The sequence below is a fragment of the Adiantum capillus-veneris genome, chromosome 9, assembly GCF_014529385.1.
Source record: "Adiantum capillus-veneris isolate H3 chromosome 9, ASM1452938v2, whole genome shotgun sequence".
Taxonomy (NCBI): domain Eukaryota; kingdom Viridiplantae; phylum Streptophyta; class Polypodiopsida; order Polypodiales; family Pteridaceae; genus Adiantum; species Adiantum capillus-veneris.
Window position 1 is genome coordinate 98828937 of NC_140939.1, and position 72089 is coordinate 98901025.

The 72089-nt window shown below is 41.3% G+C and overlaps 1 protein-coding gene across 1 annotated transcript; it reads right to left on the reverse strand.

Moving 5' to 3' along the window:
- Positions 1-28779: 28779 nt before the first annotated feature.
- On the reverse strand, positions 28780-30566 carry LOC147450879 (mRNA cap guanine-N(7) methyltransferase 1-like). Its single transcript, XM_086519875.1, has one exon. The coding sequence runs from the start codon at positions 30394-30396 to the stop codon at positions 29308-29310; it is 1089 nt and encodes a 362-aa protein (XP_086376001.1). The 5' UTR covers positions 30397-30566; the 3' UTR covers positions 28780-29307.
- Positions 30567-72089: the final 41523 nt, after the last annotated feature.

Here is a 72089-nt window from a genome sequence, read left to right on the forward strand (position 1 = left end):
CTATGTGATGAACCCAATGTCGAGCATGCCACCAAAACTTTCAATAGATTTTCTTCAATGACATTGAGTATTGATGTTCTTGAGGATCAGGTAAAGCATGTCTTTTTTTTTGGGCATGTCTTTTTGTGCTACTTGATGATTTTTTTGTTTAAGGCATCATGGACATAGGGTGTATTTATTGGTCCATTTTTTGTTGATTTTGTGGTGAATGTTGGGCTAGTTATAACCTGATTTCTTGTGTCATGGTGATCTCATGTGCAAGGAGTGATGGAGCATCAACAAAAGTTTTTAATTTGATTAGCTACGAAGAAAAGCATAGTTATTGATGTTTCATCACCATGAGTTGCAAAGAATGAGACCCATGTAACTCTTAACTTTATCATATATAATGGGCAGGTAATAGTTAATGAGGAAGGGGATGGTAGGGTGGTTACAACATAGGGAAATATTGTAGTGGTTGTTGTTAAGTGCTTTCATCCATCAACCTTTGGATCTTGAAGGGTACTTGTCAATGTTAAAATTGCACCAAGTTGAAAGGTGATGTTTTAAAATTTCTTCCAATGTTGAGATCACGTTCGGTTTTGTAAAATTCAAATTTTTGATTGGTGTAGATCTACCTATAGTAAATGAAATATTGCATGGAGAGGCTAGCACTCCGACCTTGAACTTCTTTGGCCAATAAGCTCCCTCCCTTTTTTGTCAATGGGTTTGTCCATAATGTGAAGCATTATGACTTCACTATTTGCATGCAACTGGACGGAGCATACTTTTCCACCTTCTCTTCTTAAGAAGGTTGTCTTTTGAAGTTATTTGGTAAATGATGTCTGGTTACATTCTCAAAGAATTTCTTCTCGCACAGTTTGATGATGTTGAATTTTTGGAGATGGTATTCTGCTTTTGATCGGAAGTTTGCAGGTATCACTCACATCCAAGAAAGACATATTGCTTGCTTTTGGAATAATCCCCTTACCATACATGTATTGTTCTTGTTTCAGGCATCACTAGTCTCTCTGTTCTTTCTGTTAATAGAGGAGCAAAGCTTTTGTGCTTGTTATTGGAATTCGGGTTGCAGGAAAACACACACAGCTTGGAGAAGATGAAGGAAGCTCAAGGCACACAACAGAGATTGTGTTACTTAGTGTGCAATGGAAAGATCAATAGCCCTTGAGTGATGGGCGTATATACAATGCATGTGGGAAAAAACCTCCTAGTGAGGAAAAAAATGCATCGGCGGTCCTAAGTGTGTTCACACACATCACTACCACATGTATATGGTACAAAATCCCCCCTGAAGTGATGCGGTGAACGAGAGCTAGCACATACAGTAAAGGGAAGTGCCATGCCCTAAGGACATGATCAGTCCTCAAAGGGGAATAAGCCCAAAGCTTTGCAGAAAGCTTTGAACTTCTCACAAGACAATGCCTTTGTGAAAATATCTGCAAGGTTGTCCTGTGTTCGCACATAAGCCGATTTGATCTCTCCTACTACTAAGAGCCTCTCCTTGACATAGTGGTATTGCACCTCAATGTGCTTTGTGCTTTTTGCACGCATGAAAAATTGGGTTCCTTGCAACTACCAATAAGCTTTGACTATTAGTGTAGATAGTGTTGGAAGTGTCTTGTCCAACACCCAAATCAGTCATAAGGCATCTAAGCCATACACATCCAACTGTAACTACGAAGGCTTTCCTATACTCAGCCTCACAACTAGAAGTGGACACAGTAGATTGCTTCTTGCTCAACCATGATATACATGAACTACTAAGCATGAAACAAAAACCACTTGTGGAAACTTGCGTGTCAAAACAACTAGCCCAATCAGAGTCCAAAAAAGCAAGTAAGTCTGGCGGCAATGATCCCCCCCTTGGGATAAAACAAGCCAAGATGTAAAGTGCCACTCAAGTAGCGGAAGATCCTCTCGACGGCATGCCAATGCTTAGACCCTGGGCTATGCATAAATCTGTTGACCTATGAGAGTGCAAACTGAATATACGACCTCGTGCTGCATCATAAATGAGGCATCCAACAACAGTTTGGTAAAGAGTGTCATCTGCAAGATCACTAGCATCATGAAGGCTCAATTTCAAACATGTTTCCATGGGAGTGGAAATAGGTTCGCAATCCTCAAGTTTAAACTTACATAACAATGCCTATATGTAACTATTCTGATAAAGACAATACCACCATCACACTATTTATATTGTATACCCAAGTAATGATGCAACAGCCCCAATTATTTCATCTTGAAAGTAGCATTCAAATCAGTCATAAATTCAGTAATATGTGTCTCATTTGGTCCAATGACTAGCAAATCATTGAACCACAATGAGAAGTACATCACCCTCATGCTTTACATACAATGTGCTTTCTGTTGGACTGTTACAAAAGCCTTGTTTGACCAAATGAGTGTCAGCCTTCTCATACCAAGCACGAGGAGATTGCTTCAACCCATACAAAGCTGTTACATTTCACACCTTATCCTTTTGTCCTTTCTTGAGACAAAACCGTGAGGCTGCGTTAAATAAACTTCCTCAAATATGTCACCATTCAAGAAAGCAATGACAATGTCTGACTGATGTACATCCCAACCAAAATTAGGTATGAATGCACATAGAAAATGCATATCAGTCATACGACAAGTGGGAGCAAAAGTCTCTTCATAATCTATGCCATTTTTTTGTGCATAACCCTTTGCAAACAACAACACGTCCAGCATTACAGTGATCAATCTCACCATTGAGGCTTGCCTTTCAACTTGTAAACCCACTTTGTACCAAATTATGGCCTTTTTGCTAGAAGGCAAATCACATTAATTCCATGTGTCATTTTCTATAAGTGCATTATATTCTGATTGCATGGCAGTGTGACTAGACAAAGGTGCATCCAATTTACTGTCATGCAATGTATGCACCAGCCATTTTGGCATACCTCTAGCCTACTCATTTTCATCCCTTTCCTCATCAAGTACATCATGTACATCTGCATCAGTAATAGGCTGATCTATAACATTTTAGAAACCCCCATAGGTTGTACATTTGCCTCATTGGAATTTACATTCGAACTTCCACCACTGAAAAGAGGCAACAATGTTTCATAAATGTCATGTGAGCTTACATTACTATCTCTAGTACATGACAGCACGGGCTAAACAGAATCTTCCACAAACACAAACATCTTGTGAAACCAAAATACACTTTCTTTGTGGATGATACAATCTGTAACCTTTGCTTTCAGCACTATAACCAACAAAAGTACATTTGACAACCTTATCATCCAATTTTTTGTGTTGTGTTCATGTGGCACCAAAGCATATGCCAAATAGCCAAAAACATGCATGTGCTCAATAGAAGCTTTCTATCATGCCATGCTTCATATGAATGCATAGACTACAAAGCTTTTGTAGGACACGTGTTAAGTACATAAGTGGCACACATGATGGCCTCAAGCCAAAATGAATGCAAAAAAGCTTGACTTTTGACCATACATCATGCCATTTTCATAAGTGACCTGTTTTTCCTCTCAGCAACATCATTTTGTTGAGGTGTAAAAGGAACTGTACATTGGTGTTTTATCCCACGACTAGCCAAAAATGCATTAAATTCATGAGACACATACTCCCCCCCTCAATCGGAACGGAGAGTGCCCACAGTACATTTCAAGAAATTTTTAGCCATAGCCAGAAATTGTTTGAAGCACATAAATACTTTGGATTTTGCATTAAGCGGATACACCCATGCATGCCTGGATTAATCATCAATGAAAATCACAAATTAAAGGTAATTGCCCAAGGACGGAGTTTGCATGGGCCCACAAATATCACTATGCACAAGCTGCAATCTACATGTGGCCCTAACTGAACCATCCTTTGGAAACTTTGGGTGCTGCATCTTACCCAAAATACAGCCGCACAAACATGTTTGACAGGTGCTTCAAGAGTTGACAAAGAAGCAACTATAAGAGATTTCTACAAACTTAGCAACTGGAAAAATTCAGATGTCCAGAACATGCATGCCAAAGTTTTGCATCTAAAATAGCCTTTGAGTTCACAACTGCATTTTCAAAATTATGGCCACACTTGTCATACAAAGTGAGCTTGTACAATCCACGGCATGAAATGCCAGATGCAACAATTTCATCACCGAAACTGAGATCATGTATTGTACATCTGTCATCCATAAATTTGACTACAAGTCCAAGTATAGCAAGTGCAAATATCTACAAAAGATTCTTCTTGATCCCCAAGTACATAAAGTGCATCAACAAGTGTGAAAGAACTTCCATGTGCAGCCAGTAAGCACAATCTTTTCAAGTCCCTGAACCAGATAAGAGGCATTGTTGGCACAAGTAACTGAATTCCCATGAGAGACACATTCAAGAGAGGTGAACAAATCACGATGTCAGGTAATGTGCTTTGTCGCACCACTGTCAAAATACCACACATTTGAATCTACAGAAACTGACATGCATGTATCATGGACAGCAGGATTATAGGTACACTCTGCACTAAAATCCCATTCTGCATCAACATAAGCATCATAGTCTCCTTTCACAGAAGACTCAACAATATCTGCATTTGTAGTGGAACCAGCATTTGTAGTGGAATTACCTTCTTTCCTCTTAGCCTCTTTGGCCTTCAACTTAGTACACTGCTTGATCAAGTGATCATTAGCTTTACAATAATGGCAACGCATCTTCTTTTTACCCTTATCACCAGAATTTCTAGACGAATTGCTGCCATCAGAAGAATTAGAAACTGGTGATTTACCACTTGCAAAAGAACCATGAGAAGTGGCTACATTGTTGTTACCATCTTTTATTTGAGCAGCAATAAAGGCATATTCAACTGCACGTTTTCTAGTCCTGTTTTTTTGGGAATTGACTCTTGCAACAGCAATGTGCATAATGTATCAAACTTGACAGTTTCAAGATTTCCTTGGGTCATAAGTCTCCAAGTACTAGCAAAAGTCTGGTAAAAATCTGGCAAGGCATCAAGAACACTCTACACAAGGGAACTATTTGAAATGACTTCACCTGCAAACATAAGTTTCTCATTGATATCCTTGACACCAGCAAGGAAAGTGTCCATATTATCTTTCTCATGCATAATCTTTGACTCCAGCTTTTACCCAACAATGCAATTTTAGCCTCATGCAGCTTGCATAAAGACCAGTCAGAATATCCCAAGCCTGTTTTGCAGATTTCGCTGAATGAATAAGAGGAGTAATAGTTCCCTTCACAGAAAATGCAATCAATGCATGAGCATGTACATCTTTTACATCCCAACAAGCTTGTTCTATCGTAGGCAAAACAACTCTAACAGCAACAATCCTTGCAAAAGTCCTGCAACATCCTCAACATCGCCTACATCCTCAGAACCCGGACATACATCAATGCCTTGCATAATATTCCAGACACCCTTTGACACAAGAACATGTTGCATCATGTAAGTCCACATAGGGTAATTGTCCCCATCCAATCTATCCTCAGCATCAAACATCTTGAATACAACTGTGTTGTCAACCATGGCGAATGCCTACACTTGATGTGAAAACTGCCCAAAAAGAGGAGAGACGAAGGGGGAACAACACATGCTATATAGCACAAACCATAGAAGATTGTAAGGGACCTGTTATACAAAAAATGGCACTGATAAAAAATTCGCACAAAATGAAAAAATAGCATGCGCAGTAAGTACTACATGTACTGGAAACGGAGGCCAAAATGAGCCCGAATCAAAAATCTAAGCAGACTAAGATCTGTGAGGTAATCCAAAAAAAAAAAATAGACCTACGAACGCTTGCCAAAGCTCACAAAATCGAGAAAGTGAGCAGGCTTGTGCTAGACCTTCTGGTGACTAAGCTTGGGAGGATGTAACCTGCTCTGATACCAATTGTTGGAATTAGGGTTGTAGAAAAACACACATAGCTTGGAGAAGATGAAGGAAGCTCAAGACACACAACAGAGAGTGTGTTACTTAGTGTGCAATGGAAAGATCGATAGCCCTAGAGTGATGGGCTTATATACAATGCACAGGGGGGAAAAACCTCCTGGTGAGGAAAAAAATGCCCCAGCTGTCCTAAGTGTGTTCACACACATCACTACCACATGTATATGGTAACACTTGCCTGAAAAGAAGCACTACTTGATGTGTTTTGACTCTGTGCGCATCTGTCGTACGTGTCACAGCCAGCAAGGGACTTGTCGTACACTGTGTGCAAGCCACAAATGGTTGCAAGCACACAACCAATTAATCTAGCAAGCTCAAGAGAGAAAGGGTGTGCAAGCCACAAATGGTTGCAAGCACACAACCAGATTAATCTAGCAAGCTCAAGAGAGCAAGGGTGTGTCACTCACCACCCTACGCTCGCCTTCGTGGAGGATTCCTTGCCGAGAAGAAGAGGGAGCTATCACCATGTTGCGCTCAACCATCTCGCTGCCATTGTGCCGTCATAATGCTTGATCACTCTCTCTCTCTCTCTCTCTCTCTCTCTCTCTCACACACACACACACACACACACACACACACACACACACACACACACACAAGGAGATGAAGAAGAAGAAGATGGAAATGGAGCAAGAGCACTCTTCAATTGCACAAATGAGAGAATAAGTGATTTTTAGGTTTAGGTGACTTTTATATGAGCTCGTCCATTCACACTTGGGTGCCCATGCTTAGCCAACTAACCCTTGAATATTCCAGTTAGAGTGTACCTCTCATTGGCGATCACTCGGCCCATGACTACTGGAAGTGGACGCCGGTGTTTAACATGCCCCCTTCTTGATGTAGATTCCACCCTTGGAATATAACAATGTAGCATCGAGATCCACGGTAGGAGTACCTGTTAACAGAAGAAAAAAAACATTGTGAAAGCTCAAAGGCAGCATGTGCAAGCGTGCAATAAGTGAGATGCATACATGATATTCTAGGAAATTAAAAAAGAAAAACATGAATTGTAACATTGCCAACTAGAACAAGCATAGTGCCTGGAAATGCAATTGAGTTAAGGTCTATTAGGTTGACTCTAAGAGAAGTACACAAGAGCTAGGACTAAAGTAACTACTAGATTGACCAACATTAATTAAAAATTTTTAACTAAAGAGTAGTTAACCCTAGGAATGCTCGTCGAGGTCTACAGACTAGTGATCTTGTCACTTATACCACTTAAGTGTGATCAACATAAAATACAAGGAAGTTTGTGATGTTTGCTTTCTCTTTTTTCTTTTTCTTTTTTTTTATGTTGTCATGCTTGCTACAAGTAGCTGAGGGACTCGAGGTTTCAAATACCAGCAACAACTAGGAGACTCGAGGTCTCAAATACCAACTTGAGCATAAACTAGTTGGGAGACTCGAGGTCTCAAATACCAGCTTAACACATGGACTTCCACAACACAAGTCACACTTAGTGGAATAAGCTAGAGAGACTATATCCTCATAACCTAAAACATTACTAAAGTTACTACAATTAATAGCCTATTTAGGAATTAAAGTCAGCAATTAAGTGGCTTAGTTTAGCCTAAGGTCCTGATACCTACTTAAAGCCAACTACCAAACTCAAAGAGAAGAACAAGATACTAGAAGTTTGAAAAAATTATAGTATCTAAATTGGCAATGTCACAACTTCATAAATTTTATGCATTGTTAGAAACTCAAATGACAAGATGCAAACATGTAATTGTGGAAAGCATAGATAAAAGGAAGTAGTACACCTGATATAATGGAGAACATCCGTTGTAACATGTAAACATCCAATGTCGTTGTCCTTCGAAGACATCCTTATGTAGTCACAAACTGCACAATAGTCACCACCAAACTGTTGAAGATGATGAAACAGGAAACAGAAGGAAGACAGCAACTCAGAGTAGGAAGAAGATGGAGAAGGAGAAGACACAGAGCTTGTGTACGAGATCTCTGTAGTCTATCCCTCTGTATTGGAATAATAGTGTATGTACAAACTCAGAGCTACAAAGCTTATATGAAACCCTAAGAGATAAGGTGTCCTTTCACACCGGATGTCCAGGGGGGAAAACCCAGTGAGAGAAAAGTGCCCCTGGTGAAGCGCGTATACACAAACACTACTACATGTCTACAAATCCCCCCTGTAGTGATAGTGTGAATCCGTACAAGGTAACAGATCATCATGTGTATGAGAGTAAGCCCAAAGCTTTTCGGAAAGCTTCAAACTTTTCTCGTGATAACGCCTTCGTAAATAGATCTGCAATGTTATCCTGTGTAGGACAGTAAGTTAGTGTGATCTCCCCTGCATGTAGCCTTTCCCTGACATAGTGGTAGTGAACCTCTATGTGCTTTGTTCTTGCATGAAATATTGGATTCCTTGCAACTGCCATAGCACTCTGACTGTCAGTGAAAATGGTAGTGGGTGCCTGTTGACACTCACAAAGATCTGCCAATAACCTGCGTATCCATACACAATCAACTATTGCCGTGAAAGCTGCCCTGTACTCAGCTTCACAAGTTGATGTAGCCACTGTGGGTTGCTTCTTGCTTAGCCAAGATATACATGCATTTCCCAAGAAAAAACAATTGCCACTTGTGGAATGTCGTGTGTCAAAATCACCAGCCCAATCTGAATCGCTGTAACCAAGAAGCTGCATAGAACTATGCTTTCCATACATATCCCCCCTTGGAAAGAACATGGCAAGATTAGGGGTACCTGAAAGGTAACGAAGTATGCGCTTCACAGCCTGCCAATGATGCATACCTGGGCTGTGCATAAATCTGCTTGCTTGTGAAACCCCAAATTGAATGTCCAGACGAGTGTTGCCTGCCAAATATATCAAGCAACCAACCGCTGCTACATAAGTATGTACATCAAAAGGTTCTCCAGCATCGTGCATGCTCAACTTTGATCCAGTTTCTACGGGTGTAGAGATTGGCATACAATTTTGCATACCAAACTTGTCCAAAATGTTATGCAAATATTTTGCCTGCAACATGTATATGCCATCTTCTGATTGCACAAAATGAATACCCAAGTAATAATGTAGCAAACCAAGATCAGACATCTCAAAGGTTTTTCTCAAAGCATCTTTAAACGCTTCAATTTCATCTGCAGTATTGCCTGTAAGAAGCATATCATCCACATAAAGTGTTAGCATAATGAGAACTCCATCTCTCTTTTTGACATACAAAGTACTTTCTGTTGGACTATTCTGAAATCCCTGGCCAATCAAATAAGTATGTATCTTCTCATACCATGCTCTTGGAGCCTGTTTGAGACCATACAAAGGTTTACGCAATCTACATACCTTTTGCTCTTGACCTTTTACAACAAAACCACTTGGTTGACTTACATAAACTTCTTCCTGCAAATCACCATTCAAAAAAGCAGTTTTGATATCCAACTGATGCACTTTCCAACCATGATGAGCAGCAATTGCAACTAGTGATCTAACTGTGGACGCACGAGAAGTAGGAGCAAAGGTTTCATCATAATCTATGCCTTTCTGTTGCGCATAGCCTTTTGCCACAAGCCTTGCTTTGTACCTGTCAACAATACCATCTTGTTTCCTTTTTACCTTAAAAACCCACTTTGTACCAATAGGCTTTTTACCCGTAGGCAAGTCCACTAGATCCCATGTATGATTCTTATGAATAGAATCAATTTCTTGCTGCATAGCATCTTTCCACTGAACACACTCTAAAGCTTGTTCAAATGAATCAGGCTCATCTGCATCACAAAGAGTGCTAAAGCAAGCCAAATCTACTTGCTCTCTGCCAAAAGTAGTACCAGCACGTGTTTTTCGTGGCAACGGTGCATCCAACTTGCTATCCTGCAAAGTTTTCTGAACCCATTTAGGCAAGGTTCTTTCTTCCCTGAGAACTTCTTGCTCTTCACGCACAATTTCCTCTACATCATGCGGTGTCACATGCTGATCAAAAGATTGATCAAGATTATCAACCTGTTGTGATTCTTGATTCTCCACAAAAGAAGGAAGCAAACCTTCAAATACATCATGTGTCTGCATATGAGGTACATCAAAAGCAACCATAGGTTGAGCAGTAGTTTCTGCAAAAATTACATCACGACTTTCAAAAATCTTGTTTGTAGCAGGATTGTAAAGTCTATAACCTTTACTTCCACTACTGTACCCCACAAATATACATTTGATTGCCTTATCATCAAGCTTCCCACGTAGCTGCTGAGGGATGTGAGCATAAGCAAGACAACCAAAAACACGAAGATAACTGACTGAAGGTTTTCTGTCATACCAAGCTTCATATGCAGTAATGGTCTTCAAGGCACGAGTAGGACACCTGTTCAAAACATGTGCTGCACAAGCAACTGCCTCCATCCATAGCTTATGAGGCAAACTCTTAGCCTTGAGCATACATCTAGCCGTCTCCATTAAAGACCTGTTCTTCCTTTCTGCAACACCATTCTGTTGTGGTGTGTATGGCATAGTGCATTGGTGTTTAATGCCTTTCTTTCCCAAAAAATCCTTAAATGCACCTGACATGTATTCACCTCCTCGATCGGTACGAAGAGTCTGTACTTTGCAACCTGTTTCATTTTCAACCATGGCGACATAATGTTGAAAAACTGCAAACACATCTGACTTTGCTTTGAGTGGATACACCCAACAAAACCTGGAAAAGTCATCAATGAAGGTCACAAAATAAAGGTTGTTTCCTATAGATGGCGTCCTCATAGGACCACATACATCACTGTGTACAAGCTGCAACTTTCGTGTCGCTCTAACTGAACCATCCTGCGAAAATACAAATCTGTGCATCTTTCCAAGAACGCAACCTTCACATACATGTCTTGGTGGCATCTCCAATAAAGACAAATCATGCACCATATTATGACGTTCTAAAGTCATCAAACTGCCATAACTAACATGCCCAAATCTAGCATGCCACAACTCAGCATCCTGCATGGCCTGAGTCTTTGTTTCTGCAATACATACCTGAATCTGCTTTTCATAACGATCTATCACAAATAGTCCATTGTCCAGCGAACCTGTAGTGATAAGAGAATAACCATTCTCTCGATCTCGTACAACACATCTGTCATCCTCAAAAATGACCCGAAGACCATTTTTTGCAAGAGAGGATACAGACAACAAATTCTTCTTGATCCCTGGAACATATAAGACATCTGGCAAGCATAAATCTGAACCATCTGAAATGGTAATCAAAATCTTACCAACGCCTTTGATTGGATAAGAAGCATTATTTGCACATGTCACCTTCTTTCCTGCTGGAGCTGCATCCAATGAACAAAACAAATCCTTCCTTGAAGTAATATGCCTGGATGCACCACTATCAACGTACCAAATCATTTGTGTCTTGTCAACACTGTAAGCAGAAAAATCTGAACATACTACAAAGGCATAAGAATCCTGCACAAAGTTTGCAGACTCTTCTTTAGCTGTAGAAGAATCACCGGAAGCTGAAACAACCAAACTTGACACTTTCTTCTTTTCTTTAGCAATTCGCTTTTTACACTCACTAATGTAGTGACCAGGTTTCTTGCAGTAGTGACATTTACCTTTCTTCTTGGACTTGTCAGAATCACCTTTAGACTTCTCTGAAGATTGTCCTGCACTAGACTTGGAGTGATGAGCACTCTCTTTACCCCTGTTTTTGTTCTGTACAACAAGAGCATGATCCATACCATCCACCTGTAAAGACTTGTTCTTACGTGATTGATCCTCCTGCAATAGCAAAGCCACTAACTCTTCAAAATGAAGAGGGTCAGGATTAGCTCGCAAAGACAGAGTCAAAGAAGTCTGAAAAATCAAATAAGATGGTGGTAGTGAATTGAGTGTTTTGGAAACCAAGTCCTTCTCTGGAATCACTTCATCAATGCTAAGCAATTGCTCTTTAAGATCCCTGATTTTTGTAAGATGCTCGACAATATCATCACCTTCGTCCATCTCTATTTTGTCAAGTTGTTCCAAGCATCCTCAGAAGTTCTGCAAGATCTGATATGTGGTGTGATTGTCCTCTTTATGGTTAAGGCAATCACAGCCATAGCTTGTGCATCTTTAGTATCCCATCTCTTTTGCTTTGGAGTGACTTGTGAGGGTCCTGCACCAACAGCTGCACCACGACCAGGCGTGGCAGGTGCAATGCTACCTGGACGAACTTCATCTCCAGATACATAATCCCACAATCCTTTACCAATCAAAACATTTTTGGCCATAAAAGACCAAAGAGAATAGTTGGTACCATCCAATTTGTCTTCGGATGTAAACGCACCAAAAATCTCTTTCTCCGTAGATTGAGCCATACTGTAGATGCACACAAGAGAGCAAAAGAACCTCCAAGAGATTCACAAATCTCCTCTCCAATCCAAGAAAAACTCTACACAAAATCTCAGCACAAAGCTAAGACAAGCTGCTTCCCAAAAGAACTGTTTACCTGAAGAAAATATGTCAAAAAGCACACCCTCTTGATCTAAACGCCTCCGAAAAGTAACTTCTACTACGCTGCTCAGAACAAAATTCTGAGGGCTCGAACGGCTTCGAAAGGAGAGTAAAACTGCAGGTCACCTGCTCAGAATACTCCCGGAACGTCGAGGATGCTCCCACGAGCAAATTTTCCGAAAACTGCCTGAAAACTGCGATTGTGCGCGCGGACGCGAAAACGCAAGTAGAGGCTCTGGAAATCACCTTGCTCTGATACCAATTGTTGAAGATGATGAAACAGGAAACAGAAGGAAGACAGCAACTCAGAGTAGGAAGAAGATGGAGAAGGAGAAGACACAGAGCTTGTGTACGAGATCTCTGTAGTCTATCTCTCTGTATTGGAATAATAGTGTATGTACAAACTCAGAGCTACAAAGCTTATATGAAACCCTAAGAGATAAGGTGTCCTTTCACACCGGATGTCCAGGGGGAAAAACCCAGTGGGAGAAAAGTGCCCCTGGTGAAGCGCGTATACACACTAACACTACTACATGTCTACACAAACATCCACCTTCTAGAGGCACATCAGTGGGAAAAAAGAACTTTGTTAATCACTAAACTCTAAAACAGAAACACTTCTATCATTCTAATCCTACCTACCCTCCATCACTCGAGTGATGAGGATCAAAGTAAGTGGAGGTTGGAGAGCTCGATCGGTAGCTCTAAGGCTAAACCTCCATCCTCATCATCAAGGTAGGTGTAATCCTCTTTGGTAAGGCCGTGTGTCTCATCTGTCCAATCACCATTATCGTCCTCGTCCTCTTTCGTGCAAAATAGTATTAGGAATGTCACGAGGCGTGCATACACAACCTAGGCAAAAGGGTAAACTTGGGCAATTGGGTGAACTTCCTCGATAGAATAGGGATCCATCATCGTAGTCAAGAGGCAGACCAGCCACTCTAACTCCTCAACATTTCTCTCACAAGCAAGCATTTCAATCGAATCCCCTTCAGAGGAAATATGAGGATAACATAAATGCATTACTTTGGACAGGTAAAAAGAATGTTCATAAGAATCAGCCATATCTATGAACACAAATAGAGGATGGTTAGGAGTTTGATGACATAGGTTTCTGTTTCAATGTACCTGATGTGACATGTGTAGGTCTAAATCAATGATTTTGACTAGTATTGTGCACGCTCGTTTGCTAATTGCTCTTGCTCTTCACTATTTTTTATTTTTTATTTTGATTTTATATTATATATCTATAGACATCTATATATATATATATATATATATATAATCCCTAAAATCAAAAAGCTCAAGGGTCAAGGAAAGAAGGGTAAGAGGTAAATAATTCAATAGACTGACGTGAATGAAGACTCCCCCCTTCCTTGGGTAGATCATACTTTAAAAGGATGTCATCACCTTTTGGAACCAGTTATTCCAATCGGTAATAGGTGAGGATTTTAGCCAATAGTTCTATATACCTTGGGTGCCTCATTGAGTTGCAAGGGTGGTAAGGTACTCTCCCATGAACGAACTTGAAGTAGTGCATCAGGTAATAATTGAACAATGGGAGGTGTCAAATCTTTTGTAATTGCGTGGAGGCTGTCTATGGTAGGTGGAGGTTGTGTAGAAGCTTTCACCTCTATGGATGCATTACATGAGGAGCTAGAAGCTTCATAGAACTCCCCCTTTCCTGAGCTAAGCCAAATAGATTGGTTTTGCCTTGGAACCCAAACTAGTTCTAGAATAGGTGTGTAGCATTATGTGATCTTTCCCTTCCCACGAATCACACGGTTTGACTCACATGGTTTCGTAGTGGATAGGGAAGGACATGATTTACATTTAGGTACCCAAATTTGATCATTTCCATCATAGTAGCCTTGGACTTTTAATAGTTGTTTGGGAATCCAACATGATTTGGTTTTCACCTTCTTAACCTGAGTGGACGCCTTCCTTCGAGGTTTCCTTTGTGAATTAACTTGAACCATAGGGGGGTCGGGTAATGATACCTTGGGGAGCCATTGATATATACCCTTGGTCAGATCACGTGGAGCCTTTGATATAGCATTGTCTGACGTAGCATGGAATTTGAAGCTTCAGAGGGTTGTGCTAGTACTGACAAGGATGTTGTGACTTTTTGGATTGGCAATTATTTGTTGTTTTTTGTGTTATATAGAGGTGAGATTTCAGGTGTTATTCCTTGAGCCATGGGGCCATGAGTTGGTTTTTTTGTCGTGATACTCCCGGTCTCCCAATTGATATTACGTTTGACTATAAACATCCATTTGCACCCCAGCTTTATATTACCCTCCATAGTACCAACAGGCATGACCAAAAATATTTTAACCACAGTTCCATTGTCATAAAATTCTTAGCTAACACCAAACTCCATAGGATAACAAATTATGTTGAGCTCCTGTATCCAATAATGCGTTACATAGTACTCTCTTATAGAGGCTATTTAGTTCAATTGGCTATCATAGGGGTGGCTCAAATTCCAATGAATCATCATCAGTGTCTTCAAAAAATGCTTCCGTGATTCCTAGATTAGCCTCTCATTGGCGTCTAAAACGTTGTTGTCTTTCTTAAGCCTCAACTCTTGCTTGGATCCTTTTAAGCTCTGCCTGTTCTTTGGCTGCTCATGGGTTTGCTAACTCTATTTCCTTAACTATCGTTGGACCGTCATAATATCCATTGCTTCCATCGATAGGTTTTCTTTGAGCATTTGTATACACAACCTTACGTTCCTCTGTGGTGTAGGATTTGAAATGTTCCGGTGCAGAATGTAAGTCTGTGGGGTCCTGTTGTTCTGTGGACTGTGATTGCACTTCCGATTCCTTTTGTTGTTGAGCTAACTCTCGATTTTGTCATCTCCTTACGGTATGGCTCAACTTTGGCTTCTCTATAGCCTCTATTTGTGCAATGTCAATGGGTTGTAGACTACACCACATAACGCTTTCAAGGTATTCACCCCAGTTATCTACCAGCTTCCGATGAGCATATAATTAAGCCATTCTGCGGTAGATTTCTTTTCATTTATTCTAGCATGCACATTTTCTCGATATCATCGCCTCTTATATCTCTTACTCTTCTTGTCAAATTTTTTATTAGGGCCGATCTCTAGTGAAGAGTCACTAGATGAATCGCTACTTGTGTCTTCTGCTCCCTTGGATATATTGTCATCTACGGTACCACTAGGCCTTGAATGGTTTGTCTCCACATTTACACTAAGATTAAACTCAAATTCTTCATCCTCAGAGTCAAATTCAATTGATGATTCTGGCCCCAAATCGTGTGGCTTATAGTATTGTGAGATGCTACTGGTTCCAATGCCAGTCAAACCTTCATTTTGTAGGTCATCAAAAGCTTTATGCATTGCTTCTAGCATATTTAAGGGTACGAGTGGTGGCATGTCATCCCCCTCAAGTGTTACCCAGGTCGTCCCACTGTTTCCCCAAGTGTCTATGGTTGCTACTAAGTGGACCCAATCCACATTGTCCGACTCAATCATCCCACGTAATACATCCATATAAGGAGAATCTTCCCAAACATCGGTGTCCACTTTACATGTGTAACAATACTGCAATGGGGCCGAGTGAATTGTGGTGTCAGATCTATGATCAATTATAGACCTATTTCTTAAAGGATGTGCTCGACCAGATAAAAGATCCACTCAAATCACAGAATCTTGGAACTGCAAGTAGACATGGTTTTTAGACCAATCATACACCATTTTTGCTTCCCTCATGAAAGGACGTCCTAAGATCATCTCAAATGCCATAGTGTGCTTGGAGAAATCCATCACAACAATGAAGGTATTTCTTATTTTATGTCCAAAGACCTTGATCTTGAGATCTTCTAGCATCCTAGTAGGTTTAAACATAGACCCATTGGCCATCTTTACTACTATGGTTGTGATCCCAAGGTGAGGTCTTCCCATAGTTTCCCAGCAATTTTTAGTCACAATGCTAACCCCAACGCCACCATCAAGGATTACCTTCACAGTTAATCCCTTGGTAGTGATTGGTATGGTTGCATTGGATTCATCGCCCTCAAAGTATTGTCCCAACTTGTTAACAGGTATTTCTACAACACGGTTCTCATCTAGGTTGGGTTGTGGATCTAAGTGTTCCTCCTCTATTGGCATCTCCCTAACTCCATCCATTTGTGCAAATTGTGGTAGCCTGACCTTCAGTTCTCCATTGAGGAAAGCTCGAAGAGCTAAGAATAGCTCAGGGTCTCCATATAGTTTGGACATGATGGTGGTTCTAATTTTGAAACCATCAAATCCATCAATTTGGTAATATTTAATGGCACCTTTTGGGCTTCAGTCCCTTGACGTGGGGAAGATGGGATCTCCATTTCTTTGATAGGGTCAAGTAGTCCCTATGTAAACATTCTTTCCAACAAGAAGTGAGTACGCCCACTTTCCCATGACTTTAAGTCACTTTCTTCTTGAATGAAACTAGGTATGGCAAGGGGTCTATGGACTTTGTGAGGTTGTTGTTTCATAGGGAACAATGTGTCTGTAATCTGGATCTACCTAGGTGCTAGTTCTAGATCTCTTTGGGTATCTTCTACCAAACTCCTTAATTTCTTGACTTGCTCAATCTCCTCTGTAGGGTTTGGATAAGTTCGTATCTTCTTCTTGGATCGTGGCCATTGTGGCTCATGACGATCTTCCTTGTGGGTTTCTTTTTTAGTGGTCGTTTTGGTTTCCATGGTTTCACCTGAATTAGAATCCTCTTCAGTGTCATTCATATATACGGGGTCATCACCAATCTCTATGTTGGTCTTTGAACTGGGGTCTGACTTTGTTGCTTTTTGTGATCTCTTTCTTCATGTTTTCTTCTTCTTCTAAGATTGGGCAATTGATGTCGTGTCTCTTTCTTCAAGAATATAGTTTTATTTTTGAAGCATCGATCGTGTGAGTACATTTACTGGTACCACAGGTGTACTTTGTGATGGCTCCTCGATAACCTCAATCAATTCTAATGGCATGATCTTCGGCGCATTTAGATTATTTGAACATTGGGCAATCAAATGATCTATTCCACATCGATTGCACATGAGTATTGTCATTGTAGATGTGCTCACTTGATTGGTTTGCATTAGTGTGGCGTTCTTTTGTAGCCTTATAGGACACTCAACCACACGATGTGGACCTCCACACTCATAGCATTGAAGAGGTGGTCTCTTGGAAGTGTAATTGATATTTTGACCTCTTGCAGCAAGAGCAGCTACTTGATAGACAGGTTTGACTTGTCCCCAATACCTCCATGTAGTATTGTGGAGTTTCTTCAAGCGCATCAATCCCATAGGCAATATTAGGGTCTATATCTTCCTCACATCCTTCCAAACAAGCAATAGATGACTCAAAACCCACTTGATTCACAGAAGTGATTCTTGGCAGATGCGGTGGTTGCGGTCATAGCACTGGAGGTGGTAAGGGTGCTGTTTGAACAAAATTTTGGGCCCTAGGGACCATGTGTTGTGACATTTGTTCAAAATGTGGGGCCGGCATCAATGCAGGTACTCGAGGTGTGTATGTCCATGCTAAGGTTTGTCTATTGGCCATTGCGCGCTTAAATAATATGCAATCCTTAGCTTGATGACCATACCTCCCACAGGCATTGCAATTCCCATTGGATTTTACTCTAAAAGTAGGACATTCAATGGTACTATGCGGACCATAGCATATTGAGAAACATTGTTGCTCCCTTCTTGGATACATATGATTGTTTTGTGGAGCACGATTGTCTCTAAGGCTCTCTTAAATGGCCTTGGTGAGATCTGCTAAAGTCATCTTAGATATCTTTGGCTCCTTAGCAATAGGCTTTAGGGTTATTGGTTGATGCCTCGATGCTTGCAAGCTAGTAGATTTAGGCTCAAGATCCACTCTTTCTCCTTGAATCATTAAATTATCCTCCAATTGGATCGCATTGGTGGTGACTGCTTCCCAAGTGGTGATATCTCTAATGACTAGGCCATTGTAGATATCCTCATGTCGTAATCCCCTAATGAATCTATCAAGAAATTGATTATTATTGAAGAGCTCATTTGGATTACAACGAGAATTCAAATGCTTCACTCGACTAATAAAGTCTCTCACCGACTCTCCTTCCTCTCATTGGGCTTTCTGGAGCTGAGAGGCTACACCCCAAAGCACTCCCTCTTGTATTTATTCTTTCAAGAACAGTCTCCTAAGAGTAGGGTAAATCGTTTTTTCTTCCACCCTTAGGATTCTATATGAATCCCTAGCCTTCCCACTTAAGGTTATACTTAAAGTATTACTCTTATGCAAGTCATTGTGTTCTCCTAAAAGAATCGCATATTTTTTCAAACACTTTGATATGCTTTCTCACATCCCCATCTCCACTAAACTTTTGTGTGAGCTTGGCTATCTTCCTTACTTCTAGGCTCTCTATCAGGCGTGTTACGCATATTCTCAGCAATAGATCGATCGATGGTTTGAGCAAATGCTGCCAAATCTCTTAAATAAGCAGGTATAGTGGTCGCAGGTGCAGGCGCTCCTAGAACTACATGTGGGATGGGTGTTGGCCTTGGCCTTGGCCTTGGCATACGTGTGGTCCTTTAGTCCCATATCTCATATGGTGGTGTACCATGTGGTGGTCTAAAGTTCGTAGGTGTGGCCCTAGGCATAGCCAGTGCCAGATACGACTTGTTATTGCTAAATGGTATGGCCCCACTTGAATAAGAGATCGAATAATGCCATTGTGGAGTGTAAGCCCTTGGCATAATTGGGGGTGTGGGAGCTATGTGGGCATGAGGTGTGACAGATACATAGGCTTAATGCACACCTGTAGGTATTGTTGGGGGCATTGTGCTACTAGGTAGCGGTGCAGTGCTAACAAACGAGGTCCAAGGTGTACTTTTTGTACTCATCACCGGAGTAGGTATCATAGCCGTAGTATCTCCGAGAGACAGATGAGCTAGATTTGGTAAAGTAAAACTACTACTTGTGGGTTCAGACTGTACCAAAACTCCAGGCGACACAATATATGAAGGGTCCATTGGACTCACTGAAGGAGTTTCCATCTGTGATACTGTCGGTTGTCTAGCCTTTCCCGTATCCAAGAATCTCATAAGGCCCATTGAAGGAATGTCAATCCCTCGGTTTTGCCTCTCCGATTGGATGATGCTATGGATGCCATTGTTGCAAATCATCTGTTGCTGCTCCTCCAGACTTGTGGCACTAGAAGTAGATTATACAACTTCTAACCAACCTATATGGTATGTGCAACCCGCGTACAAGTCGGTCAAGGTTTCAATTTGTAGGTCATGCTCTCAATTTTCGTTGAGAAATAACCCTTCTAGGCCCGGCGTACTAGAGGTTTCCCTTGAGGTGGAAGCATTGTTGTTCCCCACAGTTTGACCCACATTGCCTACTAACTCAGGAGCACTTGATTGCTCGATTGCTATGCCTGTTGTCCCAGGGATCTCTCCCTTCATGGCTCAGTGTTATTCTAGGAAACTCTCCATTTCCCTCTCCCTAGCCGCTTGCATATAGTGCTCAACTTCTTGCACCTCCACAAGACTCCTACCATCGGATAGTAGAACTTCGGGGGGTGATTGCTTTGCAGATTCTTCCATGAAAGCAGGGTGCAGGATATCGACGTGGATACTCTTGGGGTGTATAGGCTCCCCTTGAGATACCAAAGGCGAATCTACCTCTCCCTCACCTTTGTTAACTTCACTAGCTGCAGGTTCAGAGCGAGTAGCTCTACTAAAGGTTTCTATAAAGCGACTAAACACACTAGATCCGGGCTGTGGGTCCCAGACAAGTACGTCCACTTCACTAGCCACGCAGGTTCAGAGCAAGTAGCTCTACTAAAGGTTTCTATAAAGCGACTAAACACACTAGATCCAGGTTGTGGGACCCAGACAGATACGTTTTTGTTTACTTGCTCAGGTTTGGTGTAGGATGCCCTTCCATAATATTGTAATCAGATGAAGATTCATTAGCCGCTATGTTTGGGTCTTGGGTTATACTACATTGGGTCCCCACCAAGGACCCGGAACCTAAGGTACGTGGGTATTGAGAACCCGTGTAAGTCAAAGTGTTCGCTAGTTTCTTGGCCTCTAGCACACAACCAGATCACAGATGCATGTGCCTTTGGCACCCTACAAGCGTCGGTGAATACCTTGAAGGCTAACCGCTTGATTTTTTAGGCGTTTTGCACCCTGTTTTCACTCGTTTTTTTATGTCTTTTTACTATCGGTTTTTAGATTACGTGTGATAGCTCAAAACGAGTGTATCTCTCAGGGGTCGTGGTGTGCTTTACAACACAGCGTTCAGTTACCCGAAGCTCTGATGATCCTCAAAAGGGTCGATTTTTACTTAAGTGTGGGACTAAAATAAGTAAGTCCAAAGGGTGATTGAGGCCTGAGCCTCAGTTTGGGCTTGGGCTTGGACTTGGGCAATGTTCCCGATTCCGGTCCTTCGTTTTAAATTAAAACAAATTTTTTTATTTTTTTTATTTTTTTTGGGGGATAAGGTCGTCGCGGTCGTGCCGCGCGTGTACGCACACACACCTAACCTACCTACTTGCAACTGACAGAGCCATTGTTACACACTGTTCAACACAGTACTACAGCAACTAATTAACTAACATTTCTACTTACTGCACCTTACAGATCTAAAATTATAGATCTAATACCTTAAATCTAACACCTTATCAATAGAAAACATTACATTGCAACAGAAAAATGTAACACCTTATTAACAGAAAACAGTACACTGCAACAAAAACAAAGTTCACAAATCCTTCTCAACAGCCACACACCTTCTTTCTCTACCTTTCCTACATCTCACATTGCACCACAAAGCAGCATAGAGTGATTTTCGAGCTTAGTGCAGGGCATCTCCCCAACAGCGGCGTCAAAAATGTGCGCATTTGTCGTACGTGTCAAAGCAAGGGACTTGGCGTACACTATGTGCGAGCCACAAATGGCTGCAAGCACACAACCAAATTAATTTAGCAAGCTCAAGAGAGCAAGGGTGTGTCACTCACTACCCTATGCTCACCTTCGTGGAGGATTCCTCGTCGCGAAGAAGAGGGAGCTACTGTCGTGCCGCGCTCAACCGCCTCGCCGCCGCCGTGCCGTCGCAATGCTCTCTCTCTCTCTCTCTCTCTCTCTCTCTCTCTCTCTCTCTCTCTCTCTCTCTCTCTCTCTCTCTCTCTCTCTCTCTCTCTCTCTCGCGCGCGCGGCATATACACACACCCAAGGAGATGAAGAAGAAGAAGATGGAGATGGAACAAGAGCACTCTTCAATCGTACAAATGAGAGAATGAGTGATTTTTAGCTTTAAGTGACTTTTATATGAGCTCGCCCATTCACACGTGAGCGCCCATGCTTAGCCAACTAACCCTTGAATGTTCCAGTTAGAGTGCACCTCTCATTGGCGATCACTCTTACCCTTTTCTTATTGGACGGACAAACCCGACCCATGTCTACTAGAAGTGGACTCCGGTGGTTAATAGACTCCTTACATATTCTCATGAGTTTGTTTGAGTTCTTGGATGCTATGCACATGTTCATATTCAACCCATGTAACACATTTTTTTATTCCATGTGTCCTTAAGCATCTAACCAAGTTTTCGATATGATTTTGATGTAGTGGCCTTGGGAGCCTTGCTCGAATGGTGCATGATAATACAGACATTTAATGTGCTTTGGTCAATGAGTCACATGAGCTCAAAATTGTGGATGCACCACAAGATCCTAATACCTATGATTGCAAGTTTTATGTCATTAAATACATTGTGCTCCGGGCTATCTTCCACAAGATCCTAATACCTATGATTGCAAGTTTTATGTCATTAAATACATTGTGCTCCGGGCTATCTTCTTCATGCATTGAGTGGATCATACATGGGATTGTCTTCAAAGATTAATAACACTTGATTGTACTACAAGGAGCTTATGGTGGGAGGATTGAGTCACGAAAGAATTGGCTCACAAGAGAGTCGTTTATGCACAATGAAGTATGCCAAGTAAAGCAATAAATGCGTGATTGGTTTAATGTGTGTGGTGCTTTTGGCCCTTTCACTAGCTATAAACTTTTCTCAACTCCCTGACCCAACCTAATCCAATTTACCTTTGCCAATATCAATTTTCCCCATTTTCTCAACTCCGTGACCTAGCCTGCTAACCCAATTTACCTTCGATTTTCCCTATTTTCTCAACTCCCTAACCAGTTTGACCCAATTTACCTTTGCCAATATCAATCGTGACAAGCTTTATCAATAAAAGGTTGTTTTTTGAGAACAACCTTTGTTAGGGCATACACAATTATTTTGTTTCTAGTGAAAAGTATATGTCTTATGCGTTTTCTATATCATCTTATTGCAATAAATCGAAATTGCAATTCTAGTGCAGATAAAAGGCTTGTAGAAAAAGGCATGAAATAGACTACATCTATTGGAAGTAATCCATCAATAAATGTGGACTTCATTCAAACTATAATGTACCAACGTTTTTTTTGGATTCAACTAGGCAATCATGTTTACAAGTTTTAATGAAAGAATCCTCAAAGTCCAGGGGAGGGGGGCAGGCCCTCCCAGCCGCTCATCTACATACCATTCTGAGCCAGAATATTTGTTTCCACCGTTAGATGCTCGCCATGTCACCACGTGGAAAGTTGGAACCAGCCAACAAGATATGCCACTTTCTTGTAGTCTTCTAAGGGCTTTCTAGGCATAATCTAGAATGAGCTTCTCCACAATTCCATGTCGTCCCCTTTCTTCCACACTTTCTAGTTTTCGACATAATAGAATACTAAGGTCAAGAACCAAAAACAAAGTAATGTGTCTATTTCATTCCAACAACTTAAACCATCATCAACAAATGACTTGACTAATATTGCATAATCATGTAGCCGTGGTAAGCCCTAGGCTAAAAGTTCAACAAGTCCATATTGTGTCAAAGTTATACACAAGTCTCAAAGATGTGAGTGTCATACTCACTAGCAATCACGGACTGTTAGTCACAATGAGATTGTTTCTTTGAAGCGATCAACTAGACACATTTAACATGCAGAGGAAGGGGACTTAGGTATAGTGAGAGTTGTTGTGATCCCTAAGATCATAGTACGATACATGCTTATGGATATGCTAATCGCATAGATGAACTTGACATTCAAGATTTTGTCTAATGGATTGCGCTTAATGTAGGATATGTCTAATATGGACATGGAAAGAAGCTCCAGATTCTTTCAGTGGATAAGAGCCTCTCACTTATCTGATTACTAAACCTACTTCTTAAAGGCATGCTCCATTGCCCACAAATTTTGATGCGAGAAATTTATCCCCTCATCTTGGTTGACATTGAAAAAAGGCCGCTTGCATTTATCATTTACCCTCGGGTTGTAAGGTTGGACAAAGATAACCTATGAGCCAACATATGTACAAGAACGGACAAGCGAGAGACAAACATGCAAAATGGGACAAAATGTTAAGCTCACAATGGTACCCTTCTTAAAATCTTGCATCCAAACAACTTTTGAAAGCATTGCAATCCATTTGTGCTCTAAAACCCTCCTAAATCAAGGCAAGGAGATGCAAGATAAAATCAATTACGCATGAGATAAGCGTAAGAGTTGCTTTTGAAGCAAGGCGAAGTACCTTGTGTGCTTATTTGATGTAGCAACATTTGCACTTCTTTTGGTATCATGAAGAACGGTAGGTCTCACAATCAAGTGTAGATGCATGCATGTGAAATCTTTCCTTCAACTTTGACATCTTGTAACATGGCTTCAAACTCCAATATCAAATATGGCATTCATGCAACATGCACTGGCAAGTGATAAAGGTCTACATGGGAGTTGAGTATATGTCCTTCATGAGTGCCCTCAACTTTGATAATCACCTTATCAAGGTCATCAAAACGTTGGACAATCACCTTGAATCCACATCCATGGCTCTTAGATTTCGTTTCTCGTTGCTTGTCCATACTTCTTTGTTGTATGTTGATCCCCAATGACACATGTATTGTTGTATGCACTTGGCTGATACATGCCTCTTTGTTATGTAAGCAAGAAAACCTTTGTTTGATACTTTATCATAGTGTTTGTTAGATGTTGCTCCACCCAAGCCACAACCGTCTCAATTAATGTGATTGGTGGAGTAGTGGTAGACTACTAGCTACAAGAAGGCCTAGAGGATACATCATAGGCAATGGGCTTCCTCTTCAGCATACAGCCACAAGTAATGACCGAATCTTTTATGTAGTCAAGAGATATCCCATGCTTTCTCGTGTCAATGCACCATTCTATCTTGATTGCTTTAATGGTGGCAGCCACTCCCAAGTGTATCTGATGTCTTCAAACTTCAAAGACAATGCGTTGCACTGAAAATGTGTGCCCAATCTTCTATAGCACAAATTTTCAATCTCAACGATTTCAACTTGAAGTATCGTTGTTCCGAGCTTGTAGTTGGACATAGAGATAGATCATCCCTCATTCTATTCCACCTCTTTAAATCCATTATACCTCTCATATCATGTGCTTTAAGAATCAAACATGAGATTGTAATTGTCCCAACCAAAATCCTTCACCACAATAAAGAGTACATCTTCTCATCGAACAAGAAGAATTTCTTTGATGTGTATGCATCCAAGGAATCTCTTGATTCCTCAACATCAAGCAATGAATGTCTAGAAATATTTGCCTCAACACCAAGATTGTCATCTTCAAAGAAGCCGTATGGAGTGAGGTCAAATTCACTTGATTCACCCTCCGTTGTAGTAAAGCTCAAATATTCATTAAATGAGAGACTCATTGCATTGTGTGTCCTATAAAACTAGACAATGCAAGGTTATAGATTATAAGCCCATGCCTACATGCAGGCTTGCTAATGTTGATAACACACGAAAGACAAAGACATTAACAGCTGGCGGCATAAAGGAAACAATTGATGCAAGGTTATCGAGTATAACCCCATGCCTATATGCAAGCTTTGTGATGCTAATCACACTCAAAAGATGGAGACATTGATAGCTAAAAACATCGGGAAAACAATTGATGCAACATGCAGGTTTGCGGATATGGATCACACACAAAAGAGGGAGACACTAGTAGCCAGAGGTATCACGAAAATCGTTACCATAAGGTTGTTGAGTAGATCGTCATGCCTACATGCGAGCCTACTAATGTTAATCACCCACAAAAGAGGGAGACGAATAACTAGAGGCAGCAGCAAAATAGGCATGATTGTCGATCATAACACCGTAACCCCAATGTCTATATGCGGATTTTGGAGACATCGATAGCCAGAGGTAGCAAAAAAAGAGTTGTAACAAAATGTATCATTAAAAAATGTAAGCATCACTACATTATGTCTATATGCAATGGCCACATTAATAGCCAGTGGCAACAAAAAACCAGTTGTCACCAAAGGCATCATCAAATCAGGCAATGTTGTCGTTATAACTCCAATATGTCTGCATGCAAGATAATAGCCAGAGGACATTGACTGGAAAAATCACAAAGTAGCAGGTGAAGCGAAAAAAACCAAAGGAGCACAATGAAAGCACAAGAATCTGGTTCCAATGGACACCCAACTCCAAGCTTGCCTTGCGTCCCTCAAGCCACCCCTTGTTTCTTAGGTTTCTCAAACACCATGCCCATCCTGCGACAACCTTGCGCATCCTTCCCCTGGTCCCCCAAAAATGCAAAAATGCATGGCTGGCGTCATTTCTCTTCACGCACCCTCCTCAATCAAGGGAGTGATTTTTGTGCTGTCCCCAAAGATCGCTCAGATACATGTCAAAACATCAAATCAAGGCACCTAAGATAGTACAAGTGCGAGAAGAAGCTGAGTGGCAAGTATACAAGAAGATTACTGCTTGCTTACTGGATTTGAAGAGCTTGTCTAGTCTTGGCTGTTGAGATGAAGCAGTCTTCATTGTATGTTTCAAGGATGGTGTATTTTTGTGGGATTACATTTACAGTTTTCTGATTTAGGATCTTTTTCAGCAAAGGGACATACAAGCAGCACTCCCACACCAGTTGCTTGGCCAGTTCTCAATACCTTCCGTAACAATTCTTCTTCCCCAATTTGTCAGCACCATTTCCTTTCCTCCATCTATTCCTGCCTCAGTACTTGCCTGCTTTATATGCTTATCAGTACTTTCAGCATTCTTTACTACAAGTCTGGACTCCCAAGGCCACCTAAGGGCATACATACACGTCCGTGCAGACTTCATACACTCCCTGCTTGTTCCTTTTACAAGAATTGTATTTAACAGCACAGACACAACCTTGTAAAGGGTGAGGATTTCAACACATGGCTTTCTCTCCTTTTAGATTTTCCCAAAAGGATGTTATGGCTAACCAAGTAAAGATGGTCATTCGAATTCCCAAGAAGCAGCGACAAGGAAGAACCTCTTGTGCTTGAGGCCCTCACTTCCAATCCCATGAAAAAGCGGCTGCTGCTTCTCTCTGCTCTTTACCTTTGCCACACATCTGGTGTTTACATCGGTTCCTTTGTTGCTTTTAAGTTACTTTTGCCTTGCATGTGAAAAAAACTGGAGCACCATTCTCTAAAAATCTTTCAAGTAATCAAGATAAAGAGAGAGGTATAGAAAATGAAACAATACACAAGTTACACCACTGAAGGTCCTTACATGAGCTTCCGAAGCCTTTCTATTCCCCAACCCATTTAATGCCGCATTACATTGGCCATAGTAGGTCCTTGTTTGTAACACACTGAAAATTTACCTTCCAACATGTTTAAACTTCTCATGCACACTATCTTTCATTGTATACACGCAACATTCATCGTAAATTTCCATTTTATGAATGTTTTACAAAAAATTTCAGTCGCAGAAACCAAACCAAGAGATATAATGCAATAAATCTTGGGATTCGACAGAATAATATGCACCTATTAACCATGATCAACTGTTCATAGATGACGCTGTACTCATGCTGATTCCCTAACGTAGCGGGGATGTTGAAGGCCCACATGCCTCCGGACGGCCATGTCATGGGCTCTTCACCACACATCATCAGCCAATCACCGAGTTGTAACCAGCAGCTAGGAACCCGTTGGGGAACCCAAGAACCCAGCAAAGGAACCTGATAGGCCCATAGCACTTTAGCAGCGGCCCAGGTTGGCAGTAGGCGGTTCTCGGCCCATGATGCAGTCCCAGAGGGTGGCCGCTGACATCGGCGATGGAGCTCAATTATGAAGGGGACAGCCAGAAGTACTTTGACACATGCACTATAAGAAACACCTCCTGCGTCTCCTTCAAGCTGGAGTAATAGTTGACCTTGCCACCTTGAACACTAAATCTGTGTGCCAATCATTGCAAAATAGTTGCGATTCTTACATACAACATAGTCTGGCACAGATTAACTAGGGTTGAACTTGGGCCTCAAGCCCCCACATAAGCATTTTAACCTCACAATAACCTCTCCAAAATGTAGCTCTTATACAACATTGCATATATAGACCTACTTCATACGGCCAGGTCAGACAAACACTTGCGTTTGGATGCCTAAAACAAGACTTCATTCATTCTTCGAGCCGCTCAAACAACTACCTGAATCATTTGAAATAAGTAACAGTGGAAGGGAACCTTTGAGAAACGCACAAAGTTCTCAAGAAACAATAGAAAGAACTAGATCAGAGTGACTGTTGCAGTTTTACCTACTTGCTGACATCAGATAAAACTTAACAGAGTTATCGGATAACAGGCCTGTAAATAGCACATATTCGTCAACTCCAATGTAGCTACGTGAGGTCCACATGGGCAGATTAGTGTCCCACACTTTGTATTGAGCTCACTAAGGTGCAAAATTTGCACCATAGGATGTTAGGGAGTACGCGTCTACCTGAGAGGATGAACTTGCGATGAGACGTTGACATTAACATGAATAATTTCTTGTTCTCACCCACATAGATTCCAACCCTACTAGATGCACCGTTGCCTTCAAGCTCGACTACGTACTAACAGCACAGCTTCTTGTCAAGCACGTAGACTGGATTGTTCATGTCCAAGCTTGTGCTCTCAAGCGAAATGGGGGAGGTGGTTCAGTTCGCTACGTCTGGCAGTACCAGCACACTGAAACTTCCAACGGTTCCACAATCCTCTCCTCTAATCACCATAAGTGCCCCCCCACTTCCAAGATATAATGAACCTGTCCTATAGTTCCGAGATTGACAATGAACCTGCACCCCCCCATGATTCCTTAATTAGGCACTCTACACTGCCTACAGTCTCATTGAAGCTACCTTACCTGACACTCAGAGACCGTGCAAATTTCACAATCAAACAAGTAGACCACTCACTGTAAACAGCCTCTGCAGAGTTCTCCCATACCTGCATAAAACTCTACAGAATATGAGACTCTGCGGCAAAATTAAAGGCAAAATGATTCACAACCATTCAGCAATTAAATGCACACATAATCTTGTGAATACTCAGCACAACATACCACCTGAAACTGGCATAGCAGTGAAGACATACAAAACTGAATGTATGTCAAATACCTAATTAATCCAGGATAGGGACCACAACAAGCAGCTACACATTCCAAATTTGAATCCAAACCTTCTCAGGTGCAAAACTTAGTTGCCTTCCTTGAACCAATTGTTAGTGCAGGCATCTGGCTAGCACTTCAAATATTAGAACGAAGACGACTCCACACACGGCTCAACTCCACACACAGTTCTTGAAAGAAAGCATAGTGTGTACTCAGATTATACGATCCGGAGCTTCACAGCTTCGAGTCTTGTGTCACTCACTGCAACTATGTGACAATTAGAGCAGAGAAAGAGTAAGAAGGTGACTTCGGCTACTTGTTTCCAGCTCAGGGAAGAAAAATCAACAAACTCACAGCCAAGAGACTCCGGTACTGTCTCAAAAGAATGATCCCCTTCCATGCCTCCTACTCCACATGCAAAATCTCCTCTTGGCTAATCGGCCCAGCCAATCTTCTTGGGCCTCTCTGGTTTCTCAAATGAGACGGTCCAACCTTCTTGAAGACAAAAGCCATGTAAATATAAGCTGCATCCCATTCATCATCAGAGAGCCTATCCCTAGAACTGCCATGGCCAAGTGCACCCACAATCTTCATCAATTCTGCAAATATGGGGTTTTTAATGTGTTCATGACAAAATTCATGAAAATTCTTTTTGAAAACAAGCTCCAGCCCATATTCTTCTGCGAGGGCCTGGAAGGTTGGGAAGTGCACTAGCCACTCTGGACAGCTAACTGCATCTTCAAGGTGGAACTGGTACTGAATTCCAAACGGCTCCGATGGCAAGAATTTCTTCTCTTGATACTTGTCACCAAATTCGACGTTGTAACATGAGTTTCCAAACTCTAGGCCATCTGTTTCCCGGAGCTTTCGGACAATCACATTTGCATCAGGCATTGTACCAATAAAATAGCCACCTGGCTTCAAAACAGCTGACACATTCTGCAATGCAACACGGGCTTTCTCTTCACTAGCCCATGAGTAATGCAGAGCAAACTGACAGCTACAGATATCGAAGGGCCCTTCATCTTGAAGTACCTCATCAAGATGAACAGTAAAACAATCCGCATGGATAAGCCGGGCAGGAAAAGAGAAACTTTTGCTTTTGTGGCTTGCATCTCCATTATAGCGTGTGCGAGCATCCTCTATTGATCCTTTGGCAAGGTCAATACCCACATAGTAGCTCACCTTGGCTTTATCCCATTTGATCAAATCACCACCCTTGCCACATGCGATATCAATGACAGAATCGTTCTTCTTTGCATATAATTGAATCAGAACACTCTTGATCCAATTATTCAGCTTCTTGAGGTGGATTATGGGGCTGGCCTCTCTCTCTTGAACTGTCTGGTTAGATCGGTTGCTGTAATGTTCGGCTATGAGTTGCTGGCTATCATCGTTGGCTGGAAGCTCATCGTAGGTCCGAGGCAACTTCGCAGGTGGAGGAAGCAGGGGCTCATTCAATACGCTACGTTTCTTATGCCTATGAGAGCTCATGTTCCGGTGTTAAAATGGGCACCTGCAGAAACCCTAAAATTAAAGACGGGCACCTGCGCAGAGAATCGTCACGGCAGTAGAGCACTGCTTTGCCCTGCGAAAACCCGGTAGTCTTCCAACTGAACGAAAAGCTAACTTTGCAAATCAATTTCTAAACCATGATTTCCAAAGAAACCCACGCCAAAAATAATGTTAAAATTAACTACAGTGCTTCGTTAGCCGCATCTATCTATAGGGTAAAAGCCCCTACTGAAGGACAGCGAGATTATGCGCAGTGCTACGAGAGCTATGGAGCATGAAAGGGAGCAAGGATGTGGGCAAAAGAAGCGCTTTGACACCCTCTCTCAAGCGAAATAGGCGCCAAGCGATGCGGTGAAGCACACAGATTTTTCGACGCATATTCGCAGATCTCGATGCAAAAACGAAGCCCCAAAATAAAAGTCCAGCTTCCCCCTGTAAAAGACCACTTGAGCATGGGGTTTGAACTCGCATCCCCGCGAATAGAAATGCGCCAAGTCAGGTTGCGATGTCCATCTACTCAAGCTACATGGTGTGTATGTGGGGGGGAGACATGTACTACATATGGAGACTGTCCCGTTATTGGGACCTTTACCCTATCTTCTATACTATTATAAAAAGGGGAGGGATCCCCCCCCCCCCCCCACACGTGGCAAAAGCAGGTTGCTTCGGCTGTGTGCCCTGCGCCTCCCAGTTGAACAGTGCGTGACACACACACACACACACACACACACACACACACACACACACGCACATGGAGAGAGGCGGCCGCCCAGACTAGTTTGTATCAAATTGAAGTGATTGCAAGGGTAAGAGAAAACAAGAGCCTAGAAGAGAAAAGCTTGAGGGGAGAGAGAGAGAGAGATTGTGCTTTGTTTTCCACAATCCTATTAACTTAAGTTGACACCGTCCTGTGTTTACAACGCCATGATATTCATGTCCAAATTTTGATATGTTTAAACATGTCCCTAGCTTTTAGATTGTATTAATTCTTTGATTCGATCTCTCTTTATTGTGCGCATTCTTGTCAATTGTCTAAGTGTGGTTGTGTCATTTGAAGATTCAACAAGAGTATATATATCCTTGGAGAAGAAAATGTGGTTGGGGGGGGGGGGGGGGGGGAGAGAGAGAGAGAGAGAGAGAGCTTGATACCTTTCACCAAAGCAAGTTTTGTTGTTTCTTAATTGGTACAGTCGCTAATATGTTACGATCGTGATGCCCCAATTTTGAGTCGTGTACCCCGCAAAAGAGCCATAAGAAGAGTTAGAATTTATATAAAGTGATGATATGGATCATTTGTGTTCACCTGTAGATATTGTTCCCTTTTTATGTTTGGAAGTTTTTTTTAATAAAAAAAAAACATGCAAGTCTCCTTGCATGGGGGAGTTTGCAGAGTCCTCCTAAATTTTCAAAATACAAGAGACATGCCATTCCCATAGCAGCATGCAATTTTCAGTGCATTCATTTCACAGCGTTCTCAGCGATCAAGAGTAAAATGTGGTAGTTCTTACTCACCGCACAATCAGATATCTTGTGGTTGTGAATGTATAGGAGTTGTGGCGGGCTTCTTGATACATTGGCTGCAATGAAACATAATAACATCATAAAGGTCTAAAATTTAAGTAGGATGCATGAAACTTTTTTATTACTATAAATATTTTACAATTAAAATAAAAACAATTTGTGAGTTATATTTGCACCAATCTGTAACATTTAATGGCCTAAAAACTTGTGTGTAGCGGAAATTAGCATGAACATAGTGGGCATTTCATTAGAATAGATTCCTAATGAGAATTACAAGAGTGCTTGGGTGGAGAGAGCAACAAAAAGCATAACACCTAGTTAGATAGCATGAACAATACTTTCAAAAGAGAGAGAAATTAAGCTATTCACAACAGGTGAGGACCGGATTTACATGGAGCCGGTCCCCCCTCCAAAAGGCTTTGTATTATGGTTTCTCCCATCAAGAGAGATATGTACAATACAATTCTTTGTGTTCCTTCAAGACTAGCTAGTGCAATGATGATGAAAGCTTCATGCACTAAGCAAAACACTTCTCAAACACAACATCAATTCTCCCCGGTCTCAGACCCAAGACCTCACACACCTTCAAAGATGGTAAAGCTAGCAGGGTATGAGAGCTAGGCCATGTGTCCCTCATTCCCTTTGTGTAAAGGGAGCTTGTGTGTGTGTGTGTGACTTTCTCTCTCATCCCTACAATCAAGGCTTGCCCCCTCCTATGTAGGGATTTGTAAAGACTTTTGGGACACAAGCATCCAATTCCCCCCATGGTTGACCTTTGGACACAACCTTTGAATTTTGGAACCTTAGCATTTTGGAAGTCTTAATGGGCTGAACCTTAGGGTCTTTTTAGCCCATTGTTGCACATGGCTCTTTTTCAGATGGCCCCCCCTTTGGATCCCGATTTTCCCTCCTTTGGATCCCTAATGTGGTCGGTCTGCTAGTTTAACCAATATTCTAGCTTTTTCTCCCCTGGCACTTCCCCATATTAAATGATCAGTTTAACATGAGAAAATCATTTAGGAGAATTACATATTGATTATTATGACATTACCTCTCTCTTGAAATCATAGTCGTCCTGGACTATGGTGTAGAGAAGATAAAGCATATTCATGAGTCCTTTTCTTAGCGGGTAGAGGATCCCTATGTTACCCTACGACATCATTCCACAATGGATGACTAGTCCATTTGGCGCTTGAGAGCCTGAGGCTGCCGCAAGCATGTTTGCACATTAGTCTTATCAATCTTCCATAGTAGAGTGACAAGCTCTACTTGGTGTTTGGGAGACGTCGTCTCCGCAAACTTGATCTAAGCATGCATACTACTTCATTTTTGTGCACAATAAAGAAAAAGAGAGTCTTATAAGACAAAAACTTTGTTCATTTTTAACATTTTATACATTTGCTTACTCTTGGGAAGCATTGTAAGCATTGACAAGGTTTAGGTTATCCTTTAATTGTATGCCTTGCATCCATCTTCAAAAGGATAATTCTTAAACTTAATAAGATATCGTCGGATATTCTTACCGCCTCTTAGTACCTTGTCTTCATGTCGGAGAATGGACTCAGGCTGCAGCACCTCCTCTTGGTCCTCGGTCTCCGATGGGTCTTCAGTAGTTGGTTCTTGAGGTGGCTCTCCTTTGTAAGGCTTTAATAGGCTCACATGGAAAGCATTGTGTATGAGCCAATGATTGGGCAACTTGAGTTGATAGGCCATCTCATTAATTGGCCTAAGCCTTCTGGAAGGGACCATAGTACCTTTTTGCTAGTTTAGCATAGTACTTTTGGTGTCCCGTAGGATTCTTGCCCGTCGTGTGCCTTAATCGAGCCTTAGGGAATTTTAATAAGACCCAATCATTTTCTTTAAAGGCTTGGGCTCTTATGTGCTTGTCAGCAGCAGCAGCCTTTTGCCTTTGTTGTGAGATAGAGATAGCATCCTTAATCTTTTGAAAAGATTCTTGTAGGTCTCGGCTATACTCATCTGCAGCAAAGATCTTCCCATGTACCTTAAGTAGCAAGGGACTTTTTGATCTTCCCTCAATTACCTCGAAAGGTGCTTTTCCCGTGGAAGTATGTACAGTGTTATTGTAAGCATACTCCACTAAGGGTAAGTACTTCTCCCATTGGGATCTTTGATCTACTTCCGTTACATAGGCTTTTTGCAAAGGAGAATTGTTAGGTTAGCTATTTCACTTTGGCCATCCATTTGTGGATGATAGGCCGAAGAGAAGTTTAGCCTTGTCCCTAAATTCTCAAAGAGACCCTTCCAGAAATTACTGGTCATTCTAGGATCTCTACCTGACACTATGGACATTGGCAAGCCATGGTACTTGAAAATTTGTGAAATGAAGAGGGTTGCCATTTGATGGGCTTTGATAGTCTTTTTGATAGGTATAAAATGAGCTTGTTTACTGAACCTGTCTACTATCGTCCATATTCCCGTATTCCCATGGATAGACTTAGGCAATCCAAAGATAAAATCCATGGGTATGCTCTCCCATGGTGAATTAGGGATTGGCAAGGGTTGAAGCAATCCAAGTTGCTTCCCTCTATCAAATTTTGTCTTTTGGCATACCACACATTTAGAAACATACTCTTGTATGTTCACTTTCATGGTAGGCCATTAGAAATATGTTTCAATTCCCTTTAAGGTAGACTGAATCCCTCTATGCCCCGCGTAAGGTGGAGCATGAGATTCATACATTACTTTCTCACGTAGTGAGTTAGTAACACATAGTCTATTGCCGTAGAGAAGATAACCATCTTGTAAAGTAAATGGTTCTTCTTTCTTCCCTAATGCAAGGGCTAAAATCACATCTCTAAAATCGGGATCAATAGCATACTCATCTATCATTGAAGATAGATCATTGTGAGTTGCTATGGAAACCGCATTCACTCTTGGCCGCCTTGAGAGTGCATCAGCTACTTGATTATGCTTGCCAGCAATGTGAGCAATATGAAAATGAAATTGCGAAAGGAAATTTGCCCACCCCATTTGTTTGTCGGAGAGCTTGGTGTGCGTCATGAAGTACTTAAGACTTTGGTGATCCGTTCGCAGAATGAAAGGAGTCCCCAATAAATAGTGCTTCCAGGAGTCTAAGGCATGTAGAACTGCAAGGAGTTCCTTTTCATATATGCCTAGAGCTTGCTCAACAGGGTCGAGCCTTCGACTTTCATAGCCTATGGCGTGCCCTTCTTGAAGCAAAACAGCTCCAAGGAAATCACCACAAGCATCACATTGGACCTCAAATGGTTTTGAGAGATCCGGTAGTGTAAGCATAGGTTGAGAGATAAGCTTTTCGAAAGCATTGTTCTCCTTAGCAGACCATGTATACCTAACGCTTTTCTTTGTTAGGTCATGTAATGGTCCCACAATTTGTGAGAACTTTTCTATGAAGCGTCTATAGTATGCACACATACCTATAAAGCTTCTTAGTTCATGAAGATTCTTTGGTTTAGGCCATCCTTTTATTACCTCTAACTTTGATGGATCCATTTGGATGCCATCTTGAGAGATAATGTGACCTAAATATTGAATCTCTTGCAAGAAAAATTCAATTTTCTTTCGATTAACATAAAGTTTATTCTCTCTTAAAACTTGAAATATTACCTGGAGGTGTTGCTTGTGTTCGTCTAATGAATTAGAGTAGATGATAATATCATCAAATAACACTCCAGTGAAGGTTCGATGAGGCCTGAACAACTTCTCCATCAAGCGGTTGAATGTGGCTGGTGCATTGGTCAAGCCAAAAGGCATGACAATGTATTCGTAAAGACCAAATGTGGTGCAAATTGCGGTCTTTACAATGTCTTGATCAACTATCCTTATTTGATGATAGCCACTTTTTAGGTCAATCCTACTGAAGTAGGTCGATCCTTGTAGCTTATCAAATAGGTCTTCTACCCGTGGAACGGGAAACCTATTATTGATTGTGATCCTATTTAGTGCTCTATAGTCGACACACATACGATATGTGCCGTCTTTGTTTTGCACTAATAGCACAGGTGAGCAAAATGGAGATGAGCTAGGCCTAACCATGCCCTTCTTAACTAACTCATGCACTTGCCGCATAATCTCCTCTTGTTGAGCTTGAGAAACTCTATAAGGAGGTTTGATAGACGATGAACTTCCTCGAAGAAGTTCAATTGCATGGTCACCATTACCTCGTTTAGGAGGTAGCTCACAAGGGATTTCGTCAATAAAAACATCTTGAAACCCCTTGAGAAAATTGGATAACTCTAATTCCTTTTGGTTGCTTTTATTTTCTTTTGCTAAAGCATTAGGTTCATTTTGAGAATCTTTAACAAAAATCATGTACACGGAAATAGAGCTCTTTATTGACTTGTTGAAAGATGGTGTATGTACAATGGGGATAGTGTTACCCATTTCCTTAGCATCTATATACATGTCTTTTTCCCTGAACTTAAAGGAGATTCTCCTTTCAGGGAATTTAACATTGGCAGCCAGGCGATCAAACCATGGTGCCCCTAGGTTACATCCTCATGCTTGAGAGGAGATATAAAGAAGTCCTCTTTGTCCACATAGCTTTGGACATGAAGCTTCAATTTCCCGATTAAGGGAGTGACTGAAGCTTCTTGCCCCTTGAAAGCACTGTCTGCGGGTAGGACATCTCCCATCTCGTAGGCTTGTATGCCTAGCTTGGTGGCCAAATCTATAGATATAAAATTGTGAGTAGAACCAGGGTCAAAGAGAATAAAAGCATCATGTTCTCTTACCTTTCCCCAAGCATGGCATAGAGGAGATCCTTTGTGGTGAGTTTGGTGAGTCTCCTCCTCTTGGATTTCAACCAAGGTAGCTCTAGGAGGATCTTGGAGGTTGTTCTTTTGGGGACAAGCGCGGTACGCATGCCCTTGTTCGCCGCACTTGAAACACCGGTTATCCTTGCGATAACGCTCAAGCTCTTCAGGAGAGAGTTTGTTTTTACCTTTGTAAACTCCCTTCTCTTTAGCTTTGTTGGAGTTGCCCTTAGGAGGCTTTTGGACATTGTCCTTCCTCTTAGGCTCATTGGAACCCTTGTTTTCTGTGGGCTTATTATTTCTTTTAGTCCCCGTTTGGAAATTGATTCGAGAGGCCACCATAGTATGGTGTATTACCGCCGATATGGTACGTGGCCTTTGGGAGTTGACATACGCCGCCATTTCTTCGGTTAAGCCCGCACAAAATTGTTGCTTTTGCTCTCCAAAATCTAACTTTTTGAAGACATTGGCTTTGATTTGTAGGTCCCAAAACTTGTCTACATATTTGTGGATGGATTCATAGGGAGAGAGCTTTAAGTTTCACCATTTGGTGAGTACTTTGTCTTTGGCATCGGTGGCAAAAAACTGCTTCATAATGGAATCTCTTAAAGCTTTCCATGTTCGCGGAGCTTCACCGTTGGCTCGTAGGCTAGACCACCATTGCCTGGAGGACTTTTGAAAGTGCATAGCTACATGGAGTAGCTTAGAGGACTCCGTGAAGCCCTCATCTCCAAACGCCGCATCAAATTGTTGGATAAAGGCCAAGACTTTGTCCGTAGCACCAAGGTGCCATCATAGGTAAGGAAAGAGATGCTCTTCCCTCCCTCTTTGAGCTTGGACGACGTCTTCCATGCGGCATAGGATTTCCTATGGCCTCTTCTTTTTGATGATTCAAAGGTTGCACCATCACTTTCTTCAGAAGGTGAAGAATTTGAGGAAGGTGGAGGAGTGGGTGACCTCTTTCTCGCCTTTTTCTTGTCTGGATCTTCGTCGTCTTCACCATCACTTTCATAAGAGGAAGAGGATGAAGAAGATGGAGAAGAGGGTGTCCTCTTTCTCTCCTTTTTCTTCTCTTTTTTTTTTTATCATCCCTCTTTGAATTATGGTGTGGAGAATGGTGTGATGGTCTTCTCCGCTTTGGTGGTGATGGAGAGCGTTTAGCCCGCCGTCTTCGTGGAGCCATCTCCGCCGAGGTGGCGGGAGACTCACTTCTTTCTCATTCCTTCGGTGGAGGCTCTTGAGTTCTCCTTTGGGAAGGAGATGCATCATCAAGAAGTAAATTCTTGAGCCCTTTGTATGGATTCTCTTCTTCTTCCGGAATCGGAGAGAGAACTCTTTTGGAAGTCTCACAAGGAGGCTTCCTAGGTGTTCTCTTGTCATGGTGGTGAGCTTGGAGAATCCCATGAGCACAGAGCTGCCGTTGCACTTCACTTTGGAGAGAGGGATTGCTCATGGCTTGTTGAAGCCTAGAAACAAGATAGTTAACAAGCATCGGAGCATCATTAGTATCTTGCTCATTAGCAAAATCAAAGTTATCAACATTAATTTCACTCTCTTTACTATTGTCAGCCATTCTAACAACTTTTAGGTGTACTTTGGCACTTCAAGGCCTAGTTGCTACTCCTCTTTGCCCCTTTAGAAAAAGCACTCAAGCTACTGTACCCGTGGCTCGAATACCATTAATTGCAAGGAATAGAAGAGAGGGTCGTTCAACACCAAAACAGCACCGGCTCCTGTCAAGCTTCTAATAGCTCAATAGTGGTGCCGTAGGCAAGCCCCGTAGGACTCCACTATTAAGACCATAGCTCTCGACGGTGATGCCCCATTAGCTGTACGAAGGCAGGCGCACTGCAAGGCTGAAAAATCCCTATTCTACTTACTCACATGCAATTAATAATACCAACCATTTATAGCTAGCTTGAGGACCTCCCTTCTTGAGCAAGAAAAGAGAAACCTTGTGCTCTGATACCAATGTAACATTTAATGGCCTAAAAAATTGTGTGTAGTGGAAATTAGCATGAACATAGTGGGCATTTCAGTAGAATAGATTTCTAATGAGAATTACAAGAGTGCTTGGGTGGAGACAGCACCAAAAAGCATAACACCTAGTTAGATAGCATGAACAATACTTTCAAAAGAGAGAGAAATTAAGCTATTGACAAAAGTTGAGGACCGGATTTACATGGAGCCGGTCCCCCCTCCAAAAGGCTTTGTATTATGGTTTCTTCCATCAAGAGAGACATTGTACAATACAATTCTTTGTGTTCCTTCAAGACTAGCTAGTGCAATGATGATGAAAGCTTCATGCACTAAGCAAAACACTTATCAAACACAACATCAATTCTCCCTGGTCTCAGACCCAAGACCTCACACACCTTTGAAGATGGTGAGAGCTAGCAGGGTATGCGAGTAGATTGAGAGGAAGTAGGAGTATTCTTACGAGAAAGATGTACATCTCCTCACATAATCACTCATATTAGCATAGCTTAGCTTAGTAATTAGCATGGTAGAGGAGATGAGCATGCATTCAAGCTTGTCTCTTGGTTGGATTTGCATCACAAATCCAAGAGTTGTTGTTGTAGGCCTCCCTTCTCACAAGCTTGGAGTAGGTGGTAAGCTTTCCATTAAAGCTTGAGAAGGAGAGAGAGTCTTCTTTACTTCACACATGAGATTGTGTGAGTGTGTGTGTGTGATAATTCCTTGCAAAAATCAGCCCCCTCTCTCTCTTGGTCGACCCCTCTTGCTATTTGCTCATGCTACCCTCTCATTGGACCTCCCTAGGGCTAGCCAATGACAATTAAGCAGCATAAGTGATAGCCTTCTGACATGTGTCCCCCTTTCCCCTTTTGTGAGAGCTTTAGGTAATTTAATAATTCAACTAAACTCTCATTGGACCCCTTTGCCTCCTAGCCAATAGGAATCAGGCAAGCCATTGGGCTGTTGAATGCTCATTGGACCCCTTGGGAGACTGTCCAATAGTCTTCTAGAGGGCTTAATTCTCATTGGTTCTTTTATTAAGTGTTTTTAAATTAATTAAACTAGATTTACTCTAGCCTAATGTCATTGGTCCACCTCCAAGGCCATCCAATAGGAATTGGGTACACCTTGTGGGCATCTGGCCTAGGGAGCTGACATGTGTCCCTCATTTCCTTTTTGTAAAGGGAGCTTGTGTGTGTGTGTGTGCGACTTTATCTCTCATCCCCTACAAGCAAGGCTCGCCCCCTCCTATGTAGGGATTTATAAAGACTTTTGGGACACACACAAAGCATCCAATTCCCCCCATGGTTGACCTTTGGAGACAACCTTTGAATTTTGGAACCCTAGAATTTTGGAAGTCTTAATGGGCTTAACCTTAGGGTCTTTTTAGCCCATTGTTGCACATGGCTCTTTTGCAGATGCCCCCCCCTTTGGATCCCAATTTTCCCTCCTTTGGATCCCTACTGTGGCTGGTTTGCTAGCTTAACCAATATTCTAGCTTTTTCTCCCCTGGCACTTCCCCATATTAAATGATCAGTTTAACATGAGAAAATCATTTAGGAGAATTGGATATTGATTATTATGACAAATCCAAGTACAATGCTATTTTACAACAAGGCTTCGTCGGTTTTTATGACGATGTCAATGACAGAACTCTGACTTTGTATCAAAGCTTGCTTGCAATAACAGAGTTGGATATATGTTAGCTCTCACGCACATTCCTATCACCTAAGACGGACGCCGTATTATTTATATGGTAGAGTCAGGTACCGGGCTTGTCGGTCCAATAGGAAAAAGGTAAGAGTGATCGCCAATGAGAGGTGCACTCTAATTGGAACATTCAAGGGATTAGTTGGCTAAGCATGGGCACCCAAGTGTGAATGGGGCGAGCTCATATAAAGGTCAACTAAACCTAAAATTCCCTCATTCTCTCATTTGTGCAATTGAAGAGTGCTCTTGCTCCATGTCTGTCTTCTTCTTCTTCATCATCTCCTTGTGTGTGTGTGTATGCGTGAGAGAGAGAGAGAGAGAGAGAGAGAGAGAGAGAGTGTGTGTGTGTGTGTGTGTGATCGAGCATTGCGACGGTGGCACGACGGTGGTGAGGCGGTTGAGCGCGGCGTAGCGGCGTCTCCCTCTTCTTCGCGGCGAGGAATCCTCCACAATAGCAAGCGTAGAGCGGTGAGTGACACGCCATCGTCATCTTTGAGCTTACTAGTTTAGGTTAGTTGCATCTTTGAGCTTACTAGTTTAGGTTAGTTGCATGCTTGGAGCCATTTGTGGCTTGCACACAGTGTATTGGCAAGTCCCTTGCATTGACATGTGCGACAGACGCGCACATTTTTGACGCCATTGTCGGGGAATGCCATACATTAAGCTTGAATGGCACTCTGTGCTTCTTTGTGGTGCAATTTCAATTGTAGGAAAGGTAGAGAAGGAAGGTGTGTGTGTTGAGAAGAAGGAGTTTGTTTTTCTACTGTGTATTATTTTGCTAATAAGGAATTGAAAGGTACCGTTGTCGGGGGATATGTGTTCGCTACGTGAGCCGAGCAAGCGTCGGGCCTCTGGCTGTGGTAGAGAGAGAACAAGAACAATAGATGCAACTGAATCTTGAAATCACCGTAATCATTAGTTAATTGATTAACGCTTGAGTACAACTTAATCTTTAGCCAAGGCGGCGGGCTGTTAACAGCACCGTCACTTGGATCATCTGCTTACGAGGAGTTTAAGCTCCCGCTTTACAAAATTAACAGGGCCGTTAACGACACCGGGCCTCAACAAGATAATTAATCAAACTTCAAGCTGATGACGGTCATAGAGATTGCGTTCTGTTGCTTTATCTGCCTCATTTTCCTAATTCTGCTCAGTGCCTCAATCTTTATGCTTCAATTATTGCCAGATTCTATGCAAGCTATCTCTATGTAGCATCCTCTGATCGCCTCTGTCGTCCTTTTTATGCTTAATTGAGAGAAAGATTGAGAGAGATCTTTCAACATCCCCCCCGTCTTTCTCGGTCTTCACCTCCTTCACAGATTCCTCAGTTTGACTCCTTCACTTTCCCTTAGCACTAGAATGGTAACCTAACAGGACATAAAAGTGTCCTTTCAGGGTTTTGGGAAAAAAATCCAAAACCATAGTAGATCCACTCATTTTGAAATATCCTTTCATGAGCTTATAGTTCAATAACTACTACATATGGAAAAAATGAGAAACTTGTAATTTTTCTCATCCCTTGGTCACTACAAGCCTCCAAAGTTGATGGACCAGTGCATTTTGCCCAAAACAACAATTTCTTACGGTTGATTGCATATAAATAAGAGTGGGGATTTTTGTAGGACATGAGATAAAATGCCCTATTAACTTGAATGGGTTGGTGACCAAAACATATGGTTGCTTTTACCTCACTAATTTTTTTTTGGGAAAAAAAAAAGGTACAAAAAAGTTGCATTTTTGCCATTCTGCGGACCTATAATCAAAGTTTCTATAGTCACGCTCAATACAAATACTATATACATGTTTTCTTAGTTCTCTTTGGGCCTTTGGATTCAAAAGGAGCCATGGAGCATGTCAAAAGGATAATGGGTCTCTTACAATTGGAGCCTTGGGGGCAATGATAAAGTGCTAAATACAGCAAACATGAAAAAACTGGGTTTAGCATTATGACCTCTAGAAACCCATAGAAACTACTAAATATCTAGCCAAGTTTGTAGTCTATGATTAGATATGGTTACTACCTACAAACTACACACAATTGGCCTAAGAAACTAGCAATATTGAGAAAGTTATACTTGCTACTCCAAAATGTATCGTATTCTTCAGCAATCAAAAAACTCAACCATCATCATATACTATGCTATATAGCATATTAGGTCCCCCAAAACTCAAGGAAGATTAGATTTATGTTATACATTACACTTACACAATCAAAATTGAATTTGGATATCAAGAAAGCCACCCAAAAAATCATAAAAGTGCTAATTTTGGCCAAAAAAACAGGATTATGCCATTCTTGTAAATTGGTCATAACTTCCAATTTTAACACTTAGCTCTCCCTACAAGCATCAAAACATGTTAATAACTATGAAGGCCTAACCTATAGCCATCTAAATGTCACAAACATGAAATTTAGAGTGGTATAGTTGCCAAAAATTGAAAAAAAGCCAAAAACAGGACATGGCTTTTCACACAATTTAGGTTCAAAAATGCTGTGCAAGAGTAAGGTTAATGGTGAGATCGATACTCAAAAAAAAATGCTAAGTTTTTTACAGCTCATAAGGCTACTTTGTGGATATATAGCACATAGAAATTCATTTTCATACTCTTCAAATAATTCAAGCAAAATGGTCACTTAACAGGACACAAAAGTGTCCAAGGACATAAAAGTGTCCTGTTACCATTCTAGTGTTAGGGGATCTGCCAAACTCGCCCCAATAGCTTAGGGGTTTGTAGTCGTCCAAGCTCTCCCTTGCTTAGCTTCAAGAACGAGATCGAAAGAGAGTTTGAGAGAGCTTTTCCTCCTTTGTCTTGTCGAGCATGCGAGCGAGAGAGAAGGAACACTGCTTGCTTGCCTCCTCTTCAAGCTCGAGAGGGAGAGAAAGAGAGAGAAAGAACTCGCCTTGCTTGGCTTGGAGATTGAGAGAGAGGGCTCGCCCTTCTTGGCCCTTACCTCCTTGCCTGAGCCGGAGATTGAGAAAGAGCTCCTTTCCAAAACCCTTATGCTCTCCCCTCTCCTCCCGTTCACCCTGCCTTCCTTCGTTGATGCCCTATTCCTCTCTCCTCGCTTGTTAAAAATATAACCTCCCCTTAGTAGAGCCGGCGCCACTGACGTGGCACGAACCGGGTCTATGACGTGGCAGGCGGAGCATCAGACCAGTGGGAAAATCTGCGCGACTGGTGCCAAAACTAAACGCCTCGGCGAGAGCTGCAACTTTCCCTTCCTGCGCGCACTCGTCCGAGGTCCGAGCTGGCCGGCGCGACCTCGACTTCTCCCCCTGCGCTTTTTCGTCGTTGCCTCAGGTTTTGCTTTTATTTTTCTTGCTTGGCTTCACACTAAATCCCCTTAGTTTACAAGGTGGGCGCCCCTTAATTGGCTTGGGTTTGATTGTCTTGGGCAGCCATTGGCCCTTTTGTGATCATGGGAGGTCCTTCCCGGCGGCCTTTTTAATTCATTAGCTTGGGCGGGCGACTTCATGGTCGGCACCACATTTTTTTACACATATCGGCTGAGCATTGCCAAGCACAACACCTTCCTCGAGTGGCCCCCGTCGAGCTAGGCCTATCCCACGATGAGTACGCTCCATGAGATGACATTTAGGACTATGAGCTCATCAAGTGCTTTCGTAATGGCACCACTTTTAGCATGCATAATCTAGCAAAGCAATACCAAGCACGACTCCTTTGTCTAGCAGTCCTTGACTATCTTTGTGAATTTTATTGCCGTCTCCAGCATCTCGTATAATCCTTGGCACTCGATGAAGATAGACAACCTCCTTACCGCAGCCGTGTTGGGCATTCCCCGCAATCATTGGATTCCAAAAGACGTCATTCCGGACATGATACTCCTAAAGCACTTGCTGCTCCTAGATATCTAAACCCGAATAAAGCTCAAAAATTCCCAGATGGCACTTCGGCCAAGCGGACTAGACTGGCACGGAACCGGCCCCCGGAGAATCTTTAATGGCCCATAACTTGGCAACCGTAACTCCAATCCTTGATCTAAAAAGATAGATGCGCTCCACAAAGTGAGCACTTCAGGCCCGTGCATTCATTTCATCTCTGTCACCTTAGCTGCAGTTGCCCAATCCGGTATGGATCTGCAATCGACTTAAACTTCAAAGTGCCATAACTTCTTCATCGTAGCTCCAATCGATGAGCCATAAACACAGGCCGGTAGAGCACTTCAAGCACTGCAGTTCTAGATCATAAACTCACATATGTGCTCACTTCAAGCATACTCCTTTTTGGCATCATTAAGGCATCAATTGGCCCTTTAAAGCCGCATCTGGCATACATTAATCATTAGACTTGGCCTGTTAGCAAGCCCTCATCACTGACCATTAATCAAGTAGGCTTCAAAGAAGCTTAGCTTGCATTTCTCTGCTCTTTTTCTTATCATGGAAGCGGAGTTGCACGACACCGTGTTTTCTTTGTTAATAAGGTTTTGAAAGGTACTGTGTTTTCTCTGTGATAAGGTGTAAGTATTAAGGTTGTAGATCCATAATGTTAGTTCTGTGTAAAGTACAGTAAGTAGTTCTGTTAGCTAGTTGCTGTAGTAGTGTGTTAGTGTGTAACAATAGTTGTATTAGTGGTAAGTAGGTAGGTTAAACGAGTATGTGTGCTCGCACGCACATCGCGGCTGCGACGACCTTATCCAAAAAAAAAAAAGATTAAAGGTAGGACCAGGATCGAGAATATCCCCCAGACCCAAGCCAAGACCCAAGACCAAGCTCACGCTCAGGCTTAGGCCTCATTCACCCTTTAAAATTACATATTTTAGCTTCACACGTAGCTAAAAATCGACTTTTTGAGGACCAACTGAGCTTCAGGTGACCGAACGTTGTGCTGTAAAGCACAGCGCGACCCTCTGAGTGATATGCTCATTTCGAGCTATCACACATTTTAATAAAAAAATTGATTATTAAAAAACATAAAAAAACGAGTGAAAACGGACGCCTAAAAAAGTAAGCGGTTAATCTTCGAGGTTATTCGCCAACGCTTATAGGGTGCCAAAGGCACATGCATCTGCGCTCTGGTCGTGTGCTAGAGACGGAGCAACTAGAGAGAATTTTGACTTACGAAAGTTCTCATTATCCACCTACCTTAGGTTCCAGGTCCTCGGTGGGGACCCAAGGTAGTACAAACCAAGACCCAAACATAGCGGCTAGTGACTCTTCCTCTGACTACGACGTCATGGAGGGTTTCCCAATGCCTAATCCCAATAGCTCAATCCAAGGCATGCATGCCATGGGTCCACGGTCCGGGCCGAGCATGCTTAGCCGCTTGAAGGAAACCTTTAGTAGAGCCACTCGCTCCGAACATGGAGCTAATGATATAAATGAGGGGGGTGGGAAAGTAAGTTCGCCATTCATGAACAACGTAGACCCTATGCCCTTAGAGAGTGTGCACATGAATACTTCATTCACTGCACCCCCTGACTCTTCAAAGCTATTCCCCTCCAAGGTCATATTAACTGATGCTAGAAGCCTTGCCGAAGTGCAAGAGGTTGAGCGATATATCATCGCGGCTAGGGAAAAGTAAATTGAGAGCTTACGCAAGGTGGAGCAACAAAAAGCGTTAAAAGCGAAAGCCCCTATGTCAATATCTTTGCTAGGAGAGCAATTGAGTGCTCCTGAATTAGCGACCACTAAGGGTCAACCCATAGAGAGCCACATTGCATCTAGTTCAAAGGACACCCCTAGCACCTCAATCCTAGATGGAGCGTTCTTAAATGAGAACTGGGAGTACAAACTACAAACGAAAACTCTAACCGACCTATACACAGGTCACACCTATCACGTGGGTTGGTTAGATGTCCTACAATCCACAATGGGTGCTACTAGTGTGGAGGATCAACAACAAAGAGTTTGCGAGGTCATCCATAGGGTCATTGAGTTAGAGAGACAGAACAAGGGGATCAACATGCCTTCAACGGGTCTCATGAGATTCTTGGATACAAGAAAGGCTAAACAACCGACCTTATTGCAAATGGAGACTCCCTCGGTAAGTCCGATGGATCCTCCATATGTTGTTTCGCCAGGGGTCTTAGTGCAATTTGATCCCACAAGCGATAGCTTTACCTTTCCAAGTCTAGCTTATCTTTCCCTTGATGACACCACGGCTACCATGCCTACCCCAATGATGGGCATGCCGAGAAACACGCCATGGACCTCATTTGTTAGTAAAGCACCACTACATGGTAGCTCAATGCCTGCAACAGTACCTACAAGTGTGTACCAATCGTATACACCCATGGATCCTCGTACTCATGTAGTTCCTACCCCTCCCATTGTTTCAACTACCTATGCTCCACAACCACAACACCCAAGCTCTTATTTCCATGGGACTATTCCGGCTAGCATTAGCATGTCACATCCGACGTCTGCTATGCCCAGGGCCACCCATATGAATTTTGGGCTGCCACATGGCACAACACCATACCAAACGTGGAACCCAAGGGCTTCCTATGCGCCAAGCCCAATGACAATACCTACTCCACATGTAGTCTCTGGAGCAACTTCACCCACGATGCCTGATCACTTAGGTGACTTGGCAACATTTGCTCAAGCTATTGGTCGATCTATTGCTGAGAATATGCGTAACACGCGTGATAGATAGCCTAGAAGTAAGGCTGTACAAATAGCCAAGCTCACACAAAAATTTAGTGGAGACGGGGATGTGAGAAAACATATCGAAGTGTTTGAACAAATATGCAATTCTCTAGGAGAACACAATGACCTGCATAAGAGTAATGCTTTAAGCCTAACCTTAAGTGGGAAGGCAGGGGATTGGTATAGAACCCTAAGGGTGGAAGAAAAAACAATTTACCCTACTCTTAAGAGATTGTTCTTGAAAAATACATACGAGAGGGAGTACTTTTGGGTGTAGCCTCTCAGCTCCAGAAAGCCCAACGAGAGGAAGGAGAGTCGGTGAGAGACTTTATTAGTCGCTTAAAGCACTTGAATTCTCGTTGTAATACAAATGAACGCTTCAACAATAACCAATTGCTTGATAGATTCATTAGGGGATTACGACATGAGGATATCTACAATGGCCTAGTCATTAGAGGTATCACCACTTGGGAAGGAGTCACCACCAATGCGATCCAATTGGAGGATAATTTAATGATTCAAGGAGAAAGAGTGTCTGTTGAGTCTAAATCTATTAGCTATCAAGCATCGGGGCATCAGCCAATGACCCTAAAGCCTATTGCTAAGGAGCCAAAGATATATGCGATGAATTTAGCAGATCTCATCAAGGCCATTCAAGAGAGTCTTAGAGATAATCGTGCTCCGTAAAAAAAATCATATGTATCCAAGAAGGGAGCAACCATGTTGCTCAATATGCTATGGACCGCATAGTACCAGTGAATGCCCTACTTTTAGAGTAAAATTCAATCGGAACTGCAATGCCTGTCGGAGGTATGGTCATCAAGCTAAGGATTGTATAGTATTTAAGCGCGCGATGGCCAATAGACCAACCTCAGCATGGACAGACACACCTCGAGTGCCTGCATTGATGCCGACCCCACCTCTTGAACAAACAGCACAACACATGGTCCCTAGGGCCCAAAATGTTGTTCAAACAACACCCTTACCACCTCCAGTGCTAGGATTGCAACCACCACATCCGAGAATCACTTCTGTGAATCAAGTGGGTTGTGAGTCATCTATTGCTTGTTTGGAAGGCTGTGAGGAAGATATAGATCCTAATATTTCCTATGGGATGGATGTGCTTGAAGAAAGTCCACAATACTACATGGAGGACTATTGGGGACAAGTCAAACATGTCTATCAAGTAGCCGCTCTTGCTGCAAGAGGCCAAAATATCAATTACACTGCTAAGAGACCACCTCTTCAATGCTATGAGTGTGGAGGTCCACATCGTGTGGCCGAGTGTCGTATTAGGCTAAAAATAACGCCACACTAATGCAAACCAATCAAGCGAGCACGTCTACAATGCCGATACTGATGTGTAATCGATGTGGCATAGATCATTTGATCGCCCAATGTCCAAATAACCCAAATGCATTGAAGATCACGCCATTAAACTTGATTGAGGTTACCGAGAAGCCATACAAAGTACACCTGTGGTACTAGTAAATGTTTTCACACGATCGATGCTCCAAAAACAAAATTATATTCTTGAGGAAAGAGACACGACATCAATTGCCTAATCTTAGAAAAAGAATAAAACACAAAGGAAGAGATCGCAAAAAGCAGCGAAGTCAGACCCCAATTCAAAGACCAACATAGGGACTGGTGACGACCCCGTATATATGAAGGACGTTGAAGAGGATTCTGATTCATGTGAAACCATGGAGACCAAAACGACCACTAAGATAGAAACCAACAAGGGAAGATCTTGATGAGCCACAATGGCCAAGATCCAAGAAGAAGATAGGAACTTATCCAAACCCTACGGAGGAGATCGAGCGAGTCAAGCAATTAAGGACTTTGGTTGAAGATACCCAAAGGGATCTAGAACCAGCACCTAGGCAGATCTAGATTCCAGACACTGTGTTCCCTACGCAACAACAACCTCACCAAGTCCATAGACCCTTAGCCAAACCTAGTGTCATCCAAGAAGAAAGTGACTTAAAGTCACGGGAAAGTGGGCGTACTCACTTCTTGATGGAAAGAATGTTTATAGAGAGACTACCTGGTCCTATTGAAGAAATGGAGATCCCATCTTCCCCACGTCAAGGGACTGAAGCCCAAAAGGTTCCGTTAAACATTGCCAAATTGATGGATTTCATGTCTTCACAAGTTAGAACCACCATCATGTCCAATCTATATAAAGACCCTGAGCTAGTCTCAACTCTTCGAGCCTTCCTCAATGGAGAACTAAAGTTTGGGCTACCACAATTTGCACAGATGGATGGAGCTAGGGAGATGCCAATAGAGCAGGAACACTTAGATCCGCAACCCAACCTAGATGAGAACCTTGTTATAAAAATACCTGTTAACAAGTTGGGACAATACTTTGAGGGTGATGAATCCAATGCGACCATACCAATCACTACTAAGGGATTAACTGTGAAGGGAATCCTTGATGGTGGTGCTGGGGTTAGCATTGTGACTAAAAATTGCTGGGAAACTATGGGAAGACCTCACCTTGCAACCACAACCATAGTAGTGAAGATGGCCAATGTGTCTATTGTTAAACCTATTGGGATGCTATAAGATCTCAAGATCAAGGTCTTTGGACATAAAATAAGAGTTATCTTCATTGTTATGGATTTCTCCAAGCACACTATGGCATCTGAGATGATATTAGGATGTCCTTTCATGAGGGAAGCAAAAATGGTGCATGACTGGTCTAAAAACCATGTCTACTTGCAGTTCCAAGATTTTGTCATTCGAGTGGATCTTGTAACTGGTCAAGCACATCCCCTAGGAAACATGTTTATAATTGATCATAGATCTGACACCACAATTCACTCGAGACCATTGCAGTATTGTTACACGTGTAAAGAGGACACTGATGTTGGGGAAGATTCTCCTGATATGGATGTACTACCTCGGATGATTGAGTCGGACAATGTGGATTGGGTCCACCTAGCAGCAACCATAGACACTTGGGGAAATAGGGGAACGACCTGGGTAACACCTGAGGGGGATGAAATGCCACCACTCGTACCCTTAAATATGCTAGAAGCAATGCATATAGCTTCTGACAAGACCCATCCCAATATAACAAAAAAAACATACAATTGGGTCCCTAAAGCTTCTTTAACGACCATAGCCAGTGCTAAAAGATAGGAGCCTGGTTAGAGACATCCCATTCGCCCCAAGAAATGTAAAGAAACGTTGTGTTGGATTCCTAAAAAAATATTGGAAGCCCTAGGATACTAAAAAGGAAATGATCAAATTTGGGTGCCAAAACGTAAATTGTGCTCTTACTTGTCACTGGGCCCATGTAAGCTCAATCCTATGGCTCCATAACAAATTGAAGACTGCGGAAAGGGAAAAATCACGGAATGCTACACACTTGCTCCAGAGCTAGTTTGGGTACCGAAGAAAGAACAATTTGTTCCACCTAGCTCAGGAATAGGAAAATCAAATGAAGCTTCTTGCTCTTCGTGTAGTTCCTATACGAAAATAGAAGCTTCGACACAACCTCCACCTACCATTATACATATCCATACAAGCAAGAAAGAGTTTGCACCTCCCGTTGTAAGTTCACCACCTACAACAATGTTGCAAATAAAATCATGGGAGAGTACCTTACCACCCTTGAAACTAGATGAAACGCATAGGGCGGTCAAAAACTATTGGTTAAAGCCTTCACCCATAAAATCTTGGAAAAATTGGTTTCAAAAGGTGACGACATCATTCCAAAAGGTATGATCTACCCAAGGAAGGGGGGGAGTGTTTGCTGACATCCATCATTCACTTGCTTCCCTCTCAACCTTCCTCCCTAACCTCTCAATCTCCAATCTTAGGAAATGTTTATATAAAGCCTTATACTCACAAAAACAAGATAAAAAAGTAAAAGTCCAAGAGCCATAACACAAAATCATAAAAACACATTATGCACAAGAACAAGACCCTTGTAATATTTGCACTCTAACCATCATCTATTTGCATGTACAGATATGGCTGGTAGGCTAGAGTCATCCACTCCTGCCTTGGGTGAGAGGTACCCTCGTTACTTTTCACAAATGTTTCACATGGTCTTTCCGGTGCTTGCCTGTGAATGGGATTTGGTAGGTACGCTAGCATGTGAGAGGAATTTTGAGGAGTTAGAATGGCTGATACATCTCTTGACCACGATTGATCCATACTTAGTAGAGAGTGTATCTCCCCTTGCACAAGCCTATCCTTTTGACCAAGATGAGTATAGGCGTCTAGTGACCTTCTTAGTAAGCATTGGTGCCTCTGATGATGAAGAAGATTTACATGATTATACAGATGGCACATATGGTCTCATGGATGATGACTTTGTTTTTCTCGACGACGAGGATAGGGGTTTAGCCTTAGGGTTTTCCCCCAATCTCTACAATATCCTATTCCTTTGACTCTCTAGGGGGGTGAAAATAATTAGGTTAGGGTTCCTTATGTTTTTTAATTGTGTTCAATAAGTGTTGGTACCTTTTCCCACTGACGTGCCTCCTAGAGGTATTCTTTGTGTTTCCTAGTGTGCACAGGAACGTGTTGCTGTTGTTAGGATTTGGACCTTCATGGGATCTTTCTCTCATTCACACTTCAAATCAAGCACGACCATCAACACAAACAGGTGTTTCTTGTCCATTAGCATGGCCCCTTATTTTTTTTGCATCTATGTTTGTCTTCTTTAACTGTGATTGGTAGCATAATATTCAACGCATTTGCTTAGCATCAAACATTAAATTCAATGTAATTTTTTGTCATAATCACTTGTCTAGGTTTAAAAATCAAGCAGTCCGGCTAAGCTAGTTTGACCAAGCTAGGTGTTAGAGATCTTTAATCCAATTTGTCACATGCGTTCTTGTACGTGGACAAATCTCTCCAATTCTCTAATCCTCTCATTTGCATCAGAGGACGTAGTGCCTGTGTTTGTGAGCCATGTCAATATAGGGTTGGATTTGATCTTTTCCACTATGCGTAGTTGTGCATTCAACTCTTTTATTGTGTGCTTTCTAGTGAGGCGGTCCGGGGCGGGCAACAAGAAGAGTGGCCTCTAGACACCCTTCAAGGCTCCCGTGCTGCTCAATGGGGCTGGGGCACAACACAACACAAACCAAAACAACAAACCCACCGCCAAATCCCAACTACACAAGGGGCACCACCTAGTTTAAGAGCGAACTAGGACGCAAAAGAGGAGAATCGTTAGAGCAACCCACAAACAAGCAAGGAATTTACACTAACCCTAACACCAATGGAATACTCTCACACACTAAAACACGAGAGAGAGAGAGAGAGAGAGAGAGAGAGAGAGAGAGAGAGAGAGAGAGAGAGAGATAGTGCTCGGGCTGCTTTGAAACGTATCGGCAATGATCAAGCAAACACAACTATATATTTAAGAAAGAGAGAGAAAGGGGGAGGGGGTGCTTGTTGCATTAATACCTTCTTACAAATCTGTCATGACAAATCAAAGTGAGATTAGTACTTGTTCAACATAGCTTGCGTAAATTTCACCACAACACATCACAAGAAAAGCCACCCCAATCACTGTCTTAAGGCCAGGGGAGTCCTCTCCACCCTGTCGCCCTCTTACAGTATGTGGGATTTATGGCTAGATTGATGACAACACCAGAGACAAGCTATCAAGAACTTAAAAAAAACCAAGACACTTACGCATCATTGTTGTCCATTACTTCACGTTGGAAAGGAGACAAAATATCCAAGATTAGTCCAAATCCACCCTCCTTGATTCAGCGAATGTTGGGCTTACACTAGTAGGAGAAATGATAGATTTCCTACTCTCAATTGAATGATCACTCTCTCTCTTACAATGGCATAGATTTCCCTTGCTAATCCCCTATTACAACACATGCACATGCATAAGACAATGAGCTTCCACTCAAGAGCTCCTTCTAGAGAGGTTGAGCTTGGCTTCTCAAGCTATAGCATAGTGCTCTTGCTTATGGCTTCCCCCCTTTTATGCTAGCTACACCCTCCTTTTATAGCAATTTTGAAGGCTAGGGTTACTCCTCTAACCATGGTTGGGTTAGATTTTCAGCAATTTATCTAATTTCTTTTGCTTGGAATTATCAAGAAGTTGGTGGGGAAAGAGAGAGGAGAGAAATGGAGGTGATAGGACTTTCCATAGTGGGTTAGTGTTAGTAGAGTTAGTATTAATTTACAAATGGAATTGAATATTTACAATGGGAGTATCCATGTAGGATACAAATAAGGAAGAAAAACTCTTAAGAGGTAAGAAAAGGTGGATTTCTTACAAGGTTGATGCTCCAAGTGTCTTGAGTAGGGCCAATTTTGACGCTTGTTGATGGTCCACTAGCTTTGACGGTACATTTTTTCTCCACTCTTGACCTTCCTTGAGAGACAAGGTAATTGAAGCTGAGTAATCAACCACCATGATGCTGTCTTTTAAGAGAAGAGGCTGAATTTTGTGGTTTTTTGATAGATATGGGTAATTTGGAGGAGGAAAAATGAGACTAGGTGATCAATTTTGGAATGGAATTGTGTGTGGGAGGTATGAGTTCACCATGGTTTCTCTTATTCTTCAAGGTTGAGGAGAAGGTGAGTAGTGTGCAGAGAGGAGTGGTGAGAGAGATGGGGATGATGAGTGGAGAAGTGTGTGTGAAAGAGGAAAATGATAAAGTGGAAGAGAGAGTGTGGCTGCATAGCATGGGAAAACTGGGGTCCACTAAAAAAATCATAGCTCACAATTGGTAGCTCCAAAAATCATGAAAAAATTTGGGGTGATTATTCAGAGCGTGGGCTACATTTTCTCTTTTGACCACCGCTCCAAATTCGGAGTGGAGATAGGTGCCAAAATTCTCACCAAAAAGCCTGTTTTTTAGGCCTGCAAAAGTCTTTTAGTGGTCCCCTCCTTTGTTGAATTTGTACAATGCATCCAAGAGTGAGCCCCTCCTTTGTCATATCATAATACAAAGCATTCAAGTTGCCCTTGACCCATGCATGGAGGAGGATTATTGGTGAAATAAGAAATATATACATGGTGGGACTAGTGTATGGACTATTCATGGACTTTAGCTCAATGAGCACATGGTGTTAGAATAATGAGTAAAAATAATAATAAAAATATGGAGGAGTTATGGATATGGAAAGATATTGGAATCATATGATATGGTCCCTCCTTGAATTATTTTGGGTGAAAGAGGAAAAGGTATGCAAGTAAATAATATAATAAAAGTAACCAATGAGTAGAAATCAATTTTTTGTTTTCACGAGGGTGAGGGTGAAAATGTAGGAGTGATTTGTATAAAGGAAAAATATGAGGTTAGAGTATGTACATATTGGCAAAAAAAAAAAAAAAAAAAAAAATTATGGTGTAAGAGGATGAAAGAAGGTGTACATAGGTTTAATAAAACACACACCTAAGTAGAAATATTTAAATAAAATACCAAAATAATTATAAAAAATCCCTATATTTAGGCCATATATACAATGAAATATTTACACACAAAGAGGCCATAATATACTTTTTTTTTTTTTTTAAATTATTATTTTTTTTTGGCTCACCTAGCCCAGTGACTAGCTAGCTGAGGGTTTTTAAGAAGATAAGGGAAAAGTCCCGTGACTCACGCACGCCTATGTACAGTGAAATGGTAGGGATAGCCACAGTGTTTGGGTGATTTTGGTAGGGTGAGGTAACTCACTGTGGCAATTACAGATAGCCGAAAAAACGGCTATCATTAGCCCTCCCCCTGGATGATGGTATATTCATGTACCATCGTAGAGCATCTTTTCCAAAGAGAGTGCTTCAGAGTCCTTGATGAGATCTTCATTGTTTAGCCCCTCAGAATTTTGGCTGGAGTTACACTCATGCTTCATGTAACAATACTTACATGAGACAGAGGCCTTTGGACAGATCTTTGGTAGATCCTTTGGTAGAAGGCGACTCAAATAGGGCTTCAAGCGATACCCGTTTACCTTCCTGGAGTGCTCTTTACCATTCAAGTCCATAAGCTGATAGTAACTAGAATTGAAAGCCTTCTTGACTATGTATGGCCCTTGCCATCTAGTTTCAAACTTGGGATCAAAACGATTGTCAAGTCGATTGTCATACCTTAGCACAAGCTCTCCTTCCTTGATGCCTTTGTCCTTCAGTTTCTTGTCGTGCGATTCTTTCGCTTGTGTGGCTTTCCTCTTGTAGCACTCGTATGCTGCTTCTCTTTTCCACTCAAGCTCCACTAACGTAAGAAGTCGATCCATCCATACCTCTTGATCATCTTGTGCTCCTTTGCCATGAAGTCGCATTGTTGGAATGTTGAGCTCGATAGGCTGCAAAGCCTCTTGACCATAGACCAAGTGAAATGGTGTGAACTCCGTGGCTTCCCTATATGTGGTTCGATATGCCCACAAGGCACCATCCAAGAAGTCATCCCATAATTTTGTCTTGTTTTGCACCATCTTTCTAATGATTCCTGCAATGACACCATTAGCCTTCTCCACCAAACCATTTGACTGTGGGTAGTATGGTGTGCTATGACGATGTAGAATGTGAAGCTCTTCACAAACTTCTGTGAGCAAGCCTTTCCTAAACCCTGGACCATTATCAGAAACAATCTCCAAAGGTGTGCCAAATCTGCAACAAATGTGAGTGTACACAAACTTGCTAACTGTCCTCTCATTCACTCTTGCCACACTTTGAGCTTCCACCCACCTAGTCATATAGTCTACATCCACTAGAATGTAGAGTTTACCATTTTTTGTCCTAGGCAGAGGACCCATAGCATCAATGCCCCACTTTTCAAAGGGTCCATTTGCAAGCACTATTTGCCTCGGGCCATGCACCAACCTTCTATTTCCATTTATCTGACAATTGTGACAGCTTTTACACCAATGTTGAACATCCACATGCAAGCTTGGCCAAACATACCCCGCAAGCAAAATCTTCTTCACAGTTGATTCTTGGGAAAAATGACCACCACATGCCTCTTCATGCAAACCTTTTAGAATGGCTGGAATTTCCTCGATAGTTGGTACTCTTCTGCACACTTGATCCTTCCCTTTTTGATAGAGGGAGCCTTCTAGGAAGAGATATACGCTTGCCTTCTTCATGAGTCTCCTCTTCTGAGCTTTTGTGAAGTCTGGTGGAAACTCACCCTCCAAAATGTAGCCAATGATGGGAGCCAATGACTCCAATCCCTGGTACCTCGGTTGCTTCACAGCAGCCGCCACCATGATGACCTGCACTTCTTTCTTTACACATGCAACGGCTTGTTGTGCAAGTAAATCAGCATCTTCATTCTGTTTCCTAGGAATATGATATAGTTGCACTTCTTCAAATTGATTAAACAATCTACGAATGGCATGAACTTTTGTCCGTAAGCTCTCATTCTTGCATGCCCAAATGCCTAAAATCTGTTTAACAATGAGAAGTGCATCTCCCTTTACCATGAGGCGTTGTATCCCTTGGCCAATGCACATCTTCAAACCATGAAGTAGAGTGTCATATTCTGCTTCATTGTTGCTAGCTGAACTTGGTAGATTGACCTTCTCTTTCATGACCACCTCTCCACTTGGGTTGAGCAACACTAGCCCTCCCCCTGCTTTTCCTGTGGCTCGACGAAAAGCTCCATCAAAGAACAAAGTAAAAGCATTAGGAATACTTTTTGGTGGTGGCAATGGTAGGGTCTTTACTTCAGGCACCTTAATCTCCTTTTCGTGCACCCTATAAGTGAGAATCCCTGCCAATTGTGCACGCACACTATCTTCTACCTTGAAAGAGTATTGAAACTCTTGCAACTCCATAATCCACTTTGAGATCCTAGTACTAAGATTCATTTGAGATGACACCCAAGGGAACAAATTTTCTGCAGTGAGAATTACAAAAGGTTTTGGTAGCAGGTAGGATCTAAACTTTCTCACCGCAAACATGAGAGAAAGCATCATGAGTTCTGCTTCTGTGTAGTCTCTCTCCAAAGCATTCATGACCCTACTAGCAAAGTAGATGGGTCGCATCCTTGTACTGTGGGGATCTTGTTGTAGCAACACAGCACCAATTGTTTCTTTCCCAGCACTAGAGCTAACAAAGAATGTGTACTCCCAACAAGGAGGCATGAGTGTTGGTAGCTCCGACAAAATGACTTTAATGTTACAAAAGTACTCTTCAAGCTCATCAGACCATGCAAATTCTACTTGTTGTGTCAACTTTTGCAAAGGATGAAGCAACTCCGAAGCTAAGTGAATAAAGCGTGACATATACTTCACTTTTTGAATGAAAGAGATGACCTCCTTAAGACTCTTCGGTGATGGGAGCTCAATAAGAGCCTTTGCCTTTGAAGGATCCACCTCAATGCCTTTATAGGAAACCTTGTGACCGAGCAAGATCACTTCATCCTCACCTATGTGACACTTGTCGGGGTTGAGTTGACCTCCCATGTCATAGAGCTTCTTTAAACCTTCTTCTACCCTTTGTAGATGCAATGATTTTGAGCTATAAATGCAGAAATCATCAATGAACACCCTAATTGACTTTCCAAAGAATGCTTGAAACACCATGTTCATGAAACGTTGGAATGTTGCAGGAGCATTTGTCAGACCAAATGGCATGACTCTAAAAGCATAACAACCCCAAGGAGTGATAAAGGTTGTTTTCAATTGATCTTCCAATGCGATACCTATTTGAAAGTAGCCTGAGTAGCCATCACACACAGTGTACTTCTCATGACCAGCTACCTCATTTAGTATCTCATCCTGAAATGGGAGGGGAAAGTGATCTCTTTTTGTTGCCTCATTGAGTGGACGGTAATCCACACACACCCTCCACTTTCCGTTTTTCTTAGGAGTGACAACAACAGGAGAGACCCACTCTGAATTCTCCACTGGATAAATGAAACCTGCTGCTAGAAGCTTTCTTACCTCCTTGAGTAGAGCCTGCTCCTTTATAACTCCTAGCCTTCGTAGCTTCTGAGCTTTAGGTGTGGCCTCAGGCTTCAACTCAATTTTGTGTTGAACAGCATCTACTCCACGCACATCGGTGTAGTCTTTAGCAAAAAGCCTAGGAAACTTCCTTAGCACACATTTGAACTCCTCTCTTTCATCCTTTGTAAGTGTTGTTGATAGCATACCTTCCAGCATCCCTTGATCTTGATCACCTTCGTTCTCTTGAGGACCTACCTCCTCCAAGCCTTGACAAGAGGTCTCTTGGTTGCTTGGCTTAAACCTTACCCCCATGACTTCGATGGAAGACTCCTCTTCAGTAATGCTACCGCTACTTTCTTCTTCTGAAGTGCTATCGGTCCAACCTTCTTCCGTCTCACTTTGAGATGATTCTTCATGGAGCTCCTCTTGGCGTTGCTCCTTCATGTCAAAGACAACCTTCTTGTGATTGTCATTCCTGCAAATTAGCTTTCCACTCTCCCAATCCTGCAAAGCTCGCATTTTCATTAGCCATGGTCTTCCTAGGATAAATGGGTAACCATTTCCCTTGGTAGACATGACATAGAAATCCACTGCCTTCTTAATGCCAAAGGCCTCCACAAAAACATTTTTACAAATGCCTACGCACCTAGCCTTGCTATTGTTTGCCATTTTCACTTTGATTTCAGGTGTCTCATGGATGTGCATGCCTAGTCTTTGCATGAGTCCCTCTGTCATGATGCAAATTTGTGCACCCCCATCCACTAGACCTTTCCTAACCAATCTTCCTTTGATGTAACAGTCTAGCACCGGTGTAATGTCCTCATTCATTTCAGCTTGTGCAATTTTTACAACAGGCACACTCTCTTTTACCTTTCTCCTAGTGCTAACTGCCCTTGTTAAATCCCTCCTAACTTGTGGACATAATGCAAGAAATTGAGGCCATGAAATATCAGGACCCTTACCTCTCATGTCTTCCAACAAGTTGTACGGAGCCATACCATGTCCAAGAGGGAAGTCTTGGAGGTTGATACGACGTCGAGTCCTCTTGGTTTCCTTGGTTCCCTTTGCCTTCTTGCCTTGTCCATGGTCACTCTGTGATGTGACTCCTTCTTTCTCTTTACCTTTTCCTCGGCCACGCTTAATTCCATTGGCTTCCATGTCAACCTCATTTGAATTTGTCACCTCTACCACATGCACATTTGGATCTGGCAAAGGTGGAACTCCTTCTACCCCGTGTGGAGGTGGTCTTGGTCCATTTGGCCTTTGTAGAAGCCTTGGTTGTTGACCAGTTCCTTCACCTGCATTCATCACTGGGTAATTCAAGTTAGGCCTCCCTGGCTCCCCACGGGGCCAAGGACAATTATACATCCCATGTCCAGATTCTCCGCAATTCCAACATTGCAAGACTCTCCTAGGTCGTGGATCTCGCTCTTCAGACTTCTTTGCTTGTCCCTTTGGACCTACAGCTTGTGCAAGGTGAATTGATAGGCTGCTTAAAGATTCGTTTAACTTCTCAATTACTTCCGCCGTTACCTCAGGAAGCTCCCTCGATGTTGATGCTTGTGACTTACCTTTGGGTCTAAGACCTTCTATTGGAACCTCTCCCCTTAAGCACTTGAGTTTCCTATACTTCTCAGCAGCCCTAGTTTCAGCTGTATCAAAAGTAGCAGGTGCACCCGCCTCAACTTTTACCTTAAGGTCAGGAAAGAGTCCGGCTATGAACCTCTCCTTCTTTAAAAATTCTGCACCATCACCAGGGTTAGTAACATTTCGTATCCATAGAGCCCAAAGACGTAGAAACTCTTGCTTGTACAAGTAATAGTCATCTAAGTCTTTTTGCTTATGAGAAACAATGTCTTGCCATAGTTTTTGAGTGTTTTGGGGATCAAAGAAGTATCTCTTAAAACGATTCAAAACTTCTGTGTAATTCCCCTTAACTTCCTCAGGCAAAGAGTCAAACCAAGTACTAGCATCTTTCCTAAGGACCACCTCAAACATTTCTACACGTTCTTGATCGGTTACTATCCTCTTGATACGGCAAGACATCTTGAAATTTGCTAAAAATAATTCTGCATCCTCTCCAGGCTCTCCAAAGAAAAGAGGATATCCAGACATTTGGCGTTGGCTCTCCATTATTATGAAAGATTACAATACGAGTTACAATAAGGGATACAATAGAGATCTAGAACCACTCGCCTGCAAATGAAGAAGTGAGAAAATACCACTCTAGGTTTTCTTCTTCAGCTATCCAAGCTTCAATAAGGTCTCGATTTGTTTGATCAAAACAAAAGGGTAGACTATTGATGAGCTCTAAGAAGGGTTGAAATTCTTCAAAGCTAAGGCGATAAACAGAAATCTCTAGAACTTCATTTTCTGGATCCAAAAGAGCAACCACGTCCCAAGTGATAAATTGCACTTGCTCTACAATTCCCAATGCACAAGCGGTTTGTATAAAAACTAGATCTTCATGTTCGTCGAAGGCCGTGAGAAAGTAGCAATTGACTAGGAGCTCCTTTCCTTCGAGTTCCACACAGTCGGAGTGAGGCAACCTTCTCACAATTTCATAAAGAACATCCTCATCAAGTCCGATCAAGTTTGCAAGATTTAAAGACTCCACTTGTGCTACAAAATTCCTGGACAAAAACTCCTTAGGATTATGGTTAAATCATTCAAAAGCATAAAGAGATTTACAATGTCTCTATGAACAAAGTGTCATAGAAAGTAGAGAAGGATGAGAATTTATACAAATTTGCAATCTTCTCTATGCTCTCTTTATTAAGACAAGCTCTGAATAGCTCCCTATCTCCTTTGTTGAAAGCGAAAGGAAGACTATTAATAAGACGCAAATGAGGGAAAAATTCACCAAATGTGAGTCTATGAAGCATGAACTCTGGCCGCAAGTTTCCTGAAGAGTCTTCCTCAATGGTGAAATGCACTCGCCAAACGCCAAATTTCACTCTATTTACCAATCTTAGGGCACACACTAGTTGGATGAATGCGCGGTCTTCCTTAGTGCCCAACAACAAGAGGAAAATGGAATCCACGCGTAGGACCTTCCGTCTTAACTTCACCACCCTCTTGTTATGAGGGAGACGCCTTACTACTTGCTCCTGCAACTCAATTGGTAATAGAGCTAGATCTCTAAGGATTGAACTTTCACTGCACACACATTCCCAGTTAGAACAAATGATCGTTTTTTTGTTTCTTGTAACAACTTGGACAAAGAAAAAACAAACATACACACTACTTTGCCGGGCTGCACTTCATTTTAAAATAAAATGAACACATGTACATCAAAAGAAGTGTGGTAGTTGATGAGAGGTAGAATGACAGGGTTTGGTGATGCAAGAATTTCTCCTGCTCTTTGGGCACCAAACATGAACACCATTCGTTGTTGAAAATGGATCTTTCTACTAATTGCAACGTTTATTCTAATGTGTGGAGTAAAATGAAAGGGAAAAACCTCTATTCCTGGGCCATTATCCATGGCCTATGCATGTCCTAATGCTTAAAACAAAACAAAAATATAGACGTCCAAACTAAGGTCGTACCTAATGAGAGGCAAAATAAAAGGATTTACTGAAGCGTTTATCTCGGCCAACCTAAGAGGACCTAAAATTCTACGAATGACACGTTGAAATTGCAACTTAGTACTAACAATTATGTGTACCTTTTGCCTTGCAATGGGAATGAAGGGATCATACAAATCTTCGTGATTCATGCACACTACTTGACTATGCTAAAGGTTGATTCTACACAAAAATACACAAGCCGTCCTCCGTGGGGGCACCAAAATTGAGGCGGTCCGGGGCGGGCAACAAGAAGAGTGGCCTCTAGACACCCTTCAAGGCTCCCGTGCTGCTCAATGGGGCTGGGGCACAACACAACACAAACCAAAACAACAAACCCACCGCCAAATCCCAACTACACAAGGGGCACCACCTAGTTTAAGAGCGAACTAGGACGCAAAAGAGGAGAATCGTTAGAGCAACCCACAAACAAGCAAGGAATTTACACTAACCCTAACACCAATGGAATACTCTCACACACTAAAACACGAGAGAGAGAGAGAGAGAGAGAGAGAGAGAGAGAGAGAGAGAGAGAGAGAGAGAGAGAGAGAGAGAGAGAGAGAGAGATAGTGCTCGGGCTGCTTTGAAACGTATCGGCAATGATCAAGCAAACACAACTATATATTTAAGAAAGAGAGAGAAAGGGGGAGGGGGTGCTTGTTGCATTAATACCTTCTTACAAATCTGTCATGACAAATCAAAGTGAGATTAGTACTTGTTCAACATAGCTTGCGTAAATTTCACCACAACACATCACAAGAAAAGCCACCCCAATCACTGTCTTAAGGCCAGGGGAGTCCTCTCCACCCTGTCGCCCTCTTACAGTATGTGGGATTTATGGCTAGATTGATGACAACACCAGAGACAAGCTATCAAGAACTTAAAAAAAACCAAGACACTTACGCATCATTGTTGTCCATTACTTCACGTTGGAAAGGAGACAAAATATCCAAGATTAGTCCAAATCCACCCTCCTTGATTCAGCGAATGTTGGGCTTACACTAGTAGGAGAAATGATAGATTTCCTACTCTCAATTGAATGATCACTCTCTCTCTTACAATGGCATAGATTTCCCTTGCTAATCCCCTATTACAACACATGCACATGCATAAGACAATGAGCTTCCACTCAAGAGCTCCTTCTAGAGAGGTTGAGCTTGGCTTCTCAAGCTATAGCATAGTGCTCTTGCTTATGGCTTCCCCCCTTTTATGCTAGCTACACCCTCCTTTTATAGCAATTTTGAAGGCTAGGGTTACTCCTCTAACCATGGTTGGGTTAGATTTTCAGCAATTTATCTAATTTCTTTTGCTTGGAATTATCAAGAAGTTGGTGGGGAAAGAGAGAGGAGAGAAATGGAGGTGATAGGACTTTCCATAGTGGGTTAGTGTTAGTAGAGTTAGTATTAATTTACAAATGGAATTGAATATTTACAATGGGAGTATCCATGTAGGATACAAATAAGGAAGAAAAACTCTTAAGAGGTAAGAAAAGGTGGATTTCTTACAAGGTTGATGCTCCAAGTGTCTTGAGTAGGGCCAATTTTGACGCTTGTTGACGGTCCACTAGCTTTGACGGTACATTTTTTCTCCACTCTTGACCTTCCTTGAGAGACAAGGTAATTGAAGCTGAGTAATCAACCACCATGATGCTGTCTTTTAAGAGAAGAGGCTGAATTTTGTGGTTTTTTGATAGATATGGGTAATTTGGAGGAGGAAAAATGAGACTAGGTGATCAATTTTGGAATGGAATTGTGTGTGGGAGGTATGAGTTCACCATGGTTTCTCTTATTCTTCAAGGTTGAGGAGAAGGTGAGTAGTGTGCAGAGAGGAGTGGTGAGAGAGATGGGGATGATGAGTGGAGAAGTGTGTGTGAAAGAGGAAAATGATAAAGTGGAAGAGAGAGTGTGGCTGCATAGCATGGGAAAACTGGGGTCCACTAAAAAAATCATAGCTCACAATTGGTAGCTCCAAAAATCATGAAAAAATTTGGGGTGATTATTCAGAGCGTGGGCTACATTTTCTCTTTTGACCACCGCTCCAAATTCGGAGTGGAGATAGGTGCCAAAATTCTCACCAAAAAGCCTGTTTTTTAGGCCTGCAAAAGTCTTTTAGTGGTCCCCTCCTTTGTTGAATTTGTACAATGCATCCAAGAGTGAGCCCCTCCTTTGTCATATCATAATACAAAGCATTCAAGTTGCCCTTGACCCATGCATGGAGGAGGATTATTGGTGAAATAAGAAATATATACATGGTGGGACTAGTGTATGGACTATTCATGGACTTTAGCTCAATGAGCACATGGTGTTAGAATAATGAGTAAAAATAATAATAAAAATATGGAGGAGTTATGGATATGGAAAGATATTGGAATCATATGATATGGTCCCTCCTTGAATTATTTTGGGTGAAAGAGGAAAAGGTATGCAAGTAAATAATATAATAAAAGTAACCAATGAGTAGAAATCAATTTTTTGTTTTCACGAGGGTGAGGGTGAAAATGTAGGAGTGATTTGTATAAAGGAAAAATATGAGGTTAGAGTATGTACATATTGGCAAAAAAAAAAAAAAAAAAAAAAATTATGGTGTAAGAGGATGAAAGAAGGTGTACATAGGTTTAATAAAACACACACCTAAGTAGAAATATTTAAATAAAATACCAAAATAATTATAAAAAATCCCTATATTTAGGCCATATATACAATGAAATATTTACACACAAAGAGGCCATAATATACTTTTTTTTTTTTTTTTTAATTATTATTTTTTTTTTGGCTCACCTAGCCCAGTGACTAGCTAGCTGAGGGTTTTTAAGAAGATAAGGGAAAAGTCCCGTGACTCACGCACGCCTATGTACAGTGAAATGGTAGGGATAGCCACAGTGTTTGGGTGATTTTGGTAGGGTGAGGTAACTCACTGTGGCAATTACAGATAGCCGAAAAAACGGCTATCACTAGTTGTACTTTTTCAATTGCTAACTAGTTTTTTAGTGTGTTTAAATATTCAAAGACGTCATTGAATACTGCTTCTAGATCAACTATTACACTTTTGTGCAGGTCTATTGACCTTTAAGATGTAGCTAGTTCTTCGTATGCATATGCCAGATTCCATTGCTATGGTAGCAATTGGATTTTGACATCTTCAGCTTCTTGTCTTGCTACTTGAGCTTCCACCGTGACTTCTTTATGTTCATTTCTAAGTGTGTGTAACTCCGCATAAGACTCTATTAGCTTATTTTGTGGTGACAAGATGGGGTCCACATCTTGGGCGTGCTCTTACATTGCCACATTATACATGTCCACTGCCACCCTTTGTAAAGCTAGATAGGTTGGATCAATCATGCTCCATTGTCGAGCTGATGTGCTTGGAATCGGGATGGGCAATCTAATTTCTTCTTGCAAGACAAGAGGGTTTTGAGGCTTGGGGCAACTGTCTTTATATTTGGGTTCATCTTGAGTTGAGGAAGTGTTTGATTGAGACTCCTTCGCTTGAGTAGCTCATTGTTCATCATCACCATATGAGTGTCCATTTGATTGAGAATATGAACTCTCTGTCAAGCTGTTTGACTCAGTTTCTTTTTTTCTTTTTTAGCATCCTCTGCCTCCTTCTCATCCCTTTCCATTTTCTCTTTTTCTATTTGAGCATATAGTTCTTCCAGTTTCTCTTTTGAGATGGGTGGGACCATGGGATTTTTTGTTCACACCTTGCATGGAACCCACTTCTTAGCAAAATCCCCTTCATCCACTCTTTTTTTAATTGAATGCCTCAACCAATCTTTCCTCTCTAGCTTGGTTTTTAGCTTTTTCTTCTTTTGTAGACCTATCCACTATCATCGGTCTCTTGCCTTTTTTGTCTGTGCGTTCCTCTTCAATTGATTCAAAATCTTGTAATTTACTTTTTGACCTTGTTTCAGTAGTAGTTTGAGTAGTTCTAAACTTGGTCATTTCTTCCTCACGTCCTTGCTCTTGGTATTGAATCCAGCCATTTTGGGTGGGTGCCTTTGGCAAATTTTGAGCCACACCAATGGCTTCATATGCAGTTCTGGTGATGCTATGTATGTCATTTTTGTATGATTTTTGTTCTTGGCTAAAAGATCTTGAATGTACTAGGCATGATCGATCATTATTGGTTGGTTCTATTGATAGGCCCATGCATATGTCGTAGCTACCATGTGATGAGGTGTTGTGTAGCAACATGGTCTTTTTTCATCAATGAGGAAAAACATGCATAAACATCCTAGTTGTCAACTTTGCTTCTCGGCATGTCATATCTACAAAGGTATGTGTTGAGCCTTTTCATGCAAAGATTTCAATCCCTAAGTCCTTTTTACCTTTCATAGGAGAACCTTCATCTGGTAAATGTAGAGATTCAGAGATTAGTTTGGAGGTGATCCGCACTTAAAATTTATCACTCTCTAATGTGGTAATTTCTATCGTGACCTCTTCTATGATGCAAGTGTAGAGCTTGTGAGCTCTTTGGATATCTATTCTGCATGGCAGCATCTGGAAGTAGTTGATATAGATCTATCTTCTCAAGTGCATCTTCAATTGGCAAGTTCTTGGAAAGATTATATGCCTCCTTGGGTATCATTGGTAACATTACCATGTTACTTTTTTTGAATCTTGGTATAGACTAATGCACCCTCCAATTCAAATCTCTCCTTCCCGATGTATGTTGATGCTTCGCAAAGGGAGTCTTTAAGAAATTTCCAACTTCTTTTTGTGGCTCCACTTCTTTGCATTTCCCTTAGCTTCAAGCTCCATAGTTCATGTGACCATTTATTGCAATTCAAAGAATTGTCATCAAAATTTGGTATCTCCTTGTTCCTAGGCATCTGTGGACTTGTCAATTCTTAATATTTCTTAGAATACTTATACAACTTGAAAAAAATATTTTTCATGCAAAAAAAGTCACGTTTTTTTCCTAGGTATGTGATCTAGCCACTTTTTCTTGGGTGTGACCCCATGGGCTTGATTTATACTGCAAATATAAGCTCTAGTCCAAATTTGATAAAGTTTTGGTAAGGGAATTGGCTATAATTGAGGTTTTTGACATCTAGGCTTATTGAGACTTGTGCACCATAAATGTGAAGTTTTCGACTTTTGACCACATAGGAGTAATCTAGGGACTTGTGCCAACATGTGTATGAGGTCAAAATATCCGATGGGCTCCTCGTTACACACACACACACACACACATTCTCAATTATAGAATTTGCTACTATAAGTGGTTTTTCTAAAGCAATTTTTCATTAAGCTAAACAAGAATGCTTGTATCCCACTCCAACAAATTTTCTCGCTTAGGTGATATAAATCACATAGTAGGATGATAGTTCTCACAAATAATCAACGTCACCTGACTCCCTTGGATACATATGCATGATATTTTACTGTGATTACAAGCGGTTTATTTTCATTCTTGGCCTGCTTACTGGCAAATCAATGCAAGAAATTATCTTCAAGTGTTTGTTCATTCTTTACATTCTTTCATAAAAATGTAATTTAAGCATCAATTTGTTTTCCTTTGCTAATGCATGTCACTCTTCATGAGCTTACCCTCTGTAGATAATCTCCCTTCCATTGGCTATTGGGTTCGTTTTCAAATATGCCTACCCTTATGAGGACTCGGGTCCCTACCACTTCTAACACGTTTGCCTCGTAGCCATCGATTGTATGGTAGGATTTCCTCACACAATTGTGTGCCTCATAATACTATGGATGTGAATTCCTCCTTTTAACTTAACTCTGGTTGGTGTAAATTAGCATCAGTTTACACACACACACACACACACGCACGCACACACACACACACACACATGCACACGTGCACACATACGCGCGTGTGCATGCGCGCGCGCACACACACACACACTTATTACATTAGTTGGACCTAAGGATTTAGCAGAAGAACAAACCCTTACATAGGTATTTCCTGACAAAATCAGACCCTATTATTCAAATGGGCATACACACACACACACACACACACACTCATAATCTGATGGTATTTAAATAACTAAGTTTTTCACACAAGAAGGTACCGGATGTGTCCTTGTAATAACAAACAATAATAAGATGCTATTATCCGAATATCTATATCATAAGAGAATCTAACTCTAAAATGATTGCAGATACAAACAAAAATTACTTCGGGAAGTATCGGTTCCACTGAGAATCCTCTAAGCAATGTATGATCGGGAAAGTATCAGGATTTGTGATTTAGTATCTTCAAGAAAAAGTTTTCATATTGCAAAGATTCATCTACCTTGTTTTGATTACTCTTGGATATTGTGCTAGACTTTCAAAAAAATACCTGGAATGCATATTCCTAATATTAATGTGGTTGTTGGTATGGAGTACCACTGAACTCCTAAACTTGGCCTTCACATGTTGAGTAGCTAGTAGGATAAGAATGGGTCCTTGCCTAAATCATCATATGAGATTTAGAATACCCATTTGGGCGCGGGTTGGGTGGATCACTCTACGTAATATATTTAAAATGTATCTCTGCATGATGTCTATGCATGCACAACCCCTGGGATGTAGTGTCTTGGCGCATACAGGATTGCTAGCTTGCATACATAATCTCTCACCTTCATGCAGCCTCAAGCAAGTACACACACACACCTACACACACGCACACACACTCGAGAGGTCTTTTGTCTACATCAAACTGCACGTTTCTGACTGCTGCTAACACTTCATAGGTGGGGTGGAAAGAAATCATCTCCATCTGTGGACACGTCGATATTGGAGCATGGCTACCATGTTGAATCAACAGGTAGGTGTTTACCTACTGAGATTATGTGAATGATGTGTACTTATATGCCTCAGATAAGTGATCACACACACACACACACACACATATACATAGTGATTTCCACTACTTTCTGTCTTTTTTAGTAAGCTAACTAGCAAGGAAAGTATAACCTACAGCCGGAAACTGTCATTGGTAATGACACATGCATGTCTTGGTTAAGTGGGGCAGTTTGCATAATGAGTTTTGGTTGGTTTTTTATAACATATGTGCTATACCTTTTTGTGGATTTAAAATCAAAAGAGATGTTTATATTGAGAATGAATGATGAGTTGTACAACATCTAGGAGTCTACAAATAATTAATGGATGGGATATTACACAGGAAAAACTGCATGCCGGTTTGTCTAGGTCATTTCGAATGCTCAATTTCATATACATATACACACTAGGCATAAAAATAAGCATTGATTGAAATACAACAAAAGTTGGAGGGGTGCTCTAGATATCCAAATTACTGTTGTGGCATAAAAGGTGTTCAGGTCTTGCTGATGCTGAGGTTTAAAACTAGGTCTTTTTTGGACACATTACATAAATAACATGCACCCAGAGGAGGGTGTAATACAGGTGGAAATAGGAGTCGATAGTTTTGCTTTTTACTTGCATAAGGATAGGTGTGTTTTTTACTTGCATAAGGGTAGCGAGGTGGATTGAACATAAAACATAAAAATGTCATATGCTTGATTGATATATGTTTTTTTTTGAGATTTTATACTAATTACAAACAAAATGCTGTTTGATTTTTTATAGATGTAGCAATAGTAATTGAACCATATTATGGTTCACATAATCTGAAAGATTTTTTTGATTGAGGGTTCTCTTCATCTCCAAATTAGGTTATATAGCTTATAAAGAAGTTCAGTTATGGGACTGATGCTGGGGTTTAGGACCTGGTCTTTTTTCGAGCACATTACATAAAAAGCATACTTGGTAACATACCCAGAGGAAGGTATAATACAATTTTTTTAAAAAAAGGGGGGAGCCGATGGCTAAATCTCTTACTTACATAGGTGGTATTGAGGATGCCGAGGTAGATTGGATATTAAACAATAACTGTCATATGGTTGATATATGTTTTTTTTTTGAGAAGTTATACTAGTTACAAACAAAATGTTGTTCGGCTTTTTACAGATGTAGTAGTATTAATTGAACTGCATTTTGATACACATGTGTAACATATTCTTGTAATTAGAAAGGATACATATGACCATTTGGTGGGTGTAATAAAAGAAGGTATCATATTGGAGGCACCTCTCATAGATAGAGAATGATTTGTTATGGTCAAATTGCTTATATTTTAATTCTATTCAAAGTCTACCTTTATAAAATCTTACAATGATTACCAATATCTCATGAATAGATGTGCATTTCAAGAAAAGGCTAGTACCATGGATTTTACTTACAGACTTACAACTAGGATGCATACATGTACAGACCCAGCCAAGATGGCAACCATCAATACAAAAATGGAATTAGAACGTGAAAAGCAGGAACGGGAGTACCTTGTAACTAATCATAAAATACCATTGTCTAGAACTAGACCATATCTTGCCCGATTAGCCAAGAAAGATGTAATTTATCCATAATAAAATATATTGACATACCTTGTAACTAATCATAAAATACCATTGTCTAGAACTAGAACATATCTTGCCCGATTAGCCAAGAAAGATGTAATTTATCCAGAATAAAATATATTGACATATAGTGCGCGGGATTTTTTTTGGGATTGACAGTGATAACAAGCGACTGAGGTTGTATGGTACCTATCTTCCCGCAATGTTAGAGTGTGTTCTAATGCATCTATGTTGTTGGATCGTGGCATGTATAAACCTCAATCTTGTTTCTTAGAGGATTCATCGCCACAACCTTGTTACCTTACTGTTGTATTTGGATCTTCATTAATAAAGATGGTTATCATATTTCACAATGGTTTTGTATTTTGTTTTGTACTTTGTTGGTATTTAATGTAATTTAATTAGTTGTATATCAAAGGGGATTTTCATACTAAGCACACACACCATACTGTTTCCTTGATCACTGTTGGTCGAGTGATCTTGTATAATAAAATTATGTTAATTACCTAATCTATGCTTAATTGCATACTAATATGAATGCTATCATAGCAAGTAGGATGGATCTCCTCTCTTACAAAACTGGGCTATACTAGCAAACAAAGGATACCTATTCCACCTATTACCACACAGTGTATTCTCTCATGCTTCAAGGCACCTCAGTTCCATAAAAGCTTTTAGAATTTGAATCTGAAGCCTTTTCTAGTGGATCTTTATCACTTAATGTTGCTTCTGTTCATGATTGGATCTCTCTCCTTGCATCTTCTAGGAAAGATCCTGTTAGCCTTCTTTCTCTCTTTGAGAATTTCTTACTTAATGTTCCTTTCTTTCATACTCAAGATATCTCTGATTTGGATTTCTACTTTTCTTCTCTCCCCACTATTGTAAACAAGCTTTATTTTATCAAAAACATCCCCGTGTTACCTTTAGAAATTAAACAATATGAAAATGTGATTAATCCTGTACTCGAATTTGATCTCCTTGATCCACAAGAACAAGAGGCCCTATCTGCACTTGCAGGTTCTCCTACTTCTCTTAAACCTGAAAAGTTTATTTCACAATTCTCTTCATATGAAAGTGTATCTAAAATGATTGCACATGTACTATTACTATATTTGGTACTCTTGACCTTTTTATGATGTGCATTATACTTTGCACATTGTTAGGATGGTTATAATTCTCGACACCAATAACGGGGAAGGGGTCATTGACACCTGTCTTCCCAAGTTAATATTTACAAGAGTACTGATGGTGTTCTTGTTCTTGTTTCTTGGATAGTGGCAGGTAACAGGTTCCTTCCTTGGAAATGCAATCAAGCCTATAGTTGCAAAGATAGATGAAGACATAATGAAAATCTTGGAAAAATTTATGTATGCTCTGTGATATATGTATATTACAACCAAAGGTTGTGTAATTACTACATTTGTTGTCAAGATCATCTACTACGGACATTGGCTTGTTTTAATTCTAATGTTCTTGTGTACTACTCTCGACTCATACATGTTAGGTTGTATATATGACATGTTATCTTAGTAAATGATGGTCTGATCAATTGTATAGTCCTCATGAGATGGGCTATCAAACATAAAAACAAACATATTGGTTTCCAGTTAACCGTTGGTCAGGTTAGCACTATACAATTGGTCTAGACTCAAGTTTGCTAAGACCAAGTTGTTCTTTTTGCTTTACTCACCCACCTAATCTAATAGGATAGGTATGGGATCTAGGTCTCTAATTTGGTATGCAGGAAACCTAATGATAATTATTTTTTTCCATAACCCATAGTGAGCTAATGATTATAATAATGTATGTTTTTACTCCACATTGCCTCCGGTTGATCATTACAACATATATGCCTCAAATATCATCTGATTAACTTTGGAATTGTAGGAAGAAAGATAGACTAAGGTCCAACTAATATAATGGCAAGAGTGCGTCTCTTACTCAGTACTCTTTACAAATTTGCCATAAAGGCACCCTTTCACCAAATGGTACCATTTTGATAATTACATTGTCGTTAATCTCATCAAAAAAATTAAGATGGTTGTTTTTCTATGCATAATGGTTGGGGTAGGGTTCCACATGGTGGGCCTTGCGTCCCACCATGTGGACTCTCTCTTCAGGTTAAAGGAGGGCCACACACACACACACACACACACACACACACACACACACACACACACACACACACATTCTCAGTGAAAAAATGGGTCATTATAAATGACTTTTGAAAGAATTTTGAAACTGCCTT

Coding starts and splice junctions, on each gene's coding strand:
- LOC147450879 (XM_086519875.1), bottom strand. CDS start 30,396: ATGAGCTCTCATAGGCATAAGAAACGTAGCGTATTGAATGAGCCCCTG.